The sequence below is a fragment of the Thalia democratica genome, chromosome 5 (assembly GCF_965202585.1).
Source record: "Thalia democratica chromosome 5, ktThaDemo2.hap1.1, whole genome shotgun sequence".
Lineage (NCBI taxonomy): Eukaryota > Metazoa > Chordata > Thaliacea > Salpida > Salpidae > Thalia > Thalia democratica.
Genome location: NC_139169.1, coordinates 54560058 through 54632146, shown reverse-complemented (window position 1 = coordinate 54632146; position 72089 = coordinate 54560058). Strand labels below are relative to the sequence as shown.

General features: G+C 25.1%; 5 protein-coding genes across 5 annotated transcripts in view; 4 read left to right on the top strand and 1 right to left on the bottom strand.

Annotated features, from left to right (window-relative positions):
- LOC145837098 (A disintegrin and metalloproteinase with thrombospondin motifs 6-like) overlaps positions 1–145 on the top strand; it is an 11192-nt gene extending 11047 nt beyond the window's left edge. The window contains exon 21 of the mRNA XM_082944870.1: positions 1–145. This exon is cut by the window's left edge and continues 834 nt beyond it. The gene's annotated coding sequence lies outside the window, so the exon portion shown is untranslated.
- A 9037-nt stretch (positions 146–9182) lies between these two features.
- LOC145836634 (serine/threonine-protein kinase pim-3-like) lies at positions 9183–10133 on the top strand. The gene has a single exon (XM_082944420.1). It carries the CDS (start codon positions 9183–9185, stop codon positions 10131–10133), a length of 951 nt encoding a protein of 316 aa, XP_082800546.1.
- Positions 10134–12262: 2129 nt separating this feature from the next.
- LOC145836632 (aminopeptidase N-like) lies at positions 12263–32488 on the bottom strand. The gene is made up of 21 exons (XM_082944419.1): positions 32419–32488; positions 30242–30576; positions 29033–29217; positions 28389–28539; positions 27746–27868; positions 27429–27555; positions 26638–26792; positions 24537–24650; positions 24153–24356; positions 21797–21862; positions 21465–21658; positions 21017–21096; positions 18570–18700; positions 18352–18407; positions 17845–17992; positions 17352–17425; positions 17153–17266; positions 16568–16735; positions 13389–13529; positions 12914–12995; positions 12263–12427 (listed from the first exon to the last, which is right to left on the bottom strand). Exons 1-21 carry the CDS (start codon positions 32486–32488, stop codon positions 12263–12265), a joined length of 2883 nt encoding a protein of 960 aa, XP_082800545.1.
- Positions 32489–40363: 7875 nt separating this feature from the next.
- Positions 40364–41618, top strand: LOC145837115 (neo-calmodulin-like). The gene is made up of 2 exons (XM_082944882.1): positions 40364–40624; positions 41430–41618. Exons 1-2 carry the CDS (start codon positions 40364–40366, stop codon positions 41616–41618), a joined length of 450 nt encoding a protein of 149 aa, XP_082801008.1.
- Positions 41619–63172: 21554 nt separating this feature from the next.
- On the top strand, positions 63173–68614 carry LOC145835968 (LIM/homeobox protein Lhx9-like). Its single transcript, XM_082943741.1, has 7 exons — positions 63173–63491; positions 63576–63751; positions 63822–63991; positions 64137–64338; positions 66724–66808; positions 66911–67077; positions 67610–68614. The coding sequence occupies exons 1-7, from the start codon at positions 63278–63280 to the stop codon at positions 67910–67912; spliced, it is 1317 nt and encodes a 438-aa protein (XP_082799867.1). The 5' UTR covers positions 63173–63277; the 3' UTR covers positions 67913–68614.
- Positions 68615–72089: the final 3475 nt, after the last annotated feature.

Here is a 72089-nt window from a genome sequence, read left to right as displayed (position 1 = left end):
TATATCTTTTAGCTAACTGTTTTCATTCTAATCTAAATAAACCTAAACTGATTTATTTTGTTTCAATAGTGCCACTATTTCGATATCTGCTATTTTTGTTTCAATTGAAAAGTTTTTTTTTTATCTATTGTTGTTTTCACCGCTGCCATTGTACTTTTGTGTTTTTAAATAAACTTGATCATTGAAAAGTAATTTTTTAACTAGTGTAGGTTAAACTTATGTGAAAAAAAACTGTTATGAACAAAATTTCATATTTTGTGTAACAATTTCACAAAAACCTGCTTAGTATTATTAAGTTCACTTGTAAAGTTTTCAATCACCTTAGTAAAATTGGGTGCAACGGTAAAACATCTCTAAATTTTCGACTTTTTTAAACTTATAAACACTTTACGTTGTGCTGACAATTCTAAAAATTACATTCAGCTTTACTTCGAAAAAGTCATAAATACCGAAAAACAATTAAACTTAGCATGGTAATTAAAAAAACCTTACCAAAGTAACTGGGTTTTCTTTGGTTTAATGAACCGTGACGTTCCTCAGTTGTTCAGGCAACGGCGGCGATTGTGTCAAAAAGACAAAATATCTATTAAGCGAGCTAACGCGCGGGCTACGCACCTTTGATCTGGCAGGTATATTTTTCTGGGAAGATTAGTTATTTTATTTTATAAGCAAGGCGAAAATTGTTGGCAAGCTCAAAAATTTTCTCGATGATCAAGGCAAAATCTCATGTGAGCGGCACGCTGGTTTATTTGCGTAAATATTTAATTAAAAAAAGCTTCCCTTGTTATTTGAAAACTTTTAATTTTACTTTCACGAGTTACTTAACAAAAAAATGTTTGTTTTTGTAAACTAATCACTTTTAACTGTAAATTGAGATTTACAAATTGAAATTTTCAAACGTAGTTTTTTATTTCAATTTCGTAAAAATATATTAGAGTAGTATGGTAAAAAATGAACAAAGTATGTTGAATAAGTTAAAAATCTTATTTTTATCTTAGCACATTTTAACTACAATTTATGTTAAATAGATATAATTAGCTAGTTGTATAGCTTGTTATTGATAAGCTAACCATTTGACAAAAAAATTTTAATGTAAATAGTGTTACAAAACTTTAATAAACATTTTAGCCTGAATAACTACAACAAAAATTCTTAACAAATTATTTAAAATGCATTAAAATGAAAGTTTAACCTATTTTTACTGAAGTTTCGTAAGACTAATATCTTCCAAAGATATTATGTTTTGACTTTTTAAGAAAAGTTTACGTTTACTTTATAAGACATTTATTCTACGTACTCAAGTTATTGCTTTGATAAACTAAAAAATGTATTAAGTTTAAGATTGAAAGAAAAATAATTAAAAAACAAATACAATTGTTTTAAAACATGCGTAACTGGCGTTGAAATAGTTTTTATAAGAAATTAAAGAAATAAATTTTATTAGTTTCCAATGTTGAATTGTTTAAGTTTTTATCCTTAAATTCCACAAATTAGCTATTGAAGTGGTAAATAGCATAACAAAACATTGGGTATTTAGATATCTAGTACAATAGATATATACTTCAAGTTTTAGCATTTATAATAAAAAAATAGAATAGGAAGCTTATATGTATAAATCAGATAAAATGCTGATTTTAAAGTGTATATCAAATAACGCTCAAGGACTATTTCATACTAGTTTTTAAAAGAATTTAAAACTTTAAAAAGTATACTGGTAGCATTTTATACGAAAAGAAATAATATAAAAAATTAATTTTACTAAATCTAAAAACAATTAAACTACAAAAGTTTTAATATTTTTTAAATGTTCAACTTCAAAACCAAGATTGTCTGTTGTTTATGATTAAAATATATTTATACAGAAGTGTTGAGTTTAGTACACAGTTTTCAATATGATCAAGTACGAATTAAAGGAAAACCTAAAAATGCAATTTTAATAAAATTTGTTCACATGTTACAAAAAAAATCAATTGCCGTTTTAAAAGACGAGATAACTTAGTTCTACAAACAGCTGATGTTGTATGTCATTAGTGTAAAACTTTATTTTTTGGAAAGCACGACAAACTCAAGGTCAAATATAGTTTTTTTTCTAAATTAAAACCTTAAAAATCAGTATAAAGAAACTATTATATATTATAAAAGCTAAGCGGTAAAAGTTATAGGTTTTGTAAAAATAAATTTCAATAGTTGTTAAAAAATATTAAATCTATGTTGATAAAACAATGTTTTGTTTGAAGACCATATTAAATCAAATACTTAAATAAAAAATATTTTTTGTCCAAAAAAATATTATAATCAGTTATAAACAGTGTAATTTTTAAATTTAGTTTCTATAATAATTAAAAAGCTTACCTAAAGATATAAATAATAAAATAAACACAATGTGAAATATCAAAATTATTGAGATTTAATTTCTTTTTTGTAAGGAGAATTTGCGTTTTATCTATGAATATTTTTTATGTTATGATTTAAGATACTAAATTATTTAATTATTATAATAAAAATTATGTTTTAATAGTTATTGTTAAAACTTGAACTTTTTGTAATCAAAAACCAACATTACTTTATATCTCCGCAAGATTATTTTGTTGAATTAAACAAAGAAAAACTTAAACAAAATCCATAAAAAGTAAATGAAGGTTTCGTCAATGATCAACTTTTATTATTCTAACACAAATTAATGCTCAAAGACTTATATTAAGAAATTGCAAGATTAGAAGATATTTATTCGAATACTATTCAAACAAGAATTTGTAAACTAATAACATTAATATTATTAACAGACAAGAACGCATGGATAATCTGGTGTGTGATAAGCACCATCAAAGACTTTAACGTAAAAGTTCTGACCAAATCAAAGAGGTTGAAGTAACCGCAAAACCACACATAATAATGTATAATGGGAAGTAGTCTGTACGAAATCGAGCAAATCTTACATTACGTATGCAAAGAAATAACTTGCAAAAGATTTTTGCTGTAAATTAAGCCATGACATTTAAACTTTTTTGGTACACTTTTTTTTTCACTTTTAGTAATGTTACGTGCATTCTTTTTTTTTTGGCATGTCTTTAAATTTACAAACATTTTATTTATCATGGTTCGAAAACATTTTTACAGAGCAACCAAAATAAAGTGTTTAATATTGTTGTAAAGTTTAAAGGTTGTACCAGCAAATGAATTTAACAAAAAAAAAGAAACACAAAATGCAAAAAACAAGAATCAAACTTATGGTTTAAAGTTTTTATAAAACCGATATACTTTTTGATTAATCGAAACTAGCTATTTTTATATATTATTAATTCAAAAATTTTAAAACAATTATGTTGTTGATTATTTATTTCAATTAAGACTATTTTTAAAGTTTATAAGTAATAAATATAGAAAAAGACTTTGATCAGATTAGATTATTATTGGGCAACTTCTCTGGTAGGCAGGCGTGTTTTAGTAGCTTTTAGTAGGTAACGAACCGGATTTGTTAAATAAAAAAAAATTAAACTGATTATAAAAAAAATTTTAATTTATCTAACCAACAACTTAAAACAATATTTATCATAAAACTTGTAACGCCCAATTTATATTGTACTGTGCTTATATACATTTTCAATATGTTTTTTTTCAGTATATTTTTTTATGAGTCGTTAGCCGTAATTTGCCCACCCCTATCCTAGAGGCTAAATAATGTGAACATTTTCCACTTACTAAGCATGAATTTGCTAAACAAAAAAATGTTAGCGGCATTTATAAAACTTTAAACATATTTTGTGATGCTTTTATATGACAACTAAACTAGTTGGTGATACTGTTGAATATTCACAACAAAGTTTTTGTTATTGAATTAAAGTTTAGCTATTACTTTCAGTTTACTTAACTTATCTATAGACCTACTAACATTTGTGTTTGATAGATTTTTTTGTATTTATTATATTGCCTGTTGATTTTTATTATTGTTAGGTATGGTTTTTGTAGAACAATTAAATGCCTTAGTTAAAAAACTATCTTTGTTTTTTAAAGGTAAATGTAGTTTTTATCTGAAGTTTCTTTTTGTCTTAAAGAACTTTAAACCAAAGTTATTTAATCTAGTTAAATATTAAAATAAGAAACTAGTAAACTTCAATAAAACGAAAAAGACTGAAAAAATAACAATTTAAATACTTAATAACTCTTTTTTTTCTCATAACTGTTTAAAATATTAAAAGTAATCTATTATTCTGTTAAAGAATAAGTATGATCTTGTTTCAATTTTATTTAAAATTTTTTTAATATTTTTATGACTGCATTTCAATTAATCAATATTAAAAATTTAAATGGTGTAAATATTGAATATACATAGTACTTATTATTATTGTGCGTTTTATTCTAAATATACGTTTAGCTAGGTTAAAATCTTAAATTATTTGAAAATATTTTTTTATAAGATATTTAAGAAACTTTAATCGTCTACAAAACTTAACCTATTTAATTTTAAAATACTTTAATTTAAATACAACCTAGAATGTAGATTTACAAATAATTACAGTATTTTGTTTAATACTAATCAACTACATACAACTTCCTCTTTACCTTTTGATAAGCAATATATCAGTTTTTGTTTTTTGTTTAAAAGTTCTAGTGTACATAGTTTGTAGAACACAATAAATAAGTTGAAGTATGCAACTGTTTAGTTTTAACTATAACCGATTATATTAGTTTAAAATTTAGTTTTGAAACTTTTGCAATATTTTACTTTTTCTAAATTTAAATACTTTTAGTGTAAATTGAACAATTAAAAGTATAACAATTTTTAAAAGAAGTGATTTAATAATATTATAAAAAATAATTTATCTTGTAATAATATTGTTAAAATAAGAACGTACATAGAAAATTTTAATTTTTATTAACTTACATTTTTATGTATATTTCCTTTAGTTAAACTATGTTACGAAAAATCTTTAAAATTTGTCTCACCTTCCTAAAACTATAAATTATATGTCATAGTGCTCTTTTCGAGCTAAGTAATAGGTTGCTTCAATTAAGACTAGATTCTTCTACAATTTATAGTTTTAATACTTGTATTTTCGCCAAAGTTTAATAGCTGTTTTGTGAATGCTTCTTTTAGTTTATTACTTTTTAGATTAAATATAATAATGTAGTAAAGTCTTCATTAATTTTCATTTCCGACAAAAAGGTAAACTTATAAAACATGTTCTTAAAGTTCAACTTTTTTTCTCAGCACATTAACAAAAAAAAAGGTAAATTAACACTTGTAGGTTTTTTTTTTCTTTTACAATAAACTTATTATAAAGTTTTATGCGTAAAGATTGTAGAAACATTTATCCAATGGATCAAATATGTTTTTTCTTATTTATTAGAAATTGATATTACTTTCAATATTTACGTAGTTAATGTTAAGAAGTTAAGCAGTTTAATTCTACCATTGTAACAAAATAAAATTGTTGTCAGGTTATTGTACTACAAGAATAAAGAATTTATATAGTCACAAAAAGTTATTTTCTTTGAACCATACTTGAATATTAAAAAAAATTATTTGATTTTACTTTTTTACCCATCTTGGGGTAAACTAATATATATTTAGGACATTACCTTTGTAAAATAATTATTAAAAGTTACAAATTTAAAATGTTTTTATATTGTACTAAATACTTATAAAAACATAGAATCTAATATACATCTAGGAGTACAATTTTCTTTTTAAACTAACAAAGGGTTAATAAAGTAGATATATAAAAGAACATAACTAGTTGTAGCAGTTCAATTGTTGAAATAATTTTAACCCTAAATCTAAATGTAATAATAAATATGCAAACTAACTATTCTATCGATTTTTACCCGGTTTCAGTGGGAAAAAATTCCGACGTTGTCAAATATTAATAAAGTAGTAAATTGCACTGAGCAATTTGTGTTGTCTAAATCTAAAAAATATTAACTCAGATTTGTTTTTTAGGAAAAAATTAACTGAATCGCTTAACTTATAGCTCGAATAAAAGTATTAATAAAAATAGCATTTTGTTAAAATCTTAGTTATTTATACATCATAATAACCTGTTAATGATTCGCAACATAAAAAACTATTAGGGAAGAAAGGTTTACCAGATATAAGTGCTAACATTTATATTAAGTTGTGTTTATATATTTAACCTGTTTATATAACTTTACAGTGTGTTTTAGGCCAGTGGTGAGGTGTTTTTGGTTGTGGGTGCGGAAAGTTGTTGAATGTTAAAAATTTCATTTATTTCAAAACTTTTATTTAGTGCTATTTTAGAGCTTTTTTATAATACTTTAGTGTTATTATAAAGCAAATGTTTTGCAAAAAAAAAATGTTTAATAGAAAAATAAAAAGCTATTGTATATAAAGGTACAAAAATATATTTGTTAATTTATTACATTTACACTTTTAGATAAAAGATTTAGAAAATTAAACTACGCACTTTTAGAAATTTTGAAGTTTTTGATAATAATTAACTTCTTTCAACTAAAAATGTAGATATAGCAAAACAAACAATAGAAGAAAATATGAATAATAACTTTGAAAATGTGTAATTTTTATAATAAAAACAGCTACAATACGTAAGAACAATATTATCACAAAACAACCTATTTAAATTTTATTTATTTGGTCTTTGGTTTGTAAAATATCCTTCAGTTCAGTCTTGAAACTTTCGAGATGGCTTAAACAATAAGAAACAATTTTGCTTAGATCCGTAAATTTTTGTTATTCTAAAGACTTATAGTTAAAATTGTACAATTTTTTTGAGATTTCGTAACTAAAATTTAACAAGTAAAAACACTGCTTTAATAAAAAGCTGTGTAATTAGTTTTTTGAATCAAAGATTTAAAATAACTTCTTGTTACATTTAACTTATTGAAAAAATAAAAAAAATGTGGCTTTTTATTTTTTGAATTACTATGTTTTCTATATGTAAAATGTATTTACTATACAAAATACAAACTATAACTTTAAAGAGAAACTTTTTTTTTAGGTTTTATTTACAGTAATTTTAAGTTTTGTTAAGAGTAATATACATTTTTAGTTCATTAAAGTAAATAAAAGTTAGGTAAAACAAATAAAAACTATACGAAGTTTAGTTTTCTTTGTGTTTGTATTCTGATTTTTTAGAAACCCATTTATAAATGAAAAAAAACTGATTTTAGTACAAAGTATTTTAAGCTTAAAAAAACACTTTCTTGTTTACTGGTTTCCTATTTTAAACTTCATGTTACCATAAAATGTTTTAAATAATAAATAGCATAAATAAAAGTAACAATAATTACTAAAACCATAATAGAATGTGAAAAGACTTATGTAAATAAAATAAACTTTTTTCAAAAAAGATATGCGAAGTTACTCAAACTAATATCTATATTATGTCACTGATTCTAAGAACATTTGTACTCGTTTTTTTTTGTTTATACATTCTACAATTCAGAAGATGAAAAGAGCCTACTTTTTTCTTTTATATTTAATAAAACAATAATATATTTACTGTAGTGTAAATTCTCAATATTACATTTAAGAAGATTACTCTAAGCAAAACAGATCAAATTAGAAAACTCCTGTACACTTTAAATAAAAGTTTTAATACAACTATTGTATAGAAATTGCTTTTTTTTAACTTGACTACTCATCTACTGAAACTTTTAAAAGCAATAATGATCTCATAAGCAAAAAGTATATACAAGTTTATTCTTTTTTTTGTTTTAAAAATCTATGTTTTTATAGATATCATTATCTATCATTCTACGTGAGCTGTTTTTGTGCAAATTTGTTATTAACTTAATAATTACTGTTAAATAAAGTTATGCTATATTCTTGGTTTTAATAACCTTAGATTTTGTATTAAGGTTTTGTTCTGGACAAGACGTTAATAGGTATCCGTGGTGTGCGACTTGATAACCGAAAGATTCTTTCGTTCACCAGGTCCTAGGACAAAACATTGTAAGCGTATTTTTTGTCGTCCAATAAAACTAATTAACAACTTATACGGACTTAAATTTTCAAACAGAAAATGCATTTAATTTTTGAACATAACTATGTATCAAAATAAAATTACCAAACAAAAATAAAAAGTTATGCTTATAAGTAGTTCGATAGCTAAATTGTAACTTTCTTTACAATTTTTTCATAAAAATGTTAAAAACCAGTGTAAAACTAAACTTATTTAATTTGTTATACTCTAACGATATAAACTTTACTTAATAATAAAACTAATTATAGAACATACAATAGATAATTTATATTATTATGGATTAGATACCAATTTAAAAAGACTAAGTTGTTTTAATTACATAGAGATTAAGTATTGCAAAATTCTACTGTGAATTCAAACTTTAAGTTTTCATTAAAATTACATATTCTCCAAAAATTTACATTAAACGTATAAGCTAAAGCTCTGTTAAATTTGTACATAGTTTAAAACATTTTTATAGATTTAGACATAATTTTAGATATTTAACTTAAAATACAAAAAGTTCATGATCCTTAATTGAGACACTTTACAAATTCAAGCAGTGGTGTATATTTAACATAGACATGTTTATTTTTGATTGGCTTGAAATTTGTTGCTTGTCAGTAATTTAGAGCTATACTAATATTACTATTATAAGATTTTGTTGTGGAATAACATTTTATGACTTCTAAAATAGGAAAAACTTTAGATATAAGTATTATTAAATAATACCTTCATTTTACTTGTTTAATTTAATAACATTTTGAAAACTTTAAAAATATTTTTTAAACAAATAGAAATAACATTTTTATTTTATTTGTTTTTATTCTGCTTAAACAAAAATATATATAACTAACTGAATATACTGACACTTCTGGTTCTTTTAAATGTTTTGTCATTTGTTTACACATTTAAATTAAAAAATAAATGCATTTATAACTCTGATATTTTAATTGAATTACATTTGTATGATCGTTTGACTACTTTTATTTTATTTTAGCAAATCATAAAGTATATCTGACAAATTTTTCTTATTAAGTAGAACAAATTAGTAATCAAAAACCCTAAAAGCTATGTTTGATTTCAAATTAAATGTATTACAATGATCAACATTGACACTAGAGCATTCTTCGAACGATTTGTTAATCCTAAACTCCATAATGTTTGCTTTGAATTATATGTTATGAATTAATAAATCTATTTTTATATAAACAATTTTAATTCAGACACAAATATAAAATGTCAAATAGTTTAAGTATCTCACCGAGTAGTGAGGATACGAAAAGGGAAGATGCTAACACGCGTAGCTCAGACAAAGAGCATCTTACTTCAAATTACCAAATAGACGACAGCAAGCTAAAAAGTACAAGTTCTAGTTTTTTTTCTACGAAATATAAAACGACTTCGGAAGAATTGTTTAGAAATGAGAAGGAATGTGTCGTGTTTGTAGGTGAAAATAAATTTACTCGATCTAAAGTAGCAGTCAAAAGATACCAGTGTGTAAGCGAAGAAAGTCTGGCTAAACTTGTTACGGACAAAAAACCAATCGAAGTTGATATTCAAGAAAAAGCAAAGGACATCTCTGTTGCATGTGGTCGTGGTAGAGTGTTAGAAATTTTAGACTGGTACGTTTACGATACTTATTTTGTCACAGTCACAGAGTACGATGTAGAATATAAAGATTTGTTTGATGTCGTTGCAGACAGTACTTCCGGTTATTTTGATGAAGAGGAATGTAAAAAAATTTTCCGTTTGATACTTGAGCTCGTTTCTGAGTTGAATAAGAAAGGAATATTCCATTTGGACGTTAAACCAGATAACTTTCTTTACAAAAGAAAAACCGGAGAAATTAAAATACTAGATTTCGGCCTCGCCTTGTTTAAAGACGGGGAAGAAAACCCGGAAATCACCGTTAATTGTGGGACAGAGGGACTCGAATCCCCGCAGCAAATATTAGGTTCGAGTTTTTACGGCAGGGACGTTGATTTTTGGGGAGTCGGAGTAACGATTTTTTTCTGTTTGCAAGGAAACTACCCGTTTGACAATCACGATGAAGTGCTGAACAAGCAAGTTGAGTTCGAAATTGAAGTAAGTGATGATTGCAAAAGTTTTGTCACGCAAATGCTAGCCAAAAATGTTGAAAAAAGAATGACTCTAAACGAAATATTGAGTCATCCGTGGTTAAACTGAATTAACTAGATTCATTTGGTCACAAACTTTATAATTCTTTTTATATTTTGAATTGTTTTAGTAATTATTGACGAGTCATATATTATTATTTCAATGTGTCACATATAAATGTATCTTGAATGTATGACACTATGTATAATAAACTGTTGAAATATTTGAATTAAATGATCTACTTTAAGTAATAGATATCAATAAAAAAAATAATATACTCTCTTCTTATTATTAATATACTGTACGAAAGGTACTTTTATTTGACATCCAAAGATAATGAATATACCATTACAAATTTATAGGTTTACTTAGATGAAAAATTATGTTTCAAATGTTTCATTGTTAGAAATTTTAATGATTGATTATAAATTGATAGTCAAAAAAGTAAAATGCATTTGCAAAGTTTGACAATGTTATTATTATCAATGTTAGATGAGGTGATTTATTTAATTTATCTCTTTTTTTTTTATTTAATCAAATGACATTAAACTTTCATTTATTTTATCTTCAGTCGTAAAATCTTAATGTTTATGTTCCTAATAGTTCTTCAGAGCACAATTACCAGATTTCTATCCAAACAGCTACCAAAACATAACACTTTCATAAGCTTTTTCAGTTATCAGAACCCTATATGTCCGGAATAATTAAATCCTGCTTTATAGTCGTCTCTACCATGGTGCTGACTGCTGATGCACATGTTTATCAATAGATTAACTTTTTAATACCATCAGTTCGATGGGCTTGTTTTGATTGACAAATAACAAAAAAACAAAATGTTACCCATTTTTAGAACGTTTAAGTGAACTGTCTTCAAGTTTTTATAGTATTTTCCAGTTAAATACCTAGTTTTATACAATAAAATAGATATATTGTTTTATATTTATTTATTAAGTAATTTTGACTTTAAATTAACTTTTTTATAAGCTTTAGAAAGTAATAAATTAATAAAAAATTACCTAAATCTGACTACAATAGAATTATTAGATAAAACTTTAGAATAAACTAACAAAAAATTCTAAATAGTAGAAGTTAATTGAAGCTTATTCTGTTAAAGTAGTTATTTTAATAGTTATACGTAACATATGTAAAGGTTGTTACAACCTAGATATGCTCATAAGATAACCTAAACTAGTTTTCACTACTAATACTGATTTGTACCAATATATGATGGTAATGCTCATTTCCTATTAGTTTCCCGATTAAAATAGCTTTCAAATTTAATTGTTATTAGTTTGATAAGTCTAGTTAATCAGATTTCTATCCATTTTTGTAAGAATATTTTTGACACAATAAATTTTATCCTGGTTGCCTTTTATAAATTCTGAACAATTTTTTGTAAAACTGAATTTATAACTTTATACTAAATAAAGTCAAACTTTCTATCTTTTAAGTTTATCTTATATGGTGATTTTATTGTCTATATTGTTTTTGTTTAATATTTTATTGATATGTGCTATTATTTTACCAAATGTTTACCAAATTGTAGCTATTTTAGTACATCGTTTACTTTTATATAAAATAAGTCAAAAGTTTTAAACGATTCGATTTAAACTGAAACTTTTTTTCCTATTTTAGATCAAACAAAAATTTTTTCTGAGCTTTTACTTTGTATTTAATTTTTGCCTTTTATTTTAAACACACCAATTTTAATAATCTAATCTAAACAAATCTTCTAAGTATTTCTTTTTAGTTGAGGCTAATGTACTTGTTGTCTTATCGCAGTTTTACAAATATTTGTATTTTATAATTTTTGTCAAAGCTTATTTAGTAAACATTTTGCATATAACATATAGTTTAAATCATAAGGCTATTTATGGTTTTAATATTGGATTTTATTTTAGATAGTTGATTGAAAAATATTAAGTTTAATCATTTTAAAGTTATAAAATAAATTAGAATGTTTAATAGATGATTTATAGACTTAAAACGTTTGCTTGCCTTTGTGTTATATGATGATTTTTACCTTGTAGGTTTGTTGTAAAGTGTTATAAAAATTTTGAAACATTTTTAAATATTTTGTAAAAATTTTGTTAAATGTACTAGATGTACAGCTATTTAATAAATATAAAATCGAATTTAAATGCCTATTCTTGCTGAGTTTTCAAAAATTCGGTAAAAAATAAACATTTTATATTAGTTTATTGTTCATCTATTTCATTTAATGTTTGCTGCAACCAATTGTAGACAACTTCTTCATTTTCGCTTCTCCATTTCACATTGTTTGTTGTTTTTTCGATAGCTTGATCAACTGCTTGCTGACCTGAGCCTAACTTGTTTGCAAAATCCACAGAAAACTTATTAAGCTGTTTTAAAAATCGTAAATGATTTTTAAATTTATAAAAAATTATATAAGGATGACAATTAATCCTTTTAATTAAACATATAAAACAACAATACGGATTATAAAGTCAAATAATTATTTAATATTCAATGAAAAAAGGTAGAATAAAATAAATACAGTTTATCAGCTTTTGACTAATTTAAAGAAGAAGCAAGCATTAATCGACCATGGTTTATTTGATTAAAAAAGTTTAACCTGCTTAAAATAAAAAGCTATTAGAAAGTTTTTAAAATAATATTTAACTCAAATTTTATGAACATATAATAAAATACACAAGATAGACATTAAACTGAACTTTTCAAAAAGTCTTTAGAGTAAAAAAAAATGTATAGTTTAAAAAAAAAATTTTTTAGTTAAGCATGTCTTTTTTAAAATGTATAACCATTAGTTGTAAAAAAAAATTTCTTATTTTTCAGTTTCGAGTACAAATACATAATAAAATACTTACCTCGTCTAACTCAAACTGTGTTGAAAAATGTGAAGTACAGCTACTTATTATTCCACTAAAACTGAAAAAGCTTGTTCCGTACCTAAAGTATTTTCTTTATCCAATTTGTTTTTAAGTTATATTTTCTTTAGTTTAAAAAAGAAGAAACTAGAAAAATTTTGATGTGCTAATTTATTTCTTTACTTTGCGTTTTTTTTGTCTGAGATCTTTAACTTAATTATTTAAGTCTTTAAAAAAATTATGAATTAAAATTTTGTTGTAAATTTTAGATTTTTAAGTAGTTTTAAAACAAACGTAATGTTTACAAGGTTAATTAAGTTAGATAAAATTAACTCACTTATGTAGTTAATAGCATTAACGAACTTATTTAGTTCTTAAATATTTCAAAGGGTTTTATATAAAAATTTTACGAGTATATTTGTTGTTTTACATTGTTATAAAAACCAAGTTCATGTTTTAAAATTATTTCACTAACACTTCATATATGTAATCAAAATTAGTTCTGATAAAATCCCACGTCAAATCCCTGGCATACTCGTTGTAGCAAAGATTTTCATAAATTCTGTCAGCATCCTGTTTTCTCACGTAGTTTGTATCCAGAGTATAATCCAAAAACCTTTTGTAAAAAGTTTTCAAATTACTTCAAGTTTCGAACTTTTATACTTTTTTAACATAGATTTGTTGCAAAGTTTATTAAGCTACATTGTATATTATTGAAGTTCTACGTATAGTGTATAAAAGTTAAGTTCTATCTCATATGTATTTAAGAACTTTTTTTCAACTAAATAAAAAGTATTTAAGAGAAATTTTCTAATAAAAAATTAATTTGGAAATTAAAATATCCTTTAAAATATTGTACTCATTTTAGTTATTTTAGTATACAACTAATTTTTCAGCAAAAATTAAATTTTAATAATAACATAACTTTAATCGTTTTTTTTTCTGCTGCTGTTGTTGTAAATATTAACAATAGTTATTAATTTTATGCTAATACCTTTTTTATACAAAATTAATATGCTAAATTTTCAAAAGTTCGTCTTTTTTATTTCTTCTTTTAATTAAGAATTAGTTATTTTATTTCCAGTGTAAAAATAAAACGTTTTACTTTTTTAAATGTGATTTGGATAAGACTTTTAAGTGTTTTTCTATGTTTAAACGAAGTTTTTTTTTTCTTAAAAAAATTTACATACTTTTATAAATACTATAATCAAATAGTAATATTATTGTACATTGAACGATAAAAAAGCGTTCAAAGATGTTGGTATAAAAACCTGGTGTACAAAGGAACCTTTCGGTTATCGAGTCGTACACCACATGCTTATAAAGTTTCTTACGAGCTATTATATTTAATTTTTTTTATCATTTAAATATTTAAAATTTTAGCAATAAAACGATCAGTTAAACGAAATAAAAGAAAAAAAATAATCGCAAATTAACTGAATTTTGTTTACAGAAATGTACTTAAAAACTAGTTTGTTACAGTTGTATTACAGTTTGAATTTATAATAAGTTCATGCAAACTATACTGTAAAAGTACGTTATCAAATTGATTTAGCCAAATTGATCTAGCTTTTAAGTAATAGCTTAGTATAAGGGTGGTCAACGTACGGCCAGTCAACAAAAATCTGAGGCTTAAAATCTATTTTTAGCACGAGAACATCTTGTGGTAAACAGACAAAATTTAGTTTTTTTTAGTATTTTTAAGTATGCTGTTATTTAATTTTTAGTACAATTTAGTGCTTAAAAAATAATTAATTTGTTCTAAGAACTTAAATTTGTTGAATTTTATTAAATTACACGGCCCGCAACCACATTTTTCTATTAAGTTCAGCCAGCAAATTTTTTTGACAATAATAGCTTACCGACAAGAAAAACTATCTTTTCTAGCTTAGTATATGGTCTTTTATATATATATATATATATACATATATTAAAGATTTTATAAAAAGTTCTGGTCGATAGTGCTCGACAATTTGAATTGGAGCTAAATATTTATGTACATATATAAAAAACAATAGTTTAGACAGCTGTTTCGTACATGAAATACAAAAGTTCATGTACTCCTCAGTTAGCTAAAGTTTATTACAGTAGTAAATAAAAATTTAGATTTTGAACTTTTTTATAACAATTATTAGTAGTAATAGTACAGTTTATTGTATGTTTAGCTGAATTTAAAAAATACGCTGTGTTTGTTAACTTATGCATTTTAGAAAGTTTGGAAAGTGTTATACTACAAAAATGTTTTTAACTTATAGAAAGGTGTTTTAAACTTTTAGAATTTTTTTTAAACTACTCGTGTTTGCGGCATAAGTTTTACTTTGTTTTAATATTTAGTTGGTTTTAATTTTGCTAAAAAAATTTTTTCGGTAATGAATGCATATTTTTTGTCTTTCGCTTTTCTTGTTTAATGTTATGTTCTTATCCAATTTATCAACTTAATTTTTTATAAGTTACAAAGTTACCGAATTTAGTATTGAATTTTAATTTTGTCCTGTTTAATATTTCCCATTTAAATTTATAGTCTGTATTGTTATTTATTAAATTCCAAATGTAGTTTGCCAGTTCTGTTGTATGTTTTTTGTTAATATTGTAGAATGATGATTTGTGGTTTCTGTATCTTTTTTTGAAAGTGTTTCAATTGGATCCCAAGTACTGTTTTGTTGTTTTATTTGATGTTATTGTTGTTTTGTATATTGTACTTGACACTAGACATTGATTGTTTAAAGTGCAAGGTTCTTTACGGCAATATAAAGTTTATCTTTTATGGTGATTTTATCGTCTATAAGTTTTTGTTTAGTATTTTATTGATGTGTGCTATTATTTTACTTCTGAAATTACTTGTACAACTGTATGATATTTTAATTGTGTTGCGGTTGAATATTTTATTGTATGGATGGTTTCCGTCAAATGATGTGGTAATCAGATTTAAAATTTGTTTGCCTATATAAACTTTGACAAAAAAAGAGGCTCAAAATATTAGGTTGTAGGACTTGGTGCAAGAAGAACCTTTCGGCTATCGAGTCGTACACCACGGATACCTTTTAACGTCCTGTCCAGGACATATACCAGCTTATTTCATATAAAATTGAATTAAAGAGATAACTTTTTTAATGCAAATTAAATAACAACATTCAAACGGTACTGCGAAGCTATTACTTTTACTTTAACTAAACTAGCAAAACTTTTTTTGTATTTTTATTGATGCTGTTGTTTAATATATTTCAAAGTACCCTTTTTTTATAGAAATTTATTACTCAAAGTTTACAAAACAAATTAAAGAAAAAAAATTGTCGCAATTTGAATTATAAACTTTATTACTTAAATAAGTTTAGTTTTATGAATTTAAGTTTGCTTAGTAGTAGCTAGTTTTGTTAATGTTTTTTAAAGTAAACTTATAATATTAGCTTTAACTATTTCATATTAAAATACATAAAGTTAATCGATGACAGAAAACTGTTGTACTGTGGTTTAAAGCAAAATAATAGTTTAATTTAAACATTTAGTCCGAGTTTATAAGCAATGTTTTTTTTATATACAATTTTATTAACAGTATTTTAAAACAGATACGTGACAGGTTGTTATAGAATTAAAATTTGTATACATATATATCACAAAATAACAAGAATTATAGTAAATATATTTTTAACCTTTAACCTTGTAATTATCCAAGCTTCCTGAGGACAAGTTAAACCATACTGAAGCTTTGACCTTTCCTGAGAATTAGTCTCAGTTTGATACTTTGACCACAAAAAGTCCCACTGAACTTCATTACCATAAGAAACTGCAGTACAATAAACTTGAGATCTCAGGTTTGGAGAAATGCTTAAAATCGTTTATTAAATGTTTATATCAAGTTTGTGAATGTTTAAAAAAACAGATTTATAAGAACAAATTAAAATTTATTTTTGCTACACAAGTTTTTATTAAATTATTTTATTTTTTCTTAAAACTTTTAGATAAGCCAAAACATGTAAAACTATACATTTTTGTCTACATGCTAGAGTTTTTAATACATTTTTATGTTAAAGTTCTGATCTCAAGTACTAAGTTACAAAGCTATTATACAAGCTTATAAATAATATGTGTTGTTTAGTCAAAGTATTGTATAAAATAAACAAATAAAAATTATTTTAACAAATAATTTAAATATTGTTTAAAAATTTCTTCTTCGTATATCTATTTACTTTGCAAACATATTTTTTAACATAAAAGTATTAAAGTTTAAGCTCATTTTTTTACTTGTTATCTTGAGAAGAAGAGTCTTTCCAGTTATTAAACTCTTCAAGCGCTTTATCAACACATTCTGACTTTCCATAGTTACAAGCTACTCCAATTGCATTTATTTGTTGGTATCTAAGGTTAAAACTTTCTTTAACACTTGCTAAACAGTACAAGACATTCTTTTTTTTGTACGAGTTAAATAAAAAATAAAACTAGCATTTGGTTGTGGTCGGTTAAATCTTTCCATGCAGTTTGATTGTATAGTGGTTCAACTAGGTAGTTCAAATAGCTCTAAAGTTGATTTAGTAAGTTTTAAAACAGTAGTTAAAGTTCACTTATTTGTTATTTCTTATTAAACCAATATACTTTAACAACTCGTTAACACTATCTAAAACTAGTTAATTTTTAAAATAAAATATAATTTATAACAAAAAATAGTGTTTTTATTTATTTTTAAGTAACTTTAAACAGAGATAACGCTATTATTTAAATGTAGAGTGGACAGAGAAGTTTATGAGTACAATATTTTTTACATACTGAAAAAGTTGCTTTTGTTTTATGATGGGTTTTGTTTGTTTGCTTTTTGGAAATTAATACACAATCGCTTTGCTTATGATAACTTTATCACTTTCAAACTTACTCTTTAAGTACTTTTAAACAATTTTTGCTTACTAACATATTTTTGATTTCAAAATAATGCCATATACAACCTTATAAAGTCCAAAAACTTTAGACCGTCCTAAAACCAATTCAAAGTATGCCAAAGCATCTAAAGCACTCTCCCAAGGCAGATACTCATCATCCAGAACCAAATACCGTGTTGTGTCTAACGCAATTGTTAAATCTAGAAGTCCGGCACTATAAAGTTTATAACTATCATTAATATGAATAAAACTTTGACCAACTAGTCAATACTTGTTGTGAAAAACTTGTGAAATATTTTCATAAAAACACTTGATATTAAAGTAGACATATAATTCTAACTTATGCAGTTTTTTAAGGTTTTGTTAAACGTGACTTCAGGTTGAGAAGTCGTTTTTTTTTGTTAATTAAACAATAGTTAAAGTTACTAATTTTTGTAGTTGTTAAAGAATTTTCAACAAAAAGTTTAGAATATTTGAAAGTAATTTTTTATTTATTACAAATACTTTTATTAAAATGTTGTATATCTAAAGTCATCTGTTTTTTAAGAAATTTCAATTTGTCCGAAAACTAACTTTGCTAAGCTAAAAGCATCATCAATGAGATTTGCTCTGTTCTTTATACTGATAGCCTGAAAGTAAAAAGTTGTTTTAATTTGCTTACCTACGACCTATAAGCACTATTAAACTGTTATTTTGATTTTATTAGGAAGGCTGTTAAAAAAAAATTAATTTATAGTAAATTGAAAATTTAATCTGTATAATAAAAAAGACTAAGCGCTAGAACTTATTACTTCATAATTAGACATTAGAGCATCAATTATTTTTTTCCAATTTTCTACATCGTAATTAACTCTATAGTAACCGTACACTTCATTATTTCCAATAAAATACTTATCTTCAGCTATGTTAAGAGTTACTTCATCTGTAAAGTTAGGTAAGAGTTTAAATAGAAAAATTAAATAGATGAAATAAGTAATAAGACTATTGATAAACAAAGTCTTATAATAAACTAAGCTTTTTGTTTGTAAGTAAATAAATGTCAACTATTATGTCTTTAAATAGTTCGTTTGTTCTTAGTCATTCAAGTTTTAAATTAAGCATCAAATATAGAATTATTAAGCTATAGCTCATTTTAGTTTATATGTTTATACTTGTTTTGTTTCAGATATTTTACATTATTATTGAATTCACATAATTCAACAAGGAGTAATTTTTCAGGTGTAATATCTTATTATGGTCGTAATAAAGTGTTCAATTCAAGAGTGCAGCTATCAAACGCAAGATGAATCATGTGAGTAAGTTTGCAAGGTTCTGGACCTACACAAAGTTGACCATGAAAAGAATTCTGGTTCATCAAAAAGTGTATCCATGTCAAATGAACCTCAACTGGTTTGGCCAACAGTGGACCATGGGATCAGCCAAAAAACATGGCTTGCTTCCATTCGCAGGTGGGAGGCATTCAAAATTGGTTCAAACATAAGCAGGCAGAATGCAACCATACAACTGTTTCAATGTACGCATGAAAAACTTGGTGATCTCATGTTGACAATTGATCCTAGGTTGATGGCTAAATCAGAAGATTAAGTAGCTAAATTGATGGAGTCAGTAGCAGTCATAAAAGTTGCAGTTGGTGTAAAAAAAAGCAGAACTGGTGAGCTTGCATCAAGACCACGATGAACCTTTCAGAACATTTGCAACCCGTGTTCGAAGTAAGGTTGATAAGGTACTTTATAGATGCTAAAGTTATTAATACATAAAAAAAATAACTCTTTATTTAAAGGTCGGCAGACAATATACTACTTTAAACAAAAACGTGATAAAATAAAGAAATGATAGAGCACCAGTAAAGAGTAAATATTTAATTAAGAACCAAATTGAAAACTATAAAATAATTACTTTTAATTAAAATATGCATCGAGCGCCGTGACTTTGCAAGCCAAGTTTGTCGACTAATTAATTCTTAAAAAAACTACGATACAATTCTTTAATACTTGTTTGTTTGTAGTAAGCCGTTATATTGAGTTGAGTTTTAAGATTGTAGTTGACGCATATTAAACTAATGTATGAACAGATATTTCATTTTTATATTCTGATTATCAAAACAAAAAAAAATTAAATCAGGATTTCTCAAATTGGGCGAGTTTAGCAGGTCAGTAAACAACAAACTGCTAAAAGGCAAAAAAAGTAGGTTTAAAAACTTGCAAGAATTTTTTTCTGAAGCTAACTTTAATTTTTAAGTTTTAGGTAGAATTTTTTAAGTAAATGAAAAAACTTGGTTTATGTGAAAAAAGCTAAAAGATGATTATGCTAATTTTTTTATTACATTTTAACTTCAGTTTTAAAAGCGTTTTAATCTAAAAGTATTTAGAAATTAAGTATTTTTCTAATACTTGTAGTTGGGTCTTTTGTTACTAAAGACTTAAGCTAATTTTTATTTTTGAATGGTTTGCAAAAGTCTTTTATTTTAGTCATCTAATAGCATAGGTTAAACGTAATGCTAAGCTACTTTTTATGCTACTGATGTTTACCAGTTTTTCATACTGACCCAGCTGCCTAGTATTACAGATAAATTTCTAAAAGCTATTTTTCTGTACAGAGGAGAAAATAGTTGTGGAATGAAACAAAAACCGTTGTATTTTCTATTCCAACGTTGGCCATATGAAAATTAAAATTTTATAATTTTTTTTTTAACCTGAAAGTTTATAATTTTGGGGTAGGTGTCAAACTTGCACGAGCGGACAAAATTGCACGAGGGGAGTAAATTGCACGAAAACACTTTTACACGAGCAGACAATTTTGCACAGGTTGATTTTTTTATTTATTTTTGTATTTTAATTTTTTTATTATTTTTGTTTTTTATATAATTTAGTTTTGTTATTTTTTACTTTCACTGTTACCCCTTACTCTCGGTCGGTAGCTTTTTTTCTTTTTAGTTAATTTATTTTTATTTATTAATTTTTCCGCTTTTTTTAATAATAATTTTTGTTAATTATTTTATTTAACTATCGTTGTTAACCCTAACCCTGTCGTGCAAAAATGACCCTCGGTGCAAAGTTGACCTTTGGTGCAAAATTATCGTCGTGCAATTTTGTCCCCTCGTGAAGTTTTGACCCCTTCCCATAATTTTGATAGTAAAGAAAATTAAAAAACATATTTTATAAGGGAAAGTTAAAAACTATTAAAAATAGCTATAAATATCAAAAGTGTATATTAATTGATGTATTTTATAAAAACTGACCTGTTTCTTTTTCAAACCACAAAAAGTTTTCTTCCAGTTCGTCTTGTACTTGATACCAAAGTGGTATTGACCATTTGTAACTGTGCGACAAAAATTTTAGAACTTAATGTAACTATTTCCAATTGTTTGAGAGTTCTTTGAATTTTTTAAACTAATTTAGTTAAACTTCAAACTCTTCTTAAATTTATAAATTATTAAAAGAAAAACAACGTTGTAAGTTTATATTTAAGTAATTATGGTGTTTATGAAAATCTTGTAAGCTGCATACATTTTAATTATCAAAAATCGTATCAGCTTTTCAAGCTGAGTTTATTTTTATAAGTATTGAACCATAAAATTTTTATCACTAAAAAGGTATTAATTATTATTAATAAAAAATAAAATAAAATCAACAATAAATTTACAAATATTTTTTTTAATATATATGCTTTTAAATATTATTTGTTACTTATAAGGAGATTGCGGTTTCAATGGATCTGCTGTTTGGTCGAGAAGAAATCGTTGCTGCGTGGCAACAACATTGTCTGAACCACTTTTTCTGCTGAACGTTACAACAGGAAAACCCATCTGGATCACCCATGTATTCATTGCTTCATTGAAGCCACCAGGGGGCGATGTTAGAGAAGATTCTTGTTGCAGTGCCTGAAGTTGTTTTAAGTAAGTTTAAAGTATTATTGTTGTTTGGAAATAATTCTAAGTTTACTTCAACTACAAAAATAACTAGAAGTTAAATAATTTTGTAAAAGATTTATTTGTTAAAATAACTAAAGCTAAGCAAACCTCTTCCCAGTAGTTAAAAAGATTGGTGTGATCAACAGAACCGTACGCAAACTTGTTGAAATAGTTCTAAAAAACAATTAGCCAATAAAAAAGCTATACGTAAATTGTTATTTAAACGAATAACGTTTATAAAATCAAATTGGCCAACAGTTGTTTTTTATGTTAAATTTTTGATCTTCGCAAGTAAACTGCAATTTCAAATTTAAGTTTGTAGTTTTTTAAACTATCAACTACATCATGTTAATGTAACCAAACCTTTGTAATAATAAAAAAACACCTATTTTTTATAAAATAAATTTTTCCACTTTTACAGGTTTTATTATATTAAACGAGTTTTTTTTAGGAACATTAATTTTATACTAGTTACTCTTTACAGATTTGTTTTGTCAAAAAAAAATATTTTAATATAATTTCATATGGAAGTTATCTGAACAAAATAATGAATATAGTATTTTGTGTTTTTATAAAACTTAATAATCCGTTAACACAAATCTTAATCTGTTAACACACAGAAACATGTGTTAGTGTAATATAAGAAGGATACTGTATAATTTGTTATTATTATATATTCCAGTGAACTTGTTTCGCTAGGATATTTTGTTTACAAATGATAAAATTTATGTTTTGAATAGTTTTGTATGTATATTTATATTTATATTTATAGCTAGTACTTCTTTAAGTACTTTCAGCATTTTGGCTTAGATATAGATATAATTGCAGATGCTAGTTATAAAAGATTAAAAATTAAATTAAACTGAATGCTACTTAAACTGTTTCATTACATATTAGTATATAAATAAATATTTATTTTAAAAAAGTTTGTTTTCAATAAACATAGTTTTACTTGTCTATAGAATACATATTAATAACATAAAAATAATTAAATATAAAAATGCAGTAGGGTTTAAAGTTTAAACTTTAAACAGTAAAAAAATTATGCGGTTGGGTGACATTTTTGCACGAGGGAAAACTTTTGCACCAGCGTAACTTTAGCATGAGGGGACACTTTTGTACGGCGTCACTTTTGCATGCAGGGTCACTTTTGCACAAGTGGACAATTTTCCACGGCAACTTTTTTGCACACTTTAGCACGAGCGGACACTTTTGTATGGAGACACTTTAGCTCAGGTTGAAAAAAGTTTTAATTTTATTTTTGTTAACTTCAATTTTTTTAAATTCTTTTAAGTTTTTTTCTTATATATTTTTCTTCATGTATTTTTTTGATAAAAAAATTTTATTAGGATTTTTTTTTTATCACTGTTACCCTTACCCAGGGTTCGGCAAACTGCGGCCCTCAAACTCAAAATCTGCGGCCCGCAAGCTCCTTTTCAGTCAGATATAAATATTCTTAAAATAATAAAAATTTAAGAGTTTATAATAAAAACTAACAGTTAGGCTCTTAATTCTATAGTTACTCCTTATTAGTGCTCTAATATTTCTAATTTATCATATTTCTGATCTAAAATAATATTATTGTACTGATAATCAGAACCTTTTTTTTAATAAATGCGGCCCTCAAAGGTTTTCACTAGATTGATAACGAGTTACATAAAGCTGCCGACCCCTGCCCTAAACCTTAACCTCGGTCGGTAACTATTATTTCCATTTTTGTTTTTTTATTATTTAATTCTTTTTTTTTTCTTTTTTGTTTTACTATCTTTGTCACCACCAACCCTTACCCTCGGTCGATAACTTTCTTTTTTGTTTTTTAAATTAATTAATCTTTTTATATTTTTTTTCTTGTTTTTTTTTTCAATTGTTTTATTTTTATTTTATATATATTTAATTTTTTATTTACTCTCGTGCAAAAGTGACGCCGTGCAAAAGTGTCCCCTCGTGCTAAAGTGACACTCGTGCAAAAGTGACCCTGCTTGGAAAATTGACACTGTGCAAAAGTATCTCCGTGCGAAAGTGTCCACTTACGCAAAAATGACTCGTTCCCAGTTTATGCATAGCTAGAATAATTTATTTTTTAAATATTTGGGAGTAAATAAGAGATATTCAATGTTTTTTAACAATTTTTAAAAGCTAATACATCAAGTTTTAAACAACTATACTTGACAATTATAAAAAGCACTAGATAACTTTACTTTTGAAAACAATTAACTTTAATCTAGTTCATACTATGTTATCCACTATAATTAGTTTTTACTTGGTTTTAGTGTTTGTTATTTTAGTTAGTATTTTATTTAAATACTAATTTTTAGTGTTCAAACATTATTCAGTTACATAAAACATTTAAAGCTCAATACTTTATGATTATTTCGTATTAACATTTTAAACTGCTTTATAAAATTACAATATGCGTAGCTTAAATTTTTTCTAATCTATGCGTAAAAAATATATATTGTATAACCTTTAATCCTGTTTTAAACGCATTTTCTCCAGTAAAGTGTTCGATCATTCTAATAATGCAACCACCCTTGCTATAAGAAATGTCGTCAAATAGTCCATTAATTTGTGCAGGGGTCTCAATATTTTCGGCAACAATAGGTCGAGAGGAAGTAAGAGCATCTACCGACATTGCGTCTCTTAGGTCACTTATTACAAATGTGTCCAGCTAGTAGAAAAATTTTTGATAAAAGTTTCAAAACTTATCACTAACTTGTTAATTCTACATTGTGTTTTATGATTAAAAAAACTATGGAAAAATTAGTTTTACGGTCTCGTCTGAGTTTTGCATTTCAGTGTTTAACTTTTCAACAAATATGAGAAAAAAATAATTTTATAAAAAACTAACATAGTTCCATTCTGGTTCCATTCTTGATGTTCCAATGTATTCAACAAATGTAGCAAAACCCTCATTGAGCCATAATTCATCCCACCAAACTGGAGTTATCAGATCACCAAACCACTAAACATTTTAAACACTAATATTAACTTTAGTTACGAGGTTAAGCTATTGTTTAACAAAGATGTTTTTGGTAGGAGTCAAAAACGCATGAAGGGACCCTTTTGCACGAATGATCACTTATGCATGAAGACACTTTTGCACGATGGGTCACTTTTTCACGAAGGGATATTTTTGTACAAACACACTTTTGCAAGACATCAATTTTGCGCAAGGGGTCACTTTTGCATAAAGAAACTTTTGCACAAAGGGTCACTTTTGCACGGGTTAATTTTTTCTAAAGTTTATTTTAGTGTTATATTTACTTTAATTTTATTTTTTTTCAATATAAATATACCCCTAACCCTAACCCTCGGTCGGTAACTTTTTTTTCAATTGATAATTTTTTATTCTATTTTTGCTTTTTTATTATCTTTTATTTTACTATTTTTATTATCAATGTTACTCCCAACCCTTACCCTCGGTCGGTAACTTTTTTTTCTTGGTTTTTATTTTTTATTTATTTTTCTTCTTGTAATTTTTTATTTATTTTTAACTTTTTTAACACTTTTTTTTACTCTCGTGCAAAAATGACTCTTCGTAAAGTGACCCTCCGTGTAAAAGTGTCTTTGTGCAAAAGTAACCTCTCGTGAGTGACTCTTCGTGAAAAAGTGTCATCGTGCAAAAGTTTCCCTACGTGCATATTTGACCCGTTCATGTTTTTGATAGTTTAAAACTACTTGTTTTAGTTTTTTATAAATTTAAATTGTAATCGTTATTTTAATTTAATAGAAAATAGTAAGGGTTTTAAACTATAATGTAGATGAAAACTTTTAAGTTTGCTAAAAGAATGGCTTTTTTTAACAATAAGGATTATGAATATAGCTACTGCTTTTATAATTTATAAATCACAAAAAATAATATAGAATTAGCGTGTAATTTTAATGTTAATAAAAGGTTTATTAATAGTCTATCCTTGTAGTTATTTTTAGTTATGTTTTTTACAACTAATCCTAGATTTATAATGCTTGAATGCTTTACAAAGTCAGTGAAAACAGAAAGAAACTCTAAATGCTCTTAAAACAGAAACACCAATAACAAAAGTCAAGTAAAGTTACCGTAGATTAAAAAACAATACTTTTATACTACATTTGAATATAAAATTTCAAAGGTGACCTATGCTTTTAATTCTTAATTTATTATGTATATACCTTAAAACTTACACTTGTAAATATATTGAATTAAAGCTTTAAAAGATATAAATCAAAGAAAATTTGTTTTTAAACTTAAATAGTTTGTAGATTAAGGTAACATCATGCTTTATTTTAACAATATGTAAAAACATGTTTTAAGCATACTTAGCAACAATTTTTATAATAATTAAACTTTTATTAAAAGATGCATTTGTATGATTCTTCAACGATAACAATTCTTCTATATATATTTTCTTAATATAGTTAATCATCTTTTCACATACTTTTTGAATATTTAAAAATTTATTTTTTTTATTATTTGTTAAACTTTAGCTTATAGAAACTTATACAGACACTTTGTAATTTTAAATTAAAATTTTTTGACTGTTTTGTCGTAATAAATACTCATTCATTTTAATGATGATGAGCTTTTCTTAGAATCTTTTGATTGAACTTACTTTTGTTTACAAAATTAAAAAAAATTTTTAACTTAACTTTAACCAAGAATAGAATTTAAAACATAAAATAAATAAAACTAAACTAGTAATCTGAATTTTAAAACTATGTTAGTATCAAAAAGTACTTCATTTGTTTTAAAAAAACGCTCCGTATATTTTCAACTTATAACTAAACTAAACCGTTATTTTTTTAACTGGTGGATAAATAACAGAAATATAATACGATCGAGTTCAGCAAAACTTTTGTAAAAAATAGACTAGGTACAATTCCTCTTTAGTGCTTACTGTTATTATAGATTATTTTTGAAATTACCATTGAAAAACATTTACTAAAAAATTAAGATCGAGAGCAAATTTAACCTGATGACTCAGCTCATGTGCAATAATACGTGCGACACTAGCTTTATTTGACTCTGAGTTTATTGTTGGGTCATATAACAAGGCAGTTTCTCTGTACATAACTAATCCCCAATTTTCCATTCCTCCAAGTGCAAAATCCGGAATTGAAATCTGATCTGGTAGAACACTTACAGATTACAATTTTTAAAGTACGTTTTCTTGAAAAGTTAAGTATAAGTTACTCAAATTTACTTTTAATCTTAATATTAGTATTTTTACTGTTTATTGTTTTCAGTTGATAGGGCTTCAAAGCAAGCTAGTGTTTGTTCTAAAATCAGCTAAAGTTATAACTAACTAAATTAAACAAAACTGTTATAAAAACTTAACTAACAACGTTGATAAACATTTACTAAATAATCGCTAAAATAATTTCGCTGTCTAGTAATTCTATCTGTTGAGCTTATTGCATGCTTTTAAACCAGTTATAGTTAAGACAAAATATGTTTTTTATTCTATTTTTCAGTCTCGTAAAGTTTTTGTTTTTACAAAAAGTGTCTGAGGTTCCAACAACTTTTTTTCTTCAAAGACTTTTCTTAAAAGCATATTTTTATAAAATATTTTTCTTAAATTTACCAAATTATATATCCAGACTTTTTTTTTAGTTCTTAAGTTAGTGTAAAATTAACAAAAAAATTAGAACAAAAACTTTAAAAACTATTTCGTACAAAAAAAAAGAATCATCTCGATTATCAAGCATGTTTTGATAATTGAAATACATCTTAGTACAAACATTTAATTTATTAAAAGGAAACCTGATTTAGGTAGAGGGTAATCAACATCAAAGTACTCCTCATAATAATCAAGAATAATTGGAGTTATAGTTTTAGCATAAAATGTTGTGTTGAATTTTACAGCAACATCAGTTGAGTATATTCGAGTCTGTCAAAATTTTATATTCTTAAAAAAAATTATAAAAACAGTAAAAAAATATATCTGTATTAGTTTTTTAAAACACTTTATGTTGTTAAAAAACTAAATACTGAATGATCTACAAAGTGTAGCTTTATAACAAAGTAAGTTTAAACATTTTATATTAGATCTTATTATTTTACAAAATTTAAATATTAACTTGCACGTTTCTGCTGGTAAAGCTTTCAACATAGTCAAAGTCGCAAACTACAAACGCAAGTAAGTATGTGCTCATCGGGTATGTCTCTTCAAACGTTGTTCGTTTCCAACCATCCCCAACATCCTTTTTTTAATGAAATTATGTTTTCAAGAAACCAAATTTAAAATTTTACACGTACAAAAATTACTAGACTGAATATTTTTAAAGAAATTCAGAGTTTTATCAATTTAAGCAAAAGTCTGACCTAGTACAAACTTGCAAACGTTCTTTTTTTTTTAAGAATTTTTGTTTTTATTTTAAGTATATTTTAAAGTGTTTTTTTTTAATTTTGAGTCTAAAAGCAAGTCTTTATCACCGTATAGATGTCTTTCTTTTCAGTTAACAAATAGTTTGTTCATCAAGTCTATAGAAACTATTCGTTTTAAAACTTTTTTTTTGTTTTAGTATAAAATAAAGGTCATAAACTAATAAAAATACTAAATATAACATTTTTGTGTAACTAAGTTATCCTTACATATTAAGTTAATTAAAACCTGAAAAGGTAAAATTTTTCTTTTATGAAGCTTTCTAAACACTTGTAACTTTCTTTAATAAAAGTATTGCAATTATGCAAACTCATACTTAAATTACAACTTATACTAACTTCAGTAATTTTTTCAGGCATATTGCTGATACCATAAAAACCATCTCTAAAAGTCAATTTAATATCGAAACGAGCTTTGAAAGCTGGTTCATCGAAACACGGGAAAGACTTTCTCGCATCTGTTGGTTGCATCTGAGAAACAGCTATGACGCTAAGTATTTTTATTGTTACTTGATTAAATAAACTTACAAATCTTGGTTGAAATTTTTTTGGTAATGTTTTTTGTATATCTAGTGTTTTGTAATAAATAAATTTTAGTTTGATAAAACAAGATAATATTTTTCTCAAAGGGTTTTTACTTCGTATTTCTCCTGTTTTTCTTCGATTTAAAATATTAAATGAATATTTCTTCAACTAATAGTTTAGTTTTGTAAATCAAGTGTTTTTAGTAGAATATATTAACTCTAAAATGTTTTATTTTATTTTAGTGTTATACATTTTGACCATGTTTCCTCATGTTTCTGAATCCATTTACTGATATTACTTAGATTTTTTGTGATTTGTAACTTTTAATTGTTTAAAACTATACTAATGTCTAAAATGTTAGTACTTTATTTATAGGTTTTTGTTTAAATATTTTAAGCAAAGTTTTTATAAAGCTCTTACTGCAAATAGTAATAAATCAACTAGAAAACAAAACTAACACATCATTGCCGTCTACGTTAGTGTAAGTGCTTCTGTATAAACCGCGTAAGTCATTAGCTAGCTCTCCTTTAAAGCTAGTAAATAAAGTGTAATTTTCATTTGTTTTTATAGACAGCTGTAATTCTACAACTAAATACTCAAAAGGTTGAAAAATCTCCCAACTTTTTATTTCAACTTCAGAGCCCTGTTAAAATTAAGTCCTTTATTTTTTGTAGTTGTGCATACATATCAACTAGATTTTTAATTTTTTTCAATTTTTTATGCATAGCAAGTAAAATATACGCATTTTCAAAGTTTAAATTTAATTCATTTTCTCTAAGCGTAACTTTGAAAACTTAAAATAAACAAAGTTTTATTTAAAGTTATAAAACATCTTTGAATAAATTAATATATTACATCTTTAGTTTTTTTAAATTTTTGTTATTAAAAATATATATAAAAACTACTTTAGTGATGAAAATTTTTAAGAAATATTAAGTAAGAGTCTTGGAGTATTTTTAATATCATCAAGTTAGCATTAACTTTTGATAAAAGGTTGAAGTTACAACTGTAAAACATAACAGTGTTTAACTTCTTAAACAGATTAAGATTTGTCAAATTCTTTACATAACGGTATGGTATAACATAAACTTACCTTTCATGATTATGGAAACAAATTACCGGACGTTTAAAAAATAAAAAGGAAAAAAGAAATTAAAATTTTATAAGTCCTGGACAAGACGTTAAAAGGTATCCGTGGTATGTGACTCGATAACCAAAAGGTTTTTTGTGCACCTGGTCCTAGAACCAAATATTTTGAGCGTCTTTTTTTTCGTTCAATAAACTATTAGTGTAACGGCTACTTGTTTTATAACCCCTAATTTTTTTTATTTTTTTTCTAATAGAAAAGAATGTTAAAAACTACTCTAATAGAAGATGGATTTTAATACAATAGTCTTTTTTATTTCGTTTTTTTTTTTAGTTATACTCCATCTACTAGGAGCCTGATAAAGATCCAACTTTGTAACCTTGTATCTTAATAACTGTTACTTAAGTTAAGAAAATGCTGAAAAGCAGTAAGTAGCTAAATTAAAAATGTGCAAAAATAAGTAAACTCATAAAAAGTGCTTTACTTAGACCTGAGCCTTTAAAGTAGTGCTAAACTACATATGTTATCTTAATTTGCTAAAATAAGTTTACAATGTACAAAAAGTATTAAATTAACAAACTTTATATGACATCAGCGATATACTTGTTATATCAAGCTTATTACAATGAATGTATATGAAGTTTGTTTCAGTTGCAACAGTAAAATCAACGGAACTCGTGCCAGTAAACCAGTATTCTCCCTCAGAATCTGGTTGTAAATCTGGTTTAAGCTCGACATCGTAATGGTATGGAACAAGATTTAGTGGAAGCCGTATGTTGTTCCACGGTCCAAGAGGTTTTTCTGTTATAGGTGTAGTAGTCGGTGCTGTCGTGGTAGTTTTTGAAGGGTTTAAGCCGTCATCATTTGAGCTAGTTTCTGGTCTACCGACTAGACCAGCGAGAAGTCCAACTCCAACTTATGAGTTTTAAATAAATGTCAGTGATTATTTTTTTCAGTAGTATTGCAAATATAATACTTTTAGCAAATGCTTGTATAGATATTGATTACAAATAAAATAAGTGTTATAGACTTAAATTATGAATGTTTTTAATATATACAAACGTAAATAGTTTTTTATAGAAGCAAATAAGTTTAAATTGATTAGAATAAAGCTGTTACACAAAGTAGTATGTCTTGCTTATTTTTAACCATCTAAGGATTCTTAGATGTTTTTACTTTCACTCAATAATGGTTAAGGCTTTCAAAGCAGCTTTTTTATTTTATGTTATCAAAAATAAATAAAGTTTTTGTTTTCCTAGTATTTATTCCGGAAATCACCAACAAAATTGAGATGTTTCGCCCAGTCAATAAAAATAATGAGCTTCAACACATAAATATCAACAACAGTATCCAAGACAACTTACGGCCGATTGCGTCCTTGTTAAGATTTATCAGGCAGGCATAGTCGCGAGAAACCGCTGTTAGAATCTAATCAAGCAGGCTTAATTACATATGCACTGAACGAACTGTAAAATCTGAAAAAGCGACCGTTTGCAGGTTGTCTCGGATACTGTTGTTGATGATCGAGTGGTGAAGTTCAATATTTATTATTGTTACTTTGTGGTTAAAGGACCGCTACCGCAAGTAAAAGTATAATTTTTATTTAAATGTTTGTCAACCTTAGTTTAGTAAAAATGAAAGACATAATAAAGTTAGACTCATTTAAACTTTATACAACTTAAAGTAACTAAACTGACTAAAAGCTGAAAAAAGCAAAATATACTAACTACTTTCCAATAAGGTTTAAACTATGCTACCTATATGATTTAAGATTACTCAAAATTATAGTTGAACATTTTGCAAACAAAGCAGAACACTTTGATAACTGAAAATTAAAAAAAAAAACACTGTTGTTCATGAAAACTTTTTGAAATTTAAAGAATAAACTAAAAAAGTAAACTGTTCTTATAGGACAGAGGACATTTTTAAACACAAAGGTTTAAAAAATAAAAACTAGAAAAAATCTATCCAAATTTGAAAAAATACATCTTTGTAAATTTGTTAAATAGAAATAAAAAACATGCTCAAATGGTAGATTTTTGTTCTGTATTATTTAACTTTTTGAAATTCAAATTAACTCAAAGTTTATACCATTGGTTTTCAACAGTAGCATTTTTTATTTTTTATTCTATGTTATATTGATAAACGCATAAGATTCTATTAACGATTCTTTCAACTATTGCTTTTTAATGTTGCGTCATAAAATTGTATTTTTAGATATTCTTTCTTGTGTTACCTGATATTTTTAAGTAAATTCTATAAATTCAACATAGTTTTAAAAGTTCAATGTAGCTAAAATATATCACAGTTTGCATAGACTAAGAATATTTTTTGTAATTTTGTCTAAAATTCAAAGATTAACTAGTTTTTATCTAAATTTAGTAAAACTGTGGAAGTTATCATATACTAAACATACCAGCTTTAGACATTGTTTTAATTTCAAAAGATCTAAATAAAAAAATAAAAAAACTCTTTAATATCTTTGCAGTAATCTTAATAAACAATATAAAGTTATTAACAACGATTTTTGACTTTTCTCAACTTGAAACTTTTCTTCAAAATTTTAACAACAATTCTTTTTTATATAATCATTAAAATATTATAAACCCTTCTTATTAGATACTTTTTTATAACTGTTACTTTGTAAGTTTAGCGATTAGTTTATTTTATAACTATAAACAAAAATAAAACAAAATAAAATTTCAATAAATAAAAATTCCTATTTAAAATATTTTAATTTAGTTTAAACTTACTTACCTATTATCAAAATATTAATAACCACGAGTATCAAGAAATTACTTTTTTTGATTACTAAGTTTTCAGTCATTTTCTTTATGTTTTGAAATATTCTTATGAGTATGATCAATAACTATATTCTGACTATGTTTTTTTCATCCAAAATACTTGTTAATCAGTAACTTTTTTAGGTTTTAAAACACTTTTTTTGTTGTTTACACTTGTCAAAAAAACATTGTTTTTGTTGTATAAACAAATTTAATCGTAAAAGCTCTTGATTAATTTCATTTTGTAAATATTTGATTAGTTCAGAAGTAAAAATGTCTATGACTAGGTGTCGATATACCAAAAGCTTTACTGTAAACTATATAATTTAAATAATAAGTTTGTTTGTAAGCTTTCAGAAAGTATTAAAAAAACCGTTTTTCATAAAATTTTATTACTTATTGTGTTCATTTCAGATATCTTCAATAAACAAATTAACGATTAGTCTTTCATATAGTAAAAGTTTATTCTAATCACTGTATGACATACAAACATATTTTATAGTTAGCAAACATAAGTAGAGGATTGGCTTTATTATTTGAAAATACACTCTCAGTTACCAACATTTTTAATTAAAAATATGGTGTTCTATTATTTAATCGTAACATTAGTGAAAAAAAATTATATCTATATACTGATTTTATTTAATCTGATAAACAAATTGTAATCCATTTAAAAGCATGTGATGAAAATAAACCTGTTATATCTTTTCAACAAAATTCACAATCAAACTGTGTATTTATTTTTTGATCAACTTCAAATCGCTTTACACAACAAACTACTATTATTAATTTATAAGTAAATTTATTGTTGAGAGACTTTTGCATTAAAGAAAAAAAAATAACAATAACATTTGTAGTTTTATTTAAATGAAAATACAATTGCATTTACAAACATTTAAAACAAAATACTTTACTCATTAGAGTATAAGCATATTTTTCAAAATTATAATTTTATTTTAGAAATTTTTTAATGTTTTTATTGTGTTATTTTTCATTGTCAATTTTAGCATTAAATGAAAAAAAAAGTTTCTTAATTATATTAGTAAAACATTTTAAATACAATTTAAGTTTGTTCGGTGTTCAAAAGCTTGATACTATCCTAGTATTAACTTACTTAATAAAAATACTAATGTTAACAACGCGTTTACTGTTTAATTATAAATATTTAGATAATTCTATAAATTTATAATTGAAATAAGCTATTTTTAAATAATATCTCAAATTAATTATAAGTTAATTGCACTAAGACTTTTTACTAAAGTTTGAAAAAAAGGTACATATCTTTTATAAACGTGTTTTATTATTGTTATATCAAAACAACAATTTTTTTTAATAAATTTAAAGGGCTTCTTTAGTTGATTTGAATATTGCAGCTGTTTTATATTAGTGAGTATATATCCAAGCTTTTCTAATTACAGTTAGTTTACGATTTTTTAAACGTTCTATCCCAAAATTTTACCTATGTTATGAAAGCATTTATTGTTTAAATTACTGTTTTTTTAGATAGTGCTACTAATAATATTCAACCAAAAATTAATATTTATTTCTGAAAAAAAAAGATCAACATGTGTTATTTGATTTTTTATTTATCTTGTTATCTTTTATTTTATTTCATTTTATAATTTCTAGAGAACAACAAGTTATATATAAATACAATTTTATAGTAGTAAACGCATACAAAATTTTAAGCTTTATGGATCTTGTGTCTTTTTTTTATTGAGTTTCTACAATTACTCCGATTAAAGCCAATCAAAAGTCTTAAAATTGCTATTTAAAAAATGTTTACTTAATTAATTTCACTACAAAATGTTTTTCTTATTTCTTTATCTTTAATATGGAATCTTATATTGTTTAAAACAACATATCTTGAAAAATCATTTATTTAGTTTTTGTTATTAATTTTTGTCTGGGTTTCCTAGGACTTGAAACTTGATAGTTTATAAAAAAATTTACTTCTTTTTTTCCATTAAATTTCAATTCATTTTTTCAATCTAACATTTTTTTTTTGTTTTTCTGTTTTAAATTTCTGCGCCGTTGATATGGTCTTAAATGATTAAAACATAATTTTTACTTCAAAAACTTATTTTGTTTTCTTTTTTTTCAAAATTTATCTTGTTTAGCTGAATTATAAATAGTATTGTAATTTGTTTTAAATCAAACAATTTAAATTTCTTGATTTAAATAGGGTTAAGGAGATTTTTACAAAACAATGTTTCACTCCTATATTCTACTTGAATAAGATTTGTTTATAACAACTGATGTTCTCCTATATGCCAATATAAGGGTGAAACATTATTTTGTTGATAATAAACTGTAAAAGTAAATAATAGATAACTCATAAACAATTTTCTACATGAGTTCATACTACATTCTTAAAAATTCTGTAGTATTTTTTTACGAGGCCCTGCATTATATAACAAACTTAAACTAAATAAAATAACTTATTTTAAAGATAAACATATGTTTTTTTGTTTTTAAACTAATTATTATTTTAATAATTTTAAGTCTAAGAGCGTTAATAAGTGTTGAAAAATAATTCTAATAAAATGGAAAAATGTATGTACATAAATTTTGATAGTAGTATTTAACTTTAGTAACAAAAAGTATAGCCAGTTTAAGTGATAAAAATAAGAAAACATAAGTTAAGACTGTACCCCTCCCATAAATTACTAACTGTAATTGACTACTTACTTATTTTAATAAAATAACTAAAATTTTGCTTCTAAGCTTAATTTAAACTTCTTTTTTCTAAACATAAACTAATATTACATTCCAAAAGAAGAAGTATTTAAATCATAATACAGGTAATATAAGTTAACAGAAAGAAATATAGTTAAAATTACAATAACAAGGAAGATTCAAAAAACTAAGTCATTTATAAGTTTTTTTAGTATCTTAATAATATTTATAAAACTTTATTAACTTAGGTGTTGTATTTCATTAAACTTATAACTTTATGACTTCCTAGTTTTTTTAGTATGTTGCGGTAAAATTAAACTATTCGTTAAGGTTATTAATAAAGACTTTAGTTTTTAAAAATCACATAATATTTTTTAATACGCAATCATATGAAAATTTAAATATTTTAGCTTTTTATACGTACTTATTAGTCAAATGATAGACTTATCGATTCCATTTCGGGGGAATTAAAAAGCAAACGAATTAAAATGATTTTATTTTCTTATCTTATTATGTTGAACATCTTAATTAACTTGTTAGAAAAGAATACTAAATTAAGGTTACATATACAACGGTCGGTAAAAATTTTTATAGCATTGTATATTACATAAACTGAAATACAATTTTGAAATAATTATGGCATAAAATAAATACTTTGAGATAAGGTCAGTATAATGTATTCTTTACAAAATGTTACTAAAAATAGAAACCTTTTTAATATATGTTTCAATATTTCTAAAGTATTTGCATTAAGTTAATTTATTACTACTACGTTCAAGGTAACACTAAAATTAAAATTTATAAACTAGTTTTAAAACTTTATTAACACTAGTTTTACTGTACATAAAATATTGATCTTAAGCAAAAATAAGCTAGTGTAGTAAACACATCGATTAAAGTTTTAAAGTACATGTTTTGTATTCTTATTGTTTCATTCATAAGTAAAAAAGTTTTTAATAACAACAGCTTTCTGTAACTGGCTCCTCTTATAGCTAAAAAATATATGTTATAAAAAACATTAAAAAAGTTTTGTTTACATAGTGACATTGACTTTGATCGTAAAATTGACATTGATCAATTTTGTAAAGCTTGAAAAATGATAAATTACAGTATTTTAGTTTTTTGTCGAAAACAACTTACAATTTATAAAAACTATAAACAAGCTTTTACAATTTTCGTAAAAAAGAACTTATTGCTATGAATTTAGTTATTGATTTGTGTGTTTTTTGCATTTAAAAATTGATTTTCGTTTACGCCTGCGTTTGCGGATACACGACAGAGGTAAAGTTTAATGTTTTCTGATGACATTTGGGAAACAAATGATCAGAACACTGATGGTAATGTCAATTGTAAACAAATGATTTTTTTTTCAAAAACTATAAAACACTTTACATGAAACACTGTAAAGTCATTAGCTTAGAGTACTGAAACATTTGTATAGTTAATTTACAAATAATCTATTAATTATGTTACTTAGTTAGAAAATTAAAATTTCTACCTTAGTTAGATTTTGTTTAGTTTCCTGTTTTTTTAAAGTTAAACAAAATAGTTCAGTTAACTTGAGTTGACAATAAAAAAAAAAGTTTTCTATTAATTAAACTCTCGTAAAGTAAAACCAACATGGTTTAGAAAGCCACAAATATAAAAAAATATATTTAGTTTGAGTATCTTAATTTTTAAGAAACCATCACTTTTACTAAATGTTTATATCTGCTGTTAACCCAAAAAACTAGAGACTAATTAAAACTTTAAAATAAAGACTATAAAAATTGGTTTCAAATCAAGTTAAAATATTACAAATTTTGAGTTTAAAGATTAAAAAATAGCTTAAATGAAAAATTAGATTTAAAAAGTTGATTTTATTAACATAAAAACTAATAATAGTAAATGTTTGTTATATACTCTTTTTAATCAACAAAAGTATCATGATTTTAATTTTAAACATTTATACAAGAGGAAAGTGAACTTTTATCTTTATAAATTATATGCTAGATTCAGCACGGTAACTTTAAATGAATTTAAATGTAAAAGATGAACAATAAATATAAACTTTTAAATCGGAATAATTTGGCTTTTGATAATTAATTTGCATATTTCATTTTTAACGAAACTATGTGCATGTGTACTAATTTGACGTGATTTATATAATTTTTAAAATTTCTACACTCTGATACTGTTTCAGCTATTTTTTACACCTTTTTTCTGGTTAAATACAAAAAAAAATTATTTTAGAAATCTTTATATAGTTATAAAATTGTGTAAAAGTAGTCTATTGTAATACTCTTTTTTCATAAACCAAGTGTGATTTTTTAACTTTAAAATCTTTAAAGCAGTTAAAGTTAATCATGTTTTATTTAGCTTTAACTGCTTTAAACAACACATGATTGTTCGTTAAAGTGTTAAAGTGATTTTCAATTTAAACAGCTGTTGTTAAGTATGAATTAGTTTTTTTTTTCAAGACTTTGAAAATTTTTAGTTAATTTACAAGTTTTCTAAAGTTATCTAAACAAAAAAGTCAACTATTTACTTTTTAAAATAAGTTCTGAAATAGTTTTTAATTTTTGATTATTACTAATAGTAAACAAAACAAAAAAGTATAAAACCACTTCATTATGTATTACTCTTGTTAACATAACTAGCTTATTTTTAAAATTTCCATTGGAAAAACTTGAAAAGTTAATTTGAAGATTGAAACTGGTAGTAATTAGCTAATAAATATAAAACTTGGGTGTTTATAATTTCTTCAACCCTAGTTTAAGTCAATTTGTTTTACTTAGTTTGAGTCAGTTTGAACTCATAAACTGAATTTAAGCTAAAAGCTTCTATATGTTTTTAGAATATCGTAAATGAAGTGTCATGTGGTGTTAGTAAAAACATAAAAACAAAACATTAGTAGATTAAGGTAAAAGTTTAGATCTTTTAATACTATTATTTATTTTTATTTGCATCATCTTACCAGAAGTAACTTTTTTATTACTTCAATAGAAAATATTCTTACAAATTAAACATAACATAATTATATAAAAAAAAAGAACAACTACTTAAAGTTAAAAAATCTATTAAAAAAAAAAGAAAGTGTTCATGATTTTTTTAAGTTGTTGAAAACTCTATCTTTGTCATTTTACTAGTTTTTAACTAATGTTTACACTTTTTAGTAAGGAAAACATAAACAAAATATTTTGAAATATATTATATTATAAACATTTGTAAAGTAACTTAGACTAATTGAACTTCCTTTACTTTTTCTTTAAAGTAATAGTAAAATAGACTAATATACTTTTTTACACTACAAATAAAATATTATAGGTATTAAAAATATAAAACTTTCATAATTGTATTTTTATTTTTCAATGACTACATGGTCTTGCAACTTCAAAATGCTTATCAAACTTGTTTTCAATATCATAGCCGTATTTATATTTTTTTATAGCATTGATAGTTTCAATGTTATTAATTTTATTATTTTTTTTAATTTTTTACTGCTTTTTAACAACTGAAACACTCTAAGAACATTAAAATTCCTATAATTTTATTGAATAAACAAAATATAAAGTAGGGAACGGTATAAAAAAGCTATAACGTTTTTTTTTATAATGTTATACAATTAAACTTAATTATATATTATAATAAATAAATGATAAAAAACACAGAAGAACTTTAAATTCATTTCCAACATGTTATAAATTTTTTTATATTTTAATAATAAATCTAAATTCTACTTTAATCTAAACTGACAGCTTCAGTTATTTGAAATATTTGGAAAAGGTTTGAGTTGAACTTAAGCTTGAACGCGTGTTAAAATCGAACGTCAATCAAAAGCAGTAAAAAAACGGTTACAAAAAGATTTAAGTAACGGGAAAGAAAACCACTGAAAGCTAATTTACAAGACGGACAGGATAAAACAAGCTTAAAGGCAGTAGTTCGAGAAAAGGGTAGCAAGGCAAGACACACGAACGCACGTTCAAAAACATTGGCGAGATCAGGTAAAAACAATAGGGATAATCAATTATGCAGGCTGCTCCCTGAACCTCTTACACATTAAAACACTTCTGTAAGATTAAATTAAAAGAGAAAATATTTTTTTATTCCTCGCAATCTCTTATAAGAGTTGCGACTGCTACATTAATGACTTATTACTTTCGTATGCAGCTACACTATACTACGTACTTCAGTGAACCCTAAAATACTATTTGAATTTGCCATCACAAAAGGTAAGCTTATTGCGTATAATTATGAATTACTATAAAACATGGCTGTCAACGTAAGATTAAAAAATAGTGTATTTAATCGTCTAGTCAGCAAATTAAAACGTTTCAGCAAAGCTCGGTTTTTTGAGTTATTATCAGTTGGCCATTTTCAAAACTTGAGTTTAGCTATTTAATATTGTTACTTAAAAGCTTAAAAAATAAGAGTGACATTTATAAAAGTTGTAATTGTCAAAATAATAAAGATTATTTTATTTTCGTCAACAAGGTTTTTGATTTGGTGAAAGAGCTAAAGAAAATTAAATAATTAAATGCAAGTTTTTAAATTTATTATTTTTACTAAATTTAACAAGTTTGGTAAATAAAAATATTTTTTATTGTATTAAAAGGTTTCCCTATCAAAAAAATTAGCTAATTATAACTCTATAACTAATTATAACTAGTGATAGAGTTATAAAAAGCTTTTTTGTAATATATATAACAAAGTAAAATCTGAAACCTTAAAACAGCTTTCAAAACATCAAATTCTTTTAAAGGAATAGGTATGAAAAGTTTAAAGTTTTGATCAATTACTTACAAAACAAGTTTTGTTATAAATTTGTTGAAACCATAAAATAAATTGTATTACTTTACAAAAATCAGTTTACTATTCATGAATAATAACTAACTAATTGTTGAAGTATGCTTAGTTTTAGCATCTAATAACTGTAAATTATTTTAACGTAGTATATATACTCAAATCGCTCGAAAACCTAAATTACACTTATTTTTAGGTAAACAGAATTATTATTTTAGTTGTTATCAAATAATTTAGTATTTTTTAAATGTTCTACAAGTCTTTAAACAAAAAATTTACAATATCTAACACAAAAACAGTTTTATATCAAAGCCTCTCAAAACATACATAAAACACTTTAGACTATACTAAATATATATAAAACTCTTAGAATTTCTAATGTTTAATATCAAACGGTAGAAAAAGTAAATACAGTTAACAAAAACAAACACATACGTTCTTATTAAAACACGGACAAAATGTCGAACTACTACAGAGAAAAGCAGTTCATGGAATTCAAGAAGGCGTTCAGCTTGTTTGACAAAGACGGAGACGGCAAGATAACGGTGCTGGAGCTGGGCAGGGTCATGGACTCCCTGGGTCAGTCCCTGGCAGTGACGGAAATTCAGGAGATGATCAACGAGTTTGACGACGACGGCAACGGTGTCATCGACTTCAGCGAGTTCCTCAGGTTCATGGAGAGGAAAATGAACGACGTCGACATTGAAGAAGCAATTAGAGTTAGTTGTTTATACAAGTAAAAGTGTTTTAGTGACAACAATAGTTTTGTTTTAGCAAACAATAAGTTTTCCAGCGAGTATTTGTTTACTTATATTAGTGGTAGGCAGTTTTTTATGATAAACAGATCAGTTATACTAGTTGAAGTCTTTCAGGGGTCGGATTTGATAATAAAGATTTCGTTGGCCGCCTGGATTTTGAAAAGTCATACTAAAAAAACTAAAAAACACTTTTTAAAAACAGGTTTTAATTTATACCAGATTATTCATTTAGTTTTGTCATTTTTATTAACAACAATTTAGTTACCATTATTGTTTACTCACAACAAAATTTTGAGCATACTTGTAACTATTTGTTATTTTAAAGTTTTGTTTTTCTTGTTTACACAAGTTAAATAAAAAAAGACCGAGAGCCTAAAACCGTTGCCCTATAACCATACTTAAATTAAATCTAATAACATTTAATTAATAGGCTTAACAAAAGTCTTAACAGTTTTAAACTAGTAGATTACGAAGTACATGTCTTGAAATAAATTTTCACGAATACTTTTTTAACTTCAAATTATAAAACAATTTTCAATTCTGACCACTTTAAAATCTAAATAAAATGGGACAAAACCGAAAATAAAGTAACACAAGTTTACAAAACTTAAATCATTGAAGTGTTTATTTTTCAAAGTAATATAGCTAGGTTTTAAAATACAGCTTACTTTTTTATATTATAACACAATATTACAAGTGTACAATTTTTTTTTTAAATTACTATAAGTATACAAATGTTCAATGATAATGACCACAAGTATTTTAGGAAGCGTTTAAAGTCTTCGATGAAGAAGGGCACGGAAACATCAGCAACACGAAGTTACGACATGTTCTGACGACTTACGGTGAAACGATGAGCGGTAAAGAAGTCGAAGAGATGATCAAAGAAGCGGATATTGACGGTAACGGGAAAATCAAGTACGAAGAGTTCACTCGACTTCTGTTAAGTAAATAAGTGTTATAGACAATTTAATTAAATTTTGAAAAAGCTTTAATAAACATTTTTTGATTGAGTTAACTATTGATCGCTAACAACTAACTATCTGAATTTAAGCTTTTTCGAGAGTTTAGATAGTATAATCGTTTTATGTTTTGTGAAAATGCAAACTAAATCAAAGTATAGAAAAAAAATTATATAGTTTGTATATTAATATTTTATGCACACTTTAAAACAAGGTTATAACGACTAAACATAATACATAAAAACAATGTATTTTTAGTATAACTCAAATCTAAATCCAGTTTAAAAAAATGTTTTATTTTTTTATTTCCTTAAAGTATTTCAATAATTGTAATCACTTACTTTTACAAACTATTTTTGCAAATTTTATTTTTCGTTCAAATTTTTTTCATTTCAATAAAATATTTCTGTACCAACTTTTCTTGTGTTTAGTTGCTGTATGATAAAAGCATAATAATAACCGTATGACTTCAGAATCACTAAAATTAATTAAAGTCTACTAGGTTCTTTTAACTATGTTAAAAAAAAAGTTAACTATATTAAAAGCATTTATGTTATAGAAACATATTCTTAGTCGTAGTTTTAATCAACAATCTACAACCTTATAATATTTTTTATATTCAAGCTAAAATTGATATACCAAAAATTCTTAGCTTTAGTTGTTTTTTATAATAAAAATAGTATATGTGTATCTATTATGTAGTTTTATTTTAAATCACGTAGTTTTTTAACTTAAATTGGTACTGAAAATATTATAGTTTTCTATAAAAAAATCTAATCATTAATACAAAAAAAATTAGACTAAAATTAAAAATTATTTCTTGCTACAAATAAAATAAGTTTAATTGTAAATTCTGACTTTCTAAGCATCCAAATAAGTTTAGTTTATTGAAATATAATTTTATTCTTTTGCAACCCTTTGTTTTAAATTTTTTTTTTAAACTATATTTAAAGATTAATTTAATACTAAAATTTTAATGTTTCAGTAAAAACTTTATTACTTGCACTAACAGAGTAATTAAAATTGTATTACAAAAGTTGAAAAACAAATAACTCATACAATATATTCATCAATAACACAAAATAAAATGAGCTGAAATCTAAAAAAATATAAAATAGTATCCAAAGGCTTAGAATATTATTTTAAATGTGAATTAAGTTGAAAAAGCAAAGTAAGTATTTACGACTTAATAGACTATTTTTTTCAATAAAACTTTTGTCTAAAAAAATAATAAAAGCTATACACAACTAACATTTTTATTAATCAAGAGTTAGTCCTAACTACTTTTTAATTTAAATTTTGTTTTACTAGTCGTTTTAAACTTTATACAAATATACTAAGTAATGTAGCTTTATTTCAAATAAATAAAGTCATACACAAAAATCTTATGACTATAGCTCTGGTTGAAACTTAAAATTTTATCTATCACATTAAAAAAGTTAAGTGTAAAATAAAAATATATAATTTCACTAAAGCATTTACCTTAAAATATGTCAAGAGTAAAGTGATAAAAGTAGCTACTAATTTAGATTTTAAGTATATTGTCGCTTTTCTTTTTTCTACTTCTGTGTTGGAACTTTTCAAAGATACATAAAATAACAAAAAACTACTTACTCACTAATTTGTTCCTGGTTATACTACTTTAGTAGACCGCATTTGTTTTAAAAGTTTTTAATGAAGTTTTAAAAACGCATTATTCATTCTTTTTCTAAACAGAAGACTTAAAAAAAATTGATACTTTTTGAGAAACATTATTATAATATTGATACTTGAGTCAAACATCAGATGGCTTTAAATGTGAGCGTATAGTTTTACTTGACATACAATAACTTTTTAATCGTAGGCTATGTATGCAAAGCCTAATAAAATACATTTATGAACTGTAAAAATAATCAATATCTCAAACTTTTTGTTGCATAGAAGTTTATAATATTTAGTTTCAAAAAGGTGTAATTTATTTATCTTTTACGTAATATTTATTATAGTTTCTGTTTTTATTCTTTATTTTGATTCGCACAATGATAAGATTTTTTTATAGTAAAAAGATGTGAAATTCTTTAAGAAGTTCATGTAACATACTTGTTTTTAAGATAAATAAACAAAGTTTTATGATAGCTATAGCTAAAACTTTGTTTTTAGTGTACGCACGGAAACCACATGTCGGTACTTTTAGTGTTAACTGTTTTTTTGCAACTTTGTTAAATTACAACCAATTATACTATTGATTTATTTCTTTTATTGCTTACTTATTTAATAATGTAAACCTATGTTGTATTCAACAGAATATAATTTCACCAATCTGAACTGTTAAACACACTCTCTTCTATAATTAAATAAGTATCTATATAGCTTTGAAACGTTTCATAGTTTTATTTACGATCGATCATAACAAATAAAATTTAAAAGCTTTTTTTATATATAAATCAAAGTTGTTTCAAAAAGAAAACATTTAACTGTTTGAAAATTTGTTAAATTTAACTCCAACTTAGTATGTCAAATATTGGAAGAAAAAGTACTTTTCGTGAATATTGTTCAAGACCAGAGCTATTTTCAGTAGTTGATGTGAACGAGTCAAAGATAAAAACCAGTAATTTAGAAAACAGTTAGTTTTTGGGAAGTTATTTTTCCAAAAATGTATGATCATTAATTAAATCACTTTTTTTAATATCATTTTCAAATATAGGCATAAAAGTTAGTATACTATAATGCTAAAAGTTTTAATTCTTACTTGATGAGTTTTATTAAGAAAATAGTACTAAATATAAAAGATAAAATAAGTGATGTCAATAACAATTAATTAATTTTTATAACAGTGTTTTTTTATATAACTTAATTATTATTTAAAACGATTTGTTTTTTTTTACTAAAATTACAAAAAAAAGTTATAGTAATCTCATTCAAAAAAATTAAAAGGTTTTGTGAATACTGTGATGCCTGTAAAAATCTAATAAGTATTATAAAAATTGTAATCTATAAAAAGCTAGCGATATTTAAAAGTCTTATTTTAAACATTTAGTCTTAAATTTATTTTAAATGCAAACATTTATTGTATTACACACATAAAAACTAAAATAACAAAGCTAATTAAAAATTATACTTTTTTATATAAAAAGTATGCTGTTATAATAATTGATACAATTAATAGATTCTATTCAAACTTTACATAACTTGTAAGCGGTATTGTTTTTCAAAAAAAAAAGGCCTAACTAGATAAAAAAAAATTCAGTTAAACAAAATATCAAAATAGATTAAAAATCCAAGTTCTGTAATTGGTTTTATGTTAAGAATAGTTTCAATTTTTTTTAGTAAATTTTACCAGATGGTTCAATCAATAAGTTATATAATGTAATAAAAAGAAACAATAAAATATATAAATCACAACGACTCAGAAGTAACAAAGTTGAAGTTTTTGGAACTTGAGTTGTCAGAATTTTAATCTTCGTGCACCCAAGTGCTTAAAACTATAAGTTTATTTGAAATATGAGTACAATAATAAGAATAAAAAGATGATTTTTTTCTTAAGTTAGTTAATTTTTTATTAATAACATTTCTTGTATGCTTGTTATAACTTTTCATACTTTATCGAAATATTGTTTGTGTTTGTATACTAAGTTTTAGAAATACACACAAGATCTAATCAAACTTCTTGAATTCAAAGCATATATTTTAAATGGTGTGTAATAAGTGTTTAAGCTTTGATTAGAATTTCCAATAACTTTATATTGAAAACCAGTTTTATTTAGAAAAGAAAATATAAAAGAAGACAATTGACCTTTAAAATTCACAAACAGTTTTTATGGAAAATTTCTGCATACTAAAGTATGTATAAAAGTTAAACTAAAATGAAAACCAAATACTCTTATTGATATTACCATTTTATATGAAAATTTCTTTATATCAATAGCATAAAATAAGCATAACAAAAGAATCGATTTATTGATAGGTAAAAAGTTTTTTTACGACTTGAATTTGACAGTGCTAAATCTTAATTTTATATCTTATTCTTAGTTAAGTATTTTATCAAATGTCATTGCTAAATTCTAAATTTTAATGTCACATAGGCTTTGTTCATATCCAGTTATTTAGTTGTTTTTTTAAAGCAAGCTATTTCAACTAAATTTTAACTATATTTTTGTATATAGTATTTTACTAAAATAAAAATTTCAGACAGCAATACGAATGAAGCTGCAAACAAGGTAAAAAGTTCTACCTTTTATATTTTAAAGTTTATAAAATTTTATTAGACCAAACTTTTTGAGCGCTTTTTTTATTAGTCAATAAACAATATACTAATTAATACTTATATAAAATGTGTTATCATAAAACTGAAAGATATAAAACTTCACTAATTGTGCTGTTGTATCGGTTGCATGACAATTCAAATTCCGACAACTCAAATTCTTAAAAAATGTATAATACTGCGTATTTTTTGCTTTAAAGGTTATCAACTTAAATAGGAGAATGATTCAATGATGATTTTTAAAATTGTATTACAATACAATGTTTCACTCGTTTAAAAAAACGAGATCTTCAGTTCTTTAAAATCTTATTCAAATAGAAATATTCAAAATTATATTTGAATAAGATTTTAAACAACTGAAGATCTCGTTTTTTTTAAACGAGTGAAACATTGTATTGTATTAAATTTTAAAAATTTATCATTGAAAAATGTTTAATAAGCCAAATCTCTAAAAGTTTTAAGTAATATTTTTAGTTAAAAAAAGGTTTTAGATCTATATCGTTAAACTAATGATATTAAAAATAAACTGAAATAAAAACTATTAAAAACAAATTTAAAAATTACTAGAAACAAGTATGTTTTAAATTTTGTTTTAGTTTTATCTCTTAAAATATTCAAAACTTTGCAAAATAAAAAAAGATGAGTAGGTAATAGTTAAACCTACATACGTTTTTTTTATATAAACTATATTTTATAAGTTGTGGCCATTTATGAAAAACATTAAGAATTTGAATTGTCGGAATTTGCATTGTCAGAATTTAAATTGTTGTGCACCCTGTTGTATCAAACACTATTTGACTGTCTATATTTAGAATTAAAAGCTTTTAAATAACTGATTTAACTTAAAAATGAAACACTTAAGATGTATACAAAAAACGAAAGTGTTATACTAGAAATTCTAAATTTTCAAAGTTTCACAGTAACTGACAAATATTTTATAAAAGTATTTTTTGAATAAATAATACTTTAAATAATCGATAGTTTAACAAATTTAAACTTTATACACCAAGATGTTAATTTTAATTTTTTATAACATAAGGTAGTTGTTACTTTTAATCAAATTGATAATTTTTAATTGACGAAAATGCAAATTTGGTATACTTTATTTTTTATTTATAATGAAGTTTATGTGTTATATGGGAACGGATCAAATATGCGCGACGGGAAACTTTTTCAGGACGACACTTTTGCACAAAAGTTCACTTTTGCACGAGAGGTCACTTTTGCATGGATGGTCACTTTTGCACGAAAGATCATTTTTGAATAATAAAAATATAAAAATTATATAAAGAAAAAAAAAAGTTACCGACCTAGGGTAAAGGCTAATTAACATTAGCAAAAAAAAAGATTTACCTAATAAAAACTATTAATCAAAAAAAAAAAATAATAATACATAATAATAAATTTATAAATATAAAACTACAGTCCGAGGGTAAGGGTTAGGGGTAATAGTGATAGTAAAAAATATTAAAAAATTAAAGTAAAGTAAAAAACAAAAATCTTTTCACCCCGTGCAAAATTGACGCCGTGCAAAAGTTTCTTCATACAAAAAAGTTTTCGTGCAACAGTGACCCTTTGTGCATACTAGACTCCTACCCGTGTTAAACATATCGGCTTTTACATGAAATTATTTTTTAGAATTATTGTAAAATTTAAAAAACCATTCTTAAAAAAAAAGATCATAATTGCAATTAAGTGCTAGTGAAAAGTTTCCTATTAACTTAGAGCTTTAATTCAAGTTTTATTTTTTAATTGTTCAAAATTGATAACTTCGAATAAAGCTTTATTAATAAGAATAAATGTTATATTTAGCATGTTTTTTTCGCAACCTGTTATTTAAAAAAATGCTTTATACACAGACAGTTTTTCAAATGCTTTTCTGATTGTTTATTTTCTAGTTTTTGAAGAATCATTATGAAATAAAATCTATACGTAATCTTTAATAGACAAAGACTTTTTCTTTTTGTTTTTTACACTTAAAAAATATAGTATTTAAAATAATCAAAAGACAACAGTTGTTTAAGTTCTAGTTAGGAAGACTAAATTAATAGAAATTTCATTTTAGAAATAGTTTATAGGTTACTTTTTATATTTGTTTCGTTTTTCTAAAAATTTTTTTATTTTGTAAAATATTTTTACAGATTTTTAAAGTTAAAAAGCATCAATATGTACGAACGTATTAGAATTAAAGTTTAAACTAAATAATAACTTCAATCACAGAAAAACTTACTGCCGGATATACTAAACGGTTTTCCGTTGTTTCAACAATATGGATATCAAACTTCTTCGCAGGCACCAGATTTACACTTACATTTTCAAAGTAGAAGCCTTGTAAAGGATGAAATCAACCTGAGATACTTACATTTATATTATTCGAATATTCTAAAGTCTAACTACAGTTTTACTTTTAACTCTGAGATAAACAAACCTCTCACAAGCATTCATACAGATCATCGTAAAGAAAAGAAAATTAGCATTCCTTTATCAACAAATGAGCGTTCAAATTTTAACAAAAATAGTAACGAGTATTTACGTAATGAAAGACACCCGAGCTTTAGCGTTCAGAAATATGACTGTTCTTCTAATAAAAACTTAAGTGGAAATTTTTATTTGAATCAAGTTTCATTTTCTAAAGACCAAAGGCGCCGACGGACAAAATTTTCACAAGGTAAAGTTATATATAGCTATGTCAAAAGCGTATTTTTAGGCTCAACAATTTTTTTATAAAACTCTAAACAACTTTATAGTTATACTACTAAATACTGTCAGTTATTTTTTTATCATCAATCAAAACTATTATATATAAACCAGGCCAACTATTTAAACTTGAGCAAGCTTTCAAAACAATGCATTATCCACCAGTTGGATTGAGAGAACATTTAGCCAAACAAACAGATTTGACAGAAGCTCGAGTTCAAGTAATACAACTTTTGATTTAAATAAAGTTATTGAAAAAATTAAAGTTTTCAGTTTTTGACTTTAAACAGTGAAGGCTAAGTTTTAAATACTTTATCACCGACAAAGTATGAATAAAAGGCACAAAAAAAAACTGAAACATAAACTTTCATTAAAATGAACTTTACTTACTTGCACATAAATTTTTTTTTTCAAGTTTCGAGAATTAATATCATTATAGAGCAGTTAAGTTTGTTTTATCATGTCGGCAAATAATGGTTAATTCTTGTTTTAACGGTAAAAACATGCTATTAAACTTTTCAAGAACCTGTTTTATATTAAAAATTACAGTAAAAGTACATTTCAAAGTTTTTTTTTCTTTTTTTTTGACATGATACTCTTGAAACATTTAGTTTGAACGTTGAATATTTAAAATAAGCTAACTAGGTAAAAGTAAACAGAAGTCTGATAATAATATATTAATATTAACTAACCGGATTCAATAAAGACGTTATTTAAACCTCTTGTACCTGCGGCTTTGGTTTGCGTTTATTTTTAAAACTGATTGTTTTACGGTTTGCTTTAAAAAGTTTTTGGTAGTGTACACAACTTTTGTGTCTTTTTGACTTTTTTTTAAGGCTTTAGTTTTGACAACTTTTTTCTAGTTTTTCCAGTGTATAGAACTTAAATTCATTTTCGAATTAAATTTTTCTCTTGTTTTGCTTATGATGTCCCATTTTATGTTGTAATGCTTATTATATTTACTTAGTTTTAAATTTAGATGTATAGTTTTGTTGCGTGTCTTGTTTTTGTATTTGAGTAATGATTTGTGATTACGGTACTCTTCTTTAAATGTGTTTCCTGTTGATCTATATAAAACGCTGTTGTGTTTTCATATTTGACAGTTTATATATGAAGTTTGATTATATAAATTAGTTACTAGTAGGCGTTATTTTTTAGGTAGCTGCATTACTTTTTTATTTATATTTATTTCGTTGTTATTGTATAGAGTTTTATTGTTATCTACTGTAATTCTGTTTCTAAAATTACTGAGATAATTATATAGTATTTTAATTTTGTAATTATTAAGTTTTTTTTTTAATCTGGGTTGTCGTCTAAAAATGTATTTTCTAGGTCTACCAAGTACAACGAAAAAATTGTATACTTACTTAAAACAACTTCTAATTTAGTTCGTCAGATACAAACACAACTATTGTAAAAAAATTATTTGTTAAAATAAAGATACGTGAAATGAAAAATATAGTTTTTGAATGACGTAAACCATCATTTATAGTTGATTGGGATAAAAATAAGTTTTGTAAATAGTTTTATTTTTATATATCTTTTTAAGTTTTGGTAGCTACAAAATCCTAAAATAAGTAAATAATTTAAATTATTCTTTAAGTTATAAATGAAAAATTCTACCCTAACACATAAAACTGTTTTGTGAAGCAATTAAATTTATACAACTTTTTTTTTAATTTTAGTTTAGATTTAATGTAAACCATTATTATTTAATGACATAACAGTTTTGGATCTTAATACACAAAAATTAAAGTTATTTTGTTTACAATTTCACATTTAAAGTGAAAGATTGTTTTTTTTTAAGTAAAATCGCTTTAAAAATTCAGTTTTATCTAGTATTAACAAAAATATTAAAGTTGATAGTAAAACAATTTCTACAATTTTTATAAAATCGAGTATACTCGTAAAAAATCTAAATATATTTTGTAAATAAGGATAATCTGAAATTATTTTTTCTAAAATTGAAAACATAAGCCTTTAAGGTAGATTTTAAATACGTTTGAAAAAAAATCGGTTAAATTTTAAAGTTAAAGAGTCTAAAATCAAAACTATACTCAGTTAATTTCATATTTTTTAAATTTTCACAGGTTTGGTTTTCAAATAGAAGAGCTAAATGGAGAAGGAACAAAGAAAAGACTTTCGTAAAACAGCAAAGCTTTTGAATAAAATAGCTATGAAATTATCTGTGAAATATAACTTTAAAAAGGATTTATTTCTATCAATCTTCATAATTTATTATACAAGTTAAATAATAAAACAGTTTTAGTATTATAAAAGTTTTGTTTGTTTTCTAAAATTAAACTGTTATTACTTTGTTATTAACTGTTATTAGGCATTCTCTTTTACCTTATACTTCTTATAGCGTAACTTATAAAAAAAATTACTTTTATCAAAAAACAATACATTTTTGGTTTCATTAATACATTAATACCGGTTTAAAAACTTTTAATTTACATAAATGTTATGTTTATATAGTATACTGTAAATTTTATCTTTATCTTAATAATAATAAAATAACTTTTACAAACTATTTAATATTTGTTTTAAAACTATATGAATAACTATCTTACGAAGTACAGCACGATAGGACATAAAAAGTCAAAATAAAGTACTTTTTAATTAAAAATAACAATATATATATATAATTTTTGAAAACTGTACCATGTCTTTTTTTGATAGTCATTTTTAATCACTTTTTTAACACTTATTTTACTTATTTCCTTTAAATGATATTAGCTAGAATTTTACTAAAGAAATGTTTAATTATAAAAAGTATACAAAAATTTTTTATATTCAAATTTCAAAACTACCGTTTGGTTTGTAAAGATCTCACCGAATATATTCGCTGGAATATATAATAATACTCTTTTGGATCTTCATAACTTGTTTACGCATGTTAACTCGCTTGACACACAGAAACATATGTTAGTTCAATCAAAAAAGAGTACTGCAAAAATTTTTACATAATCTTAATTAAATACTTAAAGGAAACGACGCATTTGAGTCTTTTTTGCTTAAAACTATTAAAAGTTTTAAGTTTCAACTATTTTGTAAATTTTTTTTTAAACCTAGTTAAGTTCTTTATACCTTTAGATTGCATAAAGCAACTTGAATAAATTATAAATATTAAAGTACCTTAAAATATTAAAATAAATTTAATAGGTAGCTGTGTTAAACTTGTTAAAGTTTCTGTAAAAGTAAGTAGCGAGTAACTCATAAAAGTAGTTTAAATATTTCAAAAACTAGAACTTTTTTTACTTTAAATTTATTTTAAGCAGAAAGCTTAACAATTTCTAATTGATTAGGTTATATCAAGACAAGGCTCATAGGCTGTGTACTATTTCAAATCAAACCACGAAAATTTAAGTACATTTATAAATATTTATAACAAGCATTTTTACTAATAACGTCCTAATATTTACTTTAAGATACTTTTGAATATCGAATTGAAAACAATTTTGTTGTTAAAAGACTTTTGTTGAGTATCAGTATATTTTAAAATAAATACCTTTACTCAACTTTTCAATGTATTTGTAATGCATCTTTACCAAAACATATTTGGTGGGAATTTTGGAAATGGCACACGTATCTTAACTACGCAAATTCATAAAAATACTAATTGTACTCTACGGCGTGGTAAACAGATTTTTATCAGCAAGTGGCCACATAATTACTTGAGCATGACACTTTAAATTAAAATTTAACAAATGTTTATTTATTAGTCAGAAATATTTATTTCTATGAGTATGACAACTTTGCTCCGCAAGCATCCGATGTTTTTGAATTAAATACGTTTAAGAAATATATAACATATCGACTGCGTTTAGTATGTCACTTTCTTAAAACCTAATTTAAAAGGTTAAGTTATACTTTTAAACTTTTAAAATAACGTTTGTTATGGTACCTTTAAACAGTTTAATTACAATTTATACACTAAAAACATCTAAGTTTATAAACTTAAATTCATAGCTTTAGTTTTATATTTAACTACCACACTTAATAAAACTAGAGCATTAGATGAAAATTAAATACCATCTTTTTTAGTTTATATAATATCTTAACTCATAAGTTTGTTTGTGCTGCTAACTTCATTATTCTGTACTTGCACCTTGGTTTTTCTGTAAAAGCTTTTAGTTATAGTAAAAATAAAAACTTAATCATTCATTTAAGTTAATGCACTTTTGATTTTTCTCTAAGCTTGTTTTAAAGTTTCGAGGAAATAAATCAAATAAAGTGTACACAATTAAACAGCTACAAGTAGTGCAATTTTATTTCTGGCAGTTACAGCGCATACTGAAAAAGTCCTGGACCGAAACTTCATAAACTAAGTAAGGTAAGGATAATCTAACTATTTTTTAAATTACTAATGCTCTAGGTTTAAGTCAGGGGTCTGTAGCAATTTGTAATTCGCAGGCCAACTTTTATCAAGAAAACAAGCTTGCGGACCGCATTATTTAGAAAAAAGTCTTCGAGAGCCTTAGTTATTTAAAAATAACTGTAGTTATTAGTATGAAAATACTCCTTTAAACCAAAAATATGATAAAACAAACAATAATAAAGCACTAGCAAAAAGTATTTATTGAAATAAGAGCCTAATTCGAAGTTTTTATTAGAAAACCTTTTATTTTGATGGTTTTAAAAAACTATGTTTTTAGCTAAAATGTACCTCGCGGGCCGCAAATTTTGGCTTTGAGGGCTGCATTTGGCCCGCGGGCCGCAGTTTGTCGAACCCTGGTATAAGTGATCAAAATTATCCTACTACATAAATATATTTTACATATTTATCTTTTATATTGAATAGTTAAATGATAAAAAATATCTAAGTTTTTTCAATTTACAAATAAGTTTGTAGTTTATTTTGTAGATTTCAAAAAGAAATTTGTAGAAAAGTTGTTTTTAGTAAATTATTACTGAAATCAATAATAAAAAAAATTGAATTGGTATACATATATTTAAAATAAAATCAATATATTGGTATATATCAAAAAAAAAAACAAATACAAGTTCATGAAGTTTGACATTGTAGAATTTTATCCATCTATATCACAAAAATTACTAAGTAAAGCTTTAGCTTTTGCAAACGAAAGTACAAAAGTAAGCGAGCAAGAAATAAAGATTATCTTAAACGCATCTAAATCAGTATTGCATAATAAACAAGAAGTTTGGGTAAAACGAAAAAGTAACACAGAAGAGAATGAACTTTTCGACATCACCATGGGAGGAAAGCATGGAGCGGAAATATGCGAACTAGTAGGTCTCTATATACTACATAAACTCAAGAATGGGCTCCCAAATCTAACAACCGGACTGTACCGGGACGATGGTTTAACTCTCATAGAAAAAAAACAAAAGTAATGTTGATATAGAGAAAATTAGAAAATCTATGCACAGCATATCAAAAGACATGGGAATAAAGTTAGGTATTGAAAATCCTTCACGTAAAATTAACTATCTAGACCTAAGCTTCAACCTATACAACCACACATTCCAACCATACAGAAAAGAGAACAGCAAAATCATATATATTAATTCAAAGTCCAACCACCCTCCAGCAATACTAAAGCAAATTCCTAAAATGATAGAAGAAAGATTTTCTAAAAACTCTAGCAATGAAAACCTATTCAATGAAATAAGTAAGGAATACAATGACGCAATAAAGTTAAGTGGCTACAATTACAAAATAAAGTTCAAAGGTGAAGATGATGGAAAGAAACGGCCTAGAAAAAGAAAAAGAAAAATAATATGGTTTAATCCACCATACTGCAAATCCATTAAAACAAACATTGGCAAGAAATTTCTCCAAATAATAAACAAATACTTCGGAGTAGTCAGTAAATTCAAAAAATACTTGAATAAGAGCAACATCAAATTAAGTTACAGCTGTTTGCCAAACATTGAGACAATCATAAAGAATCACAACAAGAAGCTCACAAACTGCAACAAGAATAATGAAGATTAAGCATGTAACTGTAGAAACAAAGACAAATGCCCTTTGAAAGGCGGTAACTGTAGAGCAAAAAATGTCATATACCAGGCCACAGTAAAAACTGACAATACAACTAAATCATATATTGGTCTAAGCGCCAACCAGTTTAAAAAAAGAGTGGCAACCCACAGAACAACAATAAATAGCGATCCAGAAGATAAAAATTACATGCAATACAAACAGACAACTGAACTATCAAAATACATCCACAAATTGAGGAACGAAAATTAAAATTTTGAGTTAAGTTGGACAGTACTAGAAAAAGAATATAAATCAAGACCAAGAGTAGAAACGTGTAGATTGTGCTTAAAAGAGGCATTAATGATCCTTCAAGCAGATAAAAATGTATTAATAAAAGATCAAAAGTTATGAGTTCATGCAGACACAGGAACAAATTCTTATTATTTTATTGGAAGGAAACTAAAATCTAATAAATTATATATTAATAGAATTTAAATCATCTGTTAGTTTTTTTAAGAATTTTGTTGAGAATTTGTTATGTTTTCGTTCATATTGCATTTAGTTTTTTTTAAACTTTTTCATCTTCATTAACTAATATCAATATTAAGTTCACCTAATTATGCATTTTTCTTAAAATTTGAATACTTTATGTTTATGTTTTTACGCATCAATGAGTCCAGATTCACATTACTGCCAAAGTCTAAATGTTATTTACTGTTTTGAATTTATTTGACAATGTCGGCTAACGCTCACCGAAACCAGGTAATAAACCAAAGCAGTGCATAAACATTCGTTTTATTATATATATATATTTTGCGAACTGGTTGGCCTATACATTTTAGATAAATTGAAGAAGGAAAAGATCTTTAGAGATGGTAATTTTGGTATATACCGTGACGATGGTTTAGCAGTGGTGGACATCCTACCGGGACCAGATATGGAGAGAAAAGTCAAACATCTAAGAAAAGTCTTTAAAAACATTGGTTTTGATGTCACCATCGAAGCCAATCTGTTTGTAACAGACTTCTTAGATGTAACATTAGATCTTCAAAATGAAAGCCATAAGCCGTATAGAAAACCAAATGCGCATACGGTTTATGTGAATAGCAAGTCAAACCATCCAGAGCATGTGTTAAAACACATACCGGTTGCAGTGAACCACCGCCTCCAGAAGATTTCTAGCAGTCAAAGCATTTTTAAGGAAACAACCCAACAATACCAGGAAGCTATAAGAGAAAGTGGATACGATCACGAGTTAGCCTATAGCCACTAAAACGAGAAGGGTAACAACAAGAAAAGAAGGAGAAGAAATATTTTATATTTCAATGCTCCATTCTGCAAAAGTGTGGCAACACGGGTTGGGAAGCGCTTCCTAGAGATTGTGGACAATAACTTTACTGAAAACCATCCATATTGTAAAGTTTTTAACAGGAAGACACTAAAAGTGTCCTACTCCTGCATGCCAAACATGAAACAACTTATAATGGCACACAATCGAAAGATGTCAGTACAAAGAGAAGCGAATGTGTGACTGCAAAAAACAAGAATGCCCGGTAAATGGAAGTTGCCTAATGGAAAATGTTATATATAAAGCGACAGTCATAACTGATAACCAGACCAAGTTTTATGTAGGATCGACTGGACTATCGTTCAAGAATCGCTACACAAAGCACAAGTACAGCTTCAAACACGAAAAACATAAAAATACGACAACTTTATCGCAGTACATTTGGAAATTAAAAAATAACGAAGTTAATTTTAAAATTCAGTGGGAAATATTAACAAGAACGAAAAATAAATACAGTTTAAAAAACGGATGTAAATTGTGCAATGCGGAAAAAATCGAAATTTTAAAAGTTAAGAAATCTGAATCTCTAAACAAAAGAAACGAATTACAAACTGGCTGCATACATTATAGAAAGCAATTTATCTAAAAACTCTGTTAATAATTTTGTCTAAAATCAACTATCTATTATTACGTAATACCTAATTTTGTATAATTTTATTGCTGTACTTACAAGTTTGCTTTTCATTGAATAAAACTTGGCTGAGGACGCGTATTAAACGCAGAAACAGCTGTACCAAAAAAAAGTTTATTTTGTGTATGTTATTTCTATATATATATATATATATATATATATATATATATATATATAATAAAAAGGTTTATTTAAAGATGCAAAACTCAAAGAACTCGAGTTTCGTGATTACTCACTCATCAGCTTCAAAACAAGTTTAAAATAAAGCACAAAACAAAATCACTAATGAAGGTAAAAAATTTTTTGCATAAATAGATTATGACGTAATTTTGAAACTATCAAAAATCGTGCAAAACGGCTTGTGCAAAAACCAATCTACCAACAGACAATAAACTAGCAAAAATTCATATAACTTCAGTGAGTAACTACATATTAGGACAGATAATTGGAAGAGATAAAGATAAAATTAAGATGCAAATTGAAATTTAGGTTATTTTAAGATGAAATTAAAACTTGTTAAACTTTAAAAGCGACTTTTTTATATGTCTACAAGACGATACAAACTCGCTTCTTTTGTTTAAACATCTTTTGTCTTTCAGTGCATATACAACGGCTGATGCTTCTTTGAGACACAGCCTACATATCGGGCTATTGCCGTCGGCTATAGGCTGTGCTCTTTTTATAACTTCCCAGGATATTTCGTAGTCGATGCCGCTGCGCTTTAAGCCACAAACATACTTCGAAAGTTCAGTGTCATTTTCATATATGCCGCCTTTAAAAGATTTTTTATGATTGGCATACCTGAATCTAAACTGAGTCGAGCACAAGCCGACATAGAACCTCGTCTCAACGCCAGAGTTAACTGTGGCCTTGTAGACGATGTTCTCTGAACGGCAATTACCCCCTTTCAAATTATATTTACAGCTACCAGCGCAGCCGCATTGACTTTGAATTCCTGAGTTTTGATTTAAAATTTTTTGGTTGTGTGCCTTAATGATATTCTCTAAATTTGCCGTACACGAATAACTTATTCGCATATTATGTTTGTTGAAGATTTTAGTTAGCGGATTATCCAAATTTAGAGAATATCATTAAGGCACACAACCAAAAAGTTTTAAATCAAAACTCAGGAATTCAATGTCAATGCGGCTGCGCTGGTAGCTGTAAATATAATTTGAAAGGGGGTAATTGCCGTTCAGAGAACATCGTCTACAAGGCCACAGTTAACTCTGGCGTTGAGACGAGGTTCTATGTCGGCTTGTGCTCGACTCAGTTTAGATTCAGGTATGCCAATCATAAAAAATCTTTTAAAGGCGGCATATATGAAAATGACACTGAACTTTCGAAGTATGTTTGTGGCTTAAAGCGCAGCGGCATCGACTACGAAATATCCTGGGAAGTTATAAAAAGAGCACAGCCTATAGCCGACGGCAATAGCCCGATATGTAGGCTGTGTCTCAAAGAAGCATCAGCCGTTGTATATGCACTGAAAGACAAAAGATGTTTAAACAAAAGAAGCGAGTTTGTATCGTCTTGTAGACATATAAAAAAGTCGCTTTTAAAGTTTAACAAGTTTTAATTTCATCTTAAAATAACCTAAATTTCAATTTGCATCTTAATTTTATCTTCATCTCTTCCAATTATCTGTCCTAATATGTAGTTACTCACTGAAGTTATATGAATTTTTGCTAGTTTATTGTCTGTTGGTAGATTGGTTTTTGCACAAGCCGTTTTGCACGATTTTTGATAGTTTCAAAATTACGTCATAATCTATTTATGCAAAAAAATTTTTACCTTCATTAGTGATTTTGTTTTGTGCTTTATTTTAAACTTGTTTTGAAGCTGATGAGTGAGTAATCACGAAACTCGAGTTCTTTGAGTTTTGCATCTTTAAATAAACCTTTTTATTAATAAAGCCCTCAAGGTGGGCTCAGTGTGAAAAATTTAATTTATTAAGTTAAATAACTTAATTCTATATATATATATATATATATAGAATTAAGTTATTTAACTTAATAAATTAAAATTTTCACACTGAGCCCACCTTGAGGGGCTTTTTTTTTTTTTTAAACTTGTTTTGAAGCTGATGAGTGAGTAATCACGAAACTCGAGTTCTTTGAGTTTTGCATCTTTAAATAAACCTTTTTATTTTATATGTATATATATATATATATAAGCTACTTTGAATATACATTACTTGTGAAGTATTTAAAATAATAAAAAGTTTGTATGGTTTTTGGTTTGAATCATAGTTTAATAAGCAAGTTGATACTCCACAGGAAAAATTTTCATAGTCAATTTCATCTATGATCTCATTAACCTATGCTAGTTCCTACCCTGTTAGGCAACTAACTCTTTATGACCAACTAACCCTCTATACTCTATATACAGCAAGGGACGGTAAACTATAGCTTGCGATGTATTTTTTATCTAAAAACATACTTTTGTTGAACAATAAAAATAAATTGTAGTAAAAGCTCACAATAAATGTCTTCATTAAATAGTTAATAATTACTAGTGCTTTATTAATGCATTTTTTAATACACTTTTGATTATTAAATATTCTATTTTATACAGTTATTTTAAGTTTTTTATCGCAAAACAATTTTTGGCACGCAAGCACTTTTTCTAGAAATAGTGACCCTTTACTTATACAAGGTTGCCGGAACCTACCATATAGCAAACTTACCTTTTATTGGAAACATGAGGTACGTAAAATTGCATTTTTCGTTATTTTCACTAAAGTTTTAATAAATCAATCGTTTGTTTATTAGTACTTTATATTTAACGTACTTTTTTGATTTTTTTACTGTTTCTATTAGTATGAGAAAATTTAAACAAATCAATGTCTTTTTTTTTATTTATTTTCAGTATACTATTTTTTAACTTATAGTATAAAAGAAGAAGTTTTAACTTTAAGCAGAACACTATTCAGGGTTAAAAGTGCGGACTCAGCTAGAAAGCATACATAAACAGAAAATAACTGTTCACTTATACTTAACATAAAGACAACAATTAACTTATTTAAACTAATATTTTAAACTTTCATTAACAATCATTAATTAAAAATTTATAACGAAAAAAGTTGCTTTTAAAGTATCGTTTTCAATGCTCAAAGATTTTTTTTGAAATATAGAACTGTAACAAAAATAAATTTTAGCTTATAGGGTAGAACAAGGTACACAATATCCTTGCTACGCTAAAGCTAAACGTTTTATCGGTTTACTGAATGAAGAAACTTTTTATTAATGAATGTAAACATACAAACCTTGTAAATCAGTTTTGAAAAGGACTTTTAGTCACTTGACCATTATAGTTTTATTTATAGAAGTGTGTTGGTATTTCAAATCATTGCATACAAACAAGAAGTTTATGAATTTTTTTATTGATCTTTTCTGTACTTAAACTGTACTAGAAAAAAAACTAGAAATTCTATCTGAAAATTAAAGGCTAAAATGGCATACTATTTAAATTTGTTAGCTTTAGATGTTAAGTTTATGTATAAATTTTTTTAGTTATTTGTCTACAAAAACAAAACAATCTCATGTATTGGAATTTAGATACTTTAAACTATGTAATGTAATGAAAATTAAAAATGTTTCATAATTTTTTTACCTCTATTTAAAAAGTAATTGAATAAACTCTGTTGTTGTGTAGTTTATTCTACTGCTACGCTCAAAAAGTAAATAAAAAAAATATATTTTCTAAACAACTTAAGCGCAACTGCTTAAAAAAGCTTTGCATTGAGCATCGCGAATTAAAACTTTTATTAAGAACAGCTTAAAGCGCAAGACTGTCGCCACCGCTTCACTTTATACGCTGCAGGGTGCATCACACAGCTTATTCGAACTCAAAAGGCTGGAGTCGTTACAAAGTAGCTGACAATGGCAGCCCGTAATCCATTAACGAGCGTAACAAGACATCGGTATTAGGAGCGAGCTATGGCCGGAAACTTAAGCTGAGGACCGGGCAGGGCATCTTCTGTAAGTTCGGCCGCCGAAAGAAAATGTCGTCGGCTCGCCAGATGACAGCAGCAAAGGTCGCTTGATCTCGCACAAATCCTAGAAGGTGACTGGGATTAAAGTATTTTTGTATTTTTCGGTGGCATTAAGTTTTTTCATGTTCTGAATATGAGCCGTTGCGCGTATGTCACTTCGTGCAACATGAGTGTGATTTGTTGCTGATTTAAAGATCTGTCTCTCTAATAACCGCTAATACCACACATAAATGTAAACGTTGTTGTTCTCGGTTCCAAAATTTAGAGCTAAAAACGTAACAAGGATTTTAAATTAAATATTTTAGTAATTTTGTTCAAAAAACTATACAAACAATAATTATTTATCTAGCGTCATGTTACTTTTCTTTATTATATGATTCTATAACTGATATTGATAATATTTTTATATAGGACTTAATAAAAATGTTGTAAAATTTTGTTTTAATTACTATATAATCTAAAAACATCAAGTAAAGCGCATACTTGGCTTTATTTTTATATAAAATGAATCTTGTTTAATATATAAAAATATAAAATCAATCTGTTTTAATTTCAAATTGTTAGCATACTTAAGCAAAAAAACTGTATTTTTTTACTTCATTTTAACATATAGGTTATTATAATTAAAGTTAAACAAAATGGTGAATTACTAACAATTTTTACTAATACAATAGTTTACCTTGATTTTAAAAGATAAAAGCTCACACTTTGATACTTAATTTTCAAACTATGAAGTTAAACTACTAAAAAGTACAGTCTTTATAATTTAATTAAAACATATATTTTAATTAAAACATATAAATTTGTACCAAAATGTGTAATAGTTAACAATATTTAAAATCTATAACAAATTTGTTTGGTGTAAAAGTATTCATAAAATATTATACAAAATGCTTTTATTAAAATTAAATATCCAATTAACCGTCTTTTACGTTTAAATGTACTTTTGTTTGGTTTAATTAATCTAAACAGCATAAAATAACAAAATTGTTTTAAACAAGTTGTTAAAATGTTTTAAGAAGTGTTGCGACATTACTTTTGTGTTTTGAACGTAAAAATTTGTAGCCTTTGTTTTATGAAGATGACCAAAAGCACTTTAAAAACAAGAGGGCAGCTACCGATTGTTTTGAGTACTTTGACTGGTTAAAATTGATCGCTGTTTACCACGACATTTGAGGTCTGCACCGCCTACTCAAATTTAACGTAAAAATAAGACTGAGCTGAAGTGCTATCTTAAGAAAGTTTAACAGTAACTAAAAAGTCCTTGACAACTCTACAACAGGAACATAAGTCAAAGCTCGGTTGATTCAAAAACATGTTTTTTTTTCCGATTTGAAAACAATGAAACAAAAGATGTCATTGTTGCATCTTTTCATGTTGTTAATCGTCTCCTTTACGTTAAGTATATCCTTCCCTTATGTTATCCACAAGCTTAGTGCTGAAAAAATGCTATTCGGTTATTACGTCATACTTCTCTGGGTTTTGTGCCACTGCTGGTAAACAATTTTGAGACAGAGCTGTATATAAGCTTGTTGTGACTTGTCCAGCACTGTTATATTATTTGAAAAGTGGCGAAAGAGTAGAGTTTTGTTTTTAAATTGTATAAGAAATCATTCAATATGTTTCACACTTATTTAATTTTCCCAATGTACAGATGGTAATTATTGTATTTAACGCAATTATACTTATTTACGTTGATAATTAACAATATTATATGATATATATAATCATATTTTTACAAAAAAAAAATTAAAGAATAGTTTACATGTTGCAGTATAAAGCAAAAAGTATAAGATAGACATTGTTTTTATTAGTTATATACAGTTATTCTAGATACAAAGTTTTTAGATTATTTCTGGTAGTCTATGATAACTTTATTAGACTAATTAGTTACTTAATTTTTATAGCTGTAGTTTTATAGATATTGATTAAGTAATGAATTCAAAATTTCTAATTAAAAAAATAATAAGTTATGATTCTTCTATAAGTTATCAACTTAAAATAAAAAAGTTTCAATTAATTTTATACATACTTAAAAAAAGTACACTCAAAAATAGTTTTAGTTTTTAACGGTTAGAATAGTTGATTTTATCTAAATGAAATTAAATTCATATTTGTCAATTGTGTATTCAATCGTGATTAAAAACAAGTTGTTGATAAACTTTGTATCCTTATCTATTTATAGCTTTCTTCTAAAGTAAAGAGAACTAAGTTTTTAAAACTTTCATTTAAACTTTTTTTTACTTGTTGAAATAGAATACAGATATCTCATGTTCTGTATTTTGACAACGTTTTTTAAAATTTATTTGCGGTAGATAAAAAATTCTTAAGGAACTAAATATTCTAAGTACTTTATAATACAAAGTATTAAGATATTTTTATCAAATACAAATTACTAACGGAGATTTCTTAAAAGTAGTTATAAAATAACATTATTTTTAAGTTGTTTACTTTTTACCGAAAATAATAGTTTAAGTAGATCCTAAAAGCGAAAGATTGCTCAAATCAATGTTTAAACATTTAAATAGGGTTTTTAAATGAGCTCATACTAATTTATAGCTTTTGACACATACTTTCTTGAAAATTCTAACTTTGTTTAAGATATTTCTTATTTAAAATTTAGTATTTAACAGATTTAAGTTTATTGATATAATTACTTTTGTTTTAAATATAAAGTAAATTAAAATGTATATTATTTTTTTCAAAACTTTATTATTCTTTTTAAGGTTATAATATTAAACTAAACCAAGCATTAACCGATTTTTGAATACTACTTGTTTTATTTAAAAATGCTAGTAATGGAGTTTGCTCCCTCAAATTCGATAAAAGACTGGGTGTTTTCTAGTAAAATAAAAAACTTTTATGATGAAATTTTTGTTCGTGATAAACATTTAGATAAAAAATTCAATGAAAGTTTATCACAAAATCAAATAAATACTGAAAAAAGTTTTACCACGGTTAGTGGTAATCAAGAACTAAATCAATCTTGTCAAGTAATAAAAGGTATAAGTTTTTTAAGAAGAAAAAAATAAAAGTTTTATAGTAGTATAAGCTTTGACTAAAAAAAAATTATTTTTTTTTATTTAGAAGGCTGGAAATACTTACAAACATGCGATATCCGAAACTTTCAACCAAAATGCATGCTCATGTGTCATCAAGAAGTCTCTTTTAAACCTACCGAAGAGGATTATAATCACGTAATACAAGAACATACTAGTTGCAAAGAAAAGGTGAAATCAGAAGACCAATGCGTGCAAATAAAAGTCAATAAAAACAATTAAATGGACTAGACTTTTTAAGCTTTGTAATTTCTTATTGTGTTAATTTTTGTAGACATGTCATGCTTGTGGAGATTTTATAAACGACAAGCAGTACGTTTCCATTGAAAATTTACGCTTTCATGAAAAGTGTCTAAAGTGTTTTGAATGCGAACGCAATTTAACTGTGGATAAATCTTGTTATTTCAAATTTGGTAGAGTTTATTGCAAGCAAGACTACTTTAAGTTTGTTTTTTTCTTATTTATACTTCTTCGTTTAAATGTTATAATATTAATTATAACACTAAGGCAAAGTCTGTTACAAAAAATTTTAATTCTACCATAGCTTAACTTAGCAAATAAGTTTATTTTAATATAACATCCTTTACAGTTTGTTCCATAAAGCATGGTGTAATTTTTGCAAAGTCCGGTTTTCATTCGGTGATAAAATTTTCAAGCTTGGCGATATAAAATACCATGATAATGAAAAGTGTATGACATGCACTAAATGTGAAACTTCTTTAAAAAAAGGAGATTTTTGCCTGGTTTATAAAAACAACCGACTTGTCTGCCACGCTTGCCATATCGCATTAGTTAGTTAACAGCTTTTTTTTATAGTTTTTACAGTTAAATAAATAAACTGTTTATAGTTAAAAAGCTGTATAGCAATTGTCTGAAAACTAAATAATTAATATTATTTTCAGTATACCAGTTATCAATAGCAAAAAACTCTATGTACTAAACTACAAACAGTTGTTATAGCTTATTATTCGCTCAGCTTTTCTTCACCAAAATATTTTGATGTTAAAAAATTAATACTTATTAGTAGATATAGCTAAAGCATGGTTATTACAAATTTTAAACTTTTATGGATTAGAATCACACATATTTTTTTAGCCTTTAGCTACTGGTTTGTTTTTTCTTTTCAACTTATTTAATTTACAAACGCTAATAGTTTTAATAATGAATGAGAATAGTTTTTACTGTAATTTGAATTAAACAAACTGTTATAACTATAGTTTGCGACTATATGAAGCCTTTGTAATGAATAAAGCATTAAAATATTTACAGAAAAAAAGAGAAATATAAAAGTAAAAAACATAACTTACAAAACTATAATTGTCGTCTTCATATTAGTCGTAATGCAATATCAATATTAGCAGTTTAAATTATTAGTGTACACTGCACATACGATTTTAATTTAAAAAAAAAATATTCATAAATCAACCACATATTTGCTTGTTTGTCTCTTTTAGCCTAGAATACCTTTTTGTTATATTTATTTTATCTAATTTTGGGGAAAGTTATACAGCAAAACAACGAAACATTGAGTTTATTATTGACCTAGTAAGTTAGTTTAACTTTAAATATTTAAAAATGTAAACCGATTAGTAAGCGTTTTTAGCAAGCTTTAAATACTGTTAAAACTAACAAAGCATTTGTAAGTAAACTTAAAGCTTAGAATAAAAAGTACCAAAAAAACTTTTTTGTTTTCAAACTGTAATCAACTACTATTATGCTAAACTTAAAACTTTAAAACTTCATACTTCAAACACTCACATTATAAGATTTTCTAGCCGTATTTAATTTAATTATAAAATAGCTTTAAAGATAACAATTTTATAGCTCAAATCTCATACAAATTGATTATTATGTATTTATTTTTCAAACTTTTCTGTACTTATGCTTACAATCTTGTTTAATCCTTTTACTATAACTATTCACGATAAAGTTTTGTTTTTAAAGCTTAAACTAAATATATAAGTTCTAGCTTTTGTAAAAGTTCTGGTTTACATCTTAAAACTATAAGAAATAAAAATACTTTTCTATTAATACAAAACTAAACAAATAAAACTTTTTTATACGTTTATTTTCGCATTTAAAGTTTACAAAAATTTAATTAGATTTATACGTCAAGCAGTTTGAAAAAAAATATTTTTAAGTCGATAAAACCAAACGTGTAAGATTAGATAAAGTTTATGTTAAACATAAATTAACATTTAACTTATATTAAAGAGTATACGCATATAACTTTTTAATCTACTTTTACTTACTTCACAAGGTGTTTATATTATATTTATTATATAATTAAAATGATATTATTGATTTCATTTGAGATTTAAGTTTTAAGTAAAACTATTATATGTAAGTACGATTATTTTCTAAATACTTAAAGCTGTTTTTTTTTCAAATAACTTTTAATATAGTCCTGTACATGACGTTAAACTGTTTTGGTGTATGACTCGATAACCAAAAGGTTTTTTCGTGCACTAGGTTTTTGGACCAAGCTTTTTGATTTTTTTGTCGTTCAATAAAAATAACAGTTTATTATTAAAAATATGTATAAAATAAAAAATGTTTCGATTTAACTCATAAAACTTTGTTGTATATTATTTTTTATCATATTATTTTTAATTTTATTTTTTCAAGTTTAAATTCTATAAAGAAAAAGATTATATTTTAAAGTCATACAAAAGATTATTTATAATATTTAGCTGGTTTTTTTGGTTTTAAAATTAATTTTGTAAATCTCAAATAATTTAATTTATTATCGAACATTTAAGTTACTTGACAATATGCATTTATAAGCAAGTAAGTTTAAAACTGTTTTTATATTAATATTTATTTACGATTTTTTAACTATGTATACAATTATTCATTTGTACTTATTTTAAAAATTTTATACTCAGTAAAAAAGAATTTAACGGTAAGTTCTTAATACTTTTATAAATATCAGTCATTATTTTTACTACACATTAAAAGTGAGTAACTTTTTAGTATAACACTATTCATTTTTTTTTTACTTAAAACTTTCAGACTTAAACTCAAACCAAAAATAATTAAAGCGATTCTAACTTACAAACTGTAGAACTCGATCACTTTTTTCTATTTTAATTGTTAGGATAATACTTTGCTTGTATAGTTTTTTTTTAAACAATTTTAGAAATGATAACTTTAATCTAAAAAAATTCTACCAGAATCACGATTTCCAAACTGAAGACATTTCTATCGAAAAAGTTGAAGGAAGCTTTCATAAAGTTTCAAACTACCAAGCAAGCATCCGTTAGTTATTATAATTAATATAAAATTAAATTAAGTTATAAATAAAATTAAATGTTTTACTCCTACAACTTATTTTCAATCAAAGTTTTATAACTTTTACAGACAAACATAAACGTAATGGAAAATCAAAAATAAAAAGAAATCGGACTAGTTTCAAACCAGATCAACTACGACAAATGAAAGAGTACTTTAAAGGAAATATGAACCCTGATTCAAAAGAATTGAGAGAACTTGCTTTTGAAACTGGACTTAATAAGCGAGTGTTACAGGTAATATAATAAGCTGATAGTTAATTAAAATTTATTATCTTAAGTTAAAAAGTTTTTGAAGCAATATTTTAAAAGTGTACTTTAAAAAACTAAGTAATCTTATACCTATTTTACAACTAGTTACTTATTAATTATAAAAAGAATAACAATTAAGATAAAAGCACTTACAAAATTGAATTACAGTAAAAACTTGAAAAAAACATTATTTTTAACTTATATAAAATTTTAAACTAACATAATAAAGGTACCATAGATCAACTAAGTTTGTAAAAATATCAGAAGATTTATAGTTGTTAAACACGAAAAATAAATCAACGCTCATAAACATGGTCAAATTGCCTGATATATAAAAAGATCTTACGGTCATCGTCCACATGAAGCTTTTTGAGCTATATAAAAACAAAACGACTTTTTTAACATTAAAAACTTGAGCCTCAAAATAATATAAAATAAGAACATGCATTAAAATCGATACCAAGCTAAACGCAACACATAACTCAGTACTATTTTTGCATAAAATATTACTGAACAGGTTTGGTTTCAAAACTCGCGTGCAAAACATCGAAAAAGTTTCAAAAAGCAGCAAGGGGGTTTTGAAATAGGCCACGAAGCGCAAAGTTCTCACCGCAGCCAGGAAGCAAATTACTCTATGCCTGTAAACATTTCAAGGTGGCTAGAATCGCCCGAAGAAAGCACAAGCTCTCCTAACTCTGTCGGTGATGTCGAAAACTTATTTTTGGGCTTTGAGAAGGAAAAATCTTTTTTTCATTGTGAGGAATTAAACAGAGATTTTAATTCTATCAGTAGCGACTCAAACTCATTTAAGAAGAGTTGAGTCAATATGTATTAAAATAAAAATAATATTTAAACAATTAAATTATTTTTTCGACTTCTTACTTCATTAACAGTTCTGAACGTTTCTAAAACTACAACATTGATTTTTAAATCTAAAATGAAAGTTTTTAGTTTTTTTTTACACTGTATATTTTATATCTTAGTTTATAGCGGTATGGTTGTACCAGTTACAAAGTTAAACTAATAAAAATGACGTTGGCTATTTTTGTAAATACTTTTAGTTTCTAATGTTTTTTAGGCGTTATAAAAACACAATTTCAGAAAAACACGCACTATTTTTAATAAAACATTTTTATTTTCTACTAAAAAGTTATAAATACTATAACTGGAAAAAAATTACGATTATCGACTACAATTTAAACTTTGTAACTTAATTGTAGCAAAGTTATTTTTATATTTGAATTTTTTTTAAAGTTACCCTTTTTTAAACAAAATGTTTATTACAAGCTATAAATGTCAATAGCTCAACTCTGGTAGGTTTTTCTAGTTAAATTTCGTTTTAGTTAGAAAAAATGCCTAGGCAAAGTATTCAAAAATAATATTTTATTTAAATTTTACTTAATTATAGTTTTTAATCAAGACTTCAGCTTTGTTATTAATTTTTAGCATTAATTGTAATAACTTTAAAGTTCGGTTTATATTTTATATATAGTTTTTTTTTTGAACCGACTGTTTATAAAACTACTCAATATCGTTTTTTGTAAGATTTTTTTAAGACTTATAAAAAAGTTTTTTTATTTATAAAGTGTAGTTGATTGTCGTTTTTAAAACTGCATTTTAGTCTCACTGTTTCTTGTGTATTTTCGCAACTAATAAACTTTAAATACTAAACATTTCAAAGTTAACGATTCAGAGCTATTTTTATTAAAATTAAGATAAATAATATATATTTTTTTACAGTTTATCCGTATGTAAAAATCCTTTAAACTAGACTACTATAGTAAACATTATAAAACATAAAATTATTATTTTTTTACAAAGCAAAGTATTTATATCGACTGTTTGTATATAAGATATTAAATTTGAGTCATTTTAAAATATTTATTTTTACTCTAAAGCAGGGATCTGCCAACTGCGGCCTGCGGACCAGAATCTGTGGCTCCCGAGGTACTTTTAAGCAAAAAGCATGCTTCTTTGAAACAATAAAAAGATACTTTTTGTGTAAAAGCTTAGATTTAGGCTCTTAATTTTACAACAAATTATTAGTAGGGCTCTTATTTTGCTTATTTTAACACACTTTTTGATTTGAAATGTTTTTTGTATAGATTACTATTATTAATTTAAAATAACTGCGGACTGAACTTTTTATACAGTGCAGTCCGCGAGAAACATTTCTGAAGAAAACTGGTCCGCAACTTATAAAAGACTACCGACCCTTGCTCTAAAGTAATATTTAAAACGAATTAAAACTCGAACTAAATATATAATGAAGTTAGTAAAAATATAATAGCTTCATTTTTACATTTAAATAATTTTTAATTTCTTCACTCAACTGTTTATTTTAATAGAGAGTTACAACGGAATTATTTTTTAAATACAGTCTGTAGCAGTAACGACGCACGGTATTTAGTTAGGTTTTCTTTTGAGCAATAGTTTACAAGTGTTTTAAAAATTTCTTATTTTAATATTTTTCAAACAATTTGTTTAAGATTAGAATACTACAATTACAACAAACCGTTCATAAACAAAAGTTTTAAAAAAAAAACATCAACAGTTTTATATTAATATAATAGAATTTAAATGTTTTAGCTTCGAAGCCTCCATCCCACGCGACGCCTCAAGCTTATAGTAGTGGTCAGGGGCGTAGCGTGGGGAGGGACACTTGCGCATGCGTGCCACCCAAAAAAAGAAAAGAAGTAAAAAATAAGAATGTAATATCTTTATCGTTTATTGTTTATTTTTTCTGCTTATTTTGCCTTTTTTCAACTATGTTTATCTAGTATTCGGAAAGTTAAACGAAATTTTGAATACCAATTAGTGACAACTTAGGAAAATTACCCAATATACTGATTCGGTGTGCAAGCGAAAGTACACACCGATGTTGATGAAAAACTCTATAAGGAAAAATTTTATAACTTCATTAACTTCATAAGAACTTAGACTCAAAAAGTACGCAACTAATTAGTACACCGCAGTAGTATAACCTTATGACAGATTTTTCTACAAAAAGTTTACAAAAATACGTCATGCTAAAGGAAAGTTAAACAATTTTACAAGTTCTTTTTTATGCTGCAATAAATGTTAAGACTACTGCTAGTTTTCTGATCTTTGTTTTTAAACATACAAGAAAAAGCGTGTCGGCCTATGAGAAATAAACCTTGTTTGTGAATTTTATTTTAAACAAATACAATCAGATAAATTTAATTTTAAAAGTATACTTTTAACTATTTTACACAGCTGTAAAAAATTTAACAAAAGTAATAAAGTTGGTCTATTTTAACATCTGTGTAACTTTGTTAAAATTATGTGCAATGAGGTGTTGTTATCACTGTTGTATTGTATATTATAGAGTTTGATATTTATTTCGTAAATTAAACAGATACTTTCGTTTTATTAAATATATTCATTTTTAAATATATATAGTTTACTGTAAAAACAATTTTTTTTTAGTAAGTTTACATTTGTGCAAGTATAAGTGATTCTAATGAAATTTACACTTTTTTTAAATTGTATAACTTTGTAATATATAAGTATTTTTTAAAACTATTACTTCGAACTTGTTTTACTTAATGAATTTATTTCAATTATATTACTTATAAAAAGATCTTTTTATAGCTAATTACAAAAGTCTTAATTTGGGGATTTTTTCAGAAAAAATTTGCGCAACCCCTGAACAAAATACCACGCTACGCCACTGGTAGTGGTACACAAGCTACGACCTGGGACAAAAATGTGCTTTTAGTTTGATACTCAGTAAACAGAAATGCTTATCAAATGATAATTTTATTGCAGTTTGTTTTTAAAAACTTTTTTGTACTAAAGTTTTCAAAATACGCAGCTCGAAAAGACTTTTTTTGTTAATAAGTAGGCTTGCCCACAATTACATAGATTCTTTGATACTGTTCATATCATCAAAAACAAACATAGTACAAAAAATTGTAAAACATATCTTTGTTTACCGATCAAACCTATTTAAATACATTGCATATGAAAATTTTAGGGAAAAATATCATATACAAAACAAAAAAAAGCTAATATATATGATTAACAAAGTCTTTGTACCGATTTTCTATTGATATGCAAATGAAAATGTAAAACAATTTTTACCTTTTTACACAGTTATCTTTACTAAACAACTGAAGAAAAGTTGTTTTATTAATAAAAATTGTTTTTATTGTAATATACTAAATTTTATCTAGAGTATACTTTGATAAGCTTTTACTAACTTATTTCTTATTTGTGTTTAAAAAGCAAGTTTATTTTATGTTTAAACTTTAAACGAGTTAATACTTTTTGCATGTTGTGTTTATAAAGGAAAAACTATTAAAAAATTTATCGACGTTCTAAATCTTTTTTTCTTAAGAAAACTTAATGAGCATATTAAAACTTAAGTTTACCTAGCAGTTTACTCTAAGTGAGTTGTAATGTTGATCATAACACGTTTACTTATTACTATACTCTAACTAAGTTGAGTGACTTAGAGTAAGCAAAAAGTTTAAAAAATTGTTCATCTACAATGTGTTGCTAATTTTTAATCATTTTATCAGTTTATAAAACTAATATAAATTCATAAATCACAGTTACATACCTTTTTTATACTTGCACATTACTCAATAATTTGTTTCACATAAATTCTTTGTTGTGGTATTACTGCAAAATGTAGTCTGATAAGCGAACACTTTTTAATAGGTTAAAGTTTTTGTACGGCTTATTTAACTATTAAAAACTTACCAACTATGAACATCTTAAATTTTTTAGACGTCATTTTTGGATGTTTAAAAAGAATTTTAATTGCTTTAACTTTTAATTACATGGTATTTCAGCATCCAATAAATTCTAAGATCAAGATAAACAATTTGATTAAAAATAAGATGGCGAGGATAAACAGTTTGTTTACGTAATACTTCATTCATATGTATCTTTACAAAAGTTGTAGTTATTTTGAATACATTTAATTAAAGTTATTTTAAAAATTTTCATTTAGGTAAGGGCCGGGC

Excerpts from the sequence above, each read along its gene's own strand:
- LOC145837115 (XM_082944882.1), top strand. The coding sequence starts at position 40,364 with ATGTCGAACTACTACAGAGAAAAGCAGTTCATGGAATTCAAGAAGGCG. Across the intron at positions 40,625-41,429 it reads ACATTGAAGAAGCAATTAGA|GAAGCGTTTAAAGTCTTCGA; the intron begins GTTAGTTGTTTA and ends CAAGTATTTTAG.
- LOC145835968 (XM_082943741.1), top strand. The coding sequence starts at position 63,278 with ATGCTAGTAATGGAGTTTGCTCCCTCAAATTCGATAAAAGACTGGGTG. Across the intron at positions 63,992-64,136 it reads TGCAAGCAAGACTACTTTAA|TTTGTTCCATAAAGCATGGT; the intron begins GTTTGTTTTTTT and ends CATCCTTTACAG. Across the intron at positions 64,339-66,723 it reads ACGCTTGCCATATCGCATTA|AATCACGATTTCCAAACTGA; the intron begins GTTAGTTAACAG and ends AAATTCTACCAG.
- LOC145836634 (XM_082944420.1), top strand. The coding sequence starts at position 9,183 with ATGTCAAATAGTTTAAGTATCTCACCGAGTAGTGAGGATACGAAAAGG.
- LOC145836632 (XM_082944419.1), bottom strand. The coding sequence starts at position 32,488 with ATGACTGAAAACTTAGTAATCAAAAAAAGTAATTTCTTGATACTCGTG. Across the intron at positions 24,651-26,637 it reads CACATGAGCTGAGTCATCAG|TGGTTTGGTGATCTGATAAC; the intron begins GTTAAATTTGCT and ends TAAAATGTTTAG. Across the intron at positions 17,426-17,844 it reads AAGTTTTTGGACTTTATAAG|AGCTATTTGAACTACCTAGT; the intron begins GTTGTATATGGC and ends AATCAACTTTAG.